The sequence below is a fragment of the Haemaphysalis longicornis genome, unplaced genomic scaffold (assembly GCF_048455015.1).
Source record: "Haemaphysalis longicornis isolate Haplotype H1 unplaced genomic scaffold, Haemaphysalis longicornis Haplotype H1 scaffold_3, whole genome shotgun sequence".
NCBI lineage: Eukaryota > Metazoa > Arthropoda > Arachnida > Ixodida > Ixodidae > Haemaphysalis > Haemaphysalis longicornis.
In genome coordinates, this window is record NW_027526335.1 from 169,098,914 (window position 1) to 169,171,002 (window position 72,089).

Here is a 72,089-nt window from a genome sequence, read left to right on the forward strand (position 1 = left end):
GTGGATGGTTTGGGGTCGCTTATAAAGTGCATTCGCACTTAAAAATTATAAAAATGGTGGAATGATAATCGAGTTTTATAAAAAGCAACCCAGAACATGCGTTTTTGTCTGGGCGAACAGATACACGAGTAAGGCAAGATAACAAAGACATTTGTATGATATCAGCGGCAAAAACACACCACAACATAAATACCGAAGAGAACTGGAAGGCAAACCATTGGGGCCCAATTCTCTAAAACGACAGGCCGTTGTTTTCAAACGACGTGGCTGCGCCATGCAAATGCATGTGTTGTCCGTGTGTGGCCGTCGCCTCGAGGTGTCGTGGGAGGTGAATGAGCCACAGAAAAGCCCTGTGGCGAGGGCGCAAAGCGACACGCACTGCCCCCGTCGTTTAGCTCGTCGCTTCACGCCCTGGCTACCGGGCTTTTCTGTAGCTCAATGAGCTCCCCCGAAACCTGAAATCGACTGCCACACACGGGCAACACATGCATTTGCATGGCGCGACCGCGTCATTTGAAAACAACGGCCTCTAGTTTTACAGAATTGGGCTCCTTGTATCCAAATATTACGCAGAAATATTACACGTAATATCATATTACAAACATTGCATAAGAACGCAAGACGCACTGGAAAGTGCAATGATTTGAGGAGTTTCCCTCGGAGATAGTCGCAACTCCGTTGTGCCTCAAAGCAACTCCTGTTATAAAAATGTGTGCACTCAGTGGTACAGAGAAAGGCGTCAGCCTGATATTAGAAAACAAATATTCAGCAGTAATGGAATGTCACACGAAGAGACGTACCTGATTAAACATTTTTACAAGGCTGTCGCTGGGTATACAGTATCTGGCGCTTGTATTTACCATTCTATATACTATTTTAGTTTGGTTTAGGTTCAAAGTTACAACTTGTCTGTTTCTCCAGTTTCCAATTATAGGCACTTTTACTTTAGAAAGCATAGTGAAAGGGCTCCGTAGGCTACGATCAATGCTCCAAACAAACTTCCTTTCGCATTGGCGTGCCGGAACCAATTGAAAAGTTGTTGAATTTTTTCCCGCGCATTTAACTGTATTCGTTGTTGCTGTTATGGGGTACCTGAAAAAAATTTAAAATGGTATCAGTGGCAGCACTTTTTTTGATCTTATAAGCTACTATTGGGATTTCAGGACTATATTTGTAGGGTGCAAGAGTTATTACACGTACCAAAGAATTGCCTTTGTATCCGAACACATTTCATTAATAAGTTAAAACAGTTTTTGGCGGTGCGAAATTGTAGTGTGTAACAAGTGGCTCTTATATTTTAAAAAGGATGTCTCTGACATTGGTTTCATACAATTTACGCAAAAGTAGTAGACGTCAGTCACTCGTAGTTAGTTTAGCAAGGTTTGATTTGTCACTTTTGTGCACGAGGCAGTGTACAGTGATATTTGGAATATTTCAGAGGTGCCTATTGTTGCGAGCGATATTATTGTTAACATTGTTTGCCGACCACCCGCACTGCCGGGGCCGTGTAACTCTGTGCGTTAGAGGCAAAAGTGCACTGACCATAACTCAAAGGTCCAACCCTGAAGTTACGTTCTAGGATTCGAAAACGGCCGCAGAAACTTTTGCCAAAGGGCTCATTCCCGCTCCGGCACACAAACTGCTCCGTTGAAATTCGCCATGCGACACGGTCTATTTCCAATATTTCCCGGCTCACACAGGCATTTGAGGAATAGGGACGGCTTACATGGCCGACGCAGCACTGTTCCCCCGGGCGTACGATGTGGACTGTTCCCTCCTTTGCAGCCAAATCGATCAAGAACACCCTCCTCACATTCAGAGAGGTCACACAGCATTACCGCCTTTCCAGCCGCAAGCTTCCCCCCGCTCACTCATCCCTCACTCTGGAGGAGGAATGCCTCTAGAGTCAACTCCAAACGAAATCTCTACCCCGCAGAGCCACACCCCATCCTGTCCACCCCTGTCTCTACCCATCCTTGCTCTACCCCCCTTCGTGGAAAGGGCAACGGTCCAACACCAAATGTGGGCTTGTGTAGAGGACCCATTCCGTCCCATTTATTCCCATGAACAGTGTATGGAGGTGTTGGTGCGCTGGGACTCCCAGCTCCAGAAGGAGCTCGTGACTCGAGCGGCTGAAGTCGTCGCGACGCTCAGGACGGCCACCAGCGCGCTCTAATCCTTTATATCAATAAAAGATCGCTCTCTCTCTCTCTCTCTCTCTCTCTCTCTCTCTCTCTCTCTCTCTCTCTCTCTCTCTCTGTCCCCAAGCATGCCTAATTGGCGGAAGCAACAAACTCAATGCTTATAACCAGAGATCAACAGAGATAATTTGTTCAATAAAATTGTGAAACGCAAAAAACATGAAATAAAGGTATTACACAAATAAACTCATTTAGTCAAAGGTATGCATCTTTTGCATGTCTAAAGCAGAAGTATGAAGTGAAAAAGCCGGGAAAATAACGTTGGAAATAGGAATAAAAAATAGCAAAACATGGCCAACCCTATAACGCCTTGAATGTTCGCAAAAATTCATAATCAGTGGACCTGACACGTCGAACAGAAATCTGGAAAATCCAAGAAACACGAGAAACAATATCAAAGCTTCTTTTTAAAAAAAAGGTTGGTTAAACCGCGAAGGTTTTTTTTTTTTGCAACGTGAGGGAAATCGAAGGCGTAAAATTCACTCTCCCAAAGTCCAAAAATACAAACTGCCAAAGTGCAACGCCAAAGTCCACTTCGAATGAGCAAAGTCCAGAGCCACACCGCCTCAATCGAAAGCGAAAGTCTAAGCCTGATCAGAAAATTATTTCATCATCATCATCGTCGTCGCCGTCGTTTTTCTGTAGTGTGTTTAAAGTTGTGTTTGCTGCAGTGTGTTCAGAACGTATTTTACCGGCATCCTCGCTTTCCTTCATTGTGCTTAAAGTTGGCTTTCCCGCAGTCGTCTTGTCATCACCATCGCTTTCCTGCAGTGCGTTTAAACTTTGATTTCTGCAGGGCATTTCACTTGGACAAACGAAGCCCTAAGATGATGATGATGATTATTACGATTATGAGGTTTAATGTGCCGACGCTACACAGGTCTTGCGCCGTAGTGGAGGGCTTCGCATTAATTTTGACCACCCGGGGATCTTTACGTGCAGCAAGATCAACGACACGTTTAGTGAGGCAGTGGAAGCTTCTCTCTATAAATGTTTGAAAGAAATAAAGTGATAAGGTAAAAAGTACGTGTCTGACACATTTTTAAAATACGAAGACTAAACAGAAAAATCTGGGAAAAGAACATTAGAAATACGAATAAAAAATACTCAAAATCGAGAAACCCGTTAACGCTCTGCAGGTCCACTAAATGCAGCATTATATTTTTAAACTTAAGGAAAACACGCATAAAAAGGAAACATATACAGAACTGAGCACGCGAGGTTAAAAATGTGCGTTTTATTCATCTGGTACAAGAACCTAAGCTTGAACGAGAAATCACCGGAAAAGATTGTTGATTAAAATCTGGCGAAACGAAAAATAGCGAAAATGAGCGAACAATATAGGGGCCGCATTCCCACGAATATGTATAATTGGTGGAAGTAACACAATTAACCGTTAAAATTTTCTAAATGAAGACAACTCGCAGAGCGGAATTTTCCGAAACCGAAATGTTCACAATCTATAATAGTGAAAATTTTACAAAAATGAACTGCCAAAATCAAAAACACGTATCTTATGTAGCTCCAAAACATATTGGCGCAACTTAAACTAGAGCTGTAAGGCTAGAGAAACAGCAGAACTGGCGGCCTTTGGCCGGAGACCCGGCTGTTTCAGCTCGCATGGATTTCCGAACTTAGCTCTGAAAGTTCTCCTTGACTGAGAGGCACGGATCCTATTGTCCCCAGGATTTCACATCTCTCCCAAAGTGGAAATCGTTAGCATGCACACAAACCGGCGGCAACCAGCTTCTCGAACTCTGTTCTCTGCACCCCACTTTAGGCGGGAACACATTGGAACTGGTGAGGCGAACAGCAAGCACGACGACACGCCACAAAAGCTGGCAGCGAGTTTTGGACGGTTGAGCGGTGGCGGAGCGCGCAATGGCCAGGGCGCCTTACGCGTAACGCGTGAATTAGAAATACCAACATAGTGCAGAGCGCTCGTGAGCCTATGCGTCACGGTGACGGCCCACCTTCCCCTGCAAACGTTGTGGCTTTAGCGAGTAGTAGTAGAAAACTTTATTATAAAGTCAGATTATTCAGCTCTCAGAGGGTGGTGCCCTTAGTCCAGGGTCCCATTTGCTGCTGCGATGCGTCTTGCCCGGTCTATCAGTCCACGATCGTCTTACAAGGCTGAGCTGGAAAGAGCAGCTTCCCATCGGGAGGGGGGACTGGGTATAGGCAATTGGGTCGGGCGTTTGCGGCATTCCAATAGACAGATTTAGTTGGGCGCGCGCTCCGCACGAGCGTACGCCCCGGCGGGGCGGGTCGCGACTGCGCATGCGCAGTACGCTACGTAAACGCCCTGACGATGCGGTGCTACGCCCGCAACGGCTGAGAGCGTATCCTCTGGGGCGCTTGCGGGGCGCTGCGGACCTCCGGGAAAGCACCTTGCTTCCAAAATGGCTGCTGCCTCGGCGATTTCGGCGGCCGGAGGTTCCACGACTGAAAACGCGGACCGTCGGGTGTGTTTGTCATTAGGCGACGACGTTTCAATTCCAACAGGCATACAGGCCAGAAATGAAGCACCAAGGACAACCCGGATGGCTCCCGAAGCGGGTGGAGGTGTTGGTGTGCGTGTCGCGGTGGTGGAATGCGCGCAGTGTTGGCGCAGATCGGCGGCCCCTATTTCGGGCATTCAAGAATTTTCGCCTGCGCCGTCGTCACACCCTCGGGTGCAAGCTGAGACCGTTGCGCTACCCGTGTGAAACGTGAAGGATTAGTTGGACTCCACAAATAAGAGGAAGTCAGTAATAGGAACGCATCGTATATTTTATTGAGTTGCTACACCCGGGTGAAGTGTATCACTAAACCGCCGTGCCAGCCTACGCGCTGTTTCATTTTGCGCGTCGCATTAGCACCGCATGCTATGCTCACTTGTGTCTGTCCCGTGGACCTGCCATATTTCAGAGCTGAATAAAGTGAGTACACCGAGCACTGCGTGTTGCTTCAAAACTTTGGCATTGCGAAGTTGAGAAAAACAATCGCGACGGGTGTATCATATTTTCCCTAATACTGAATCAAGGTAAGAGGGCGTTTTTTTTTATCATACTTGCAAGATTTTTACAATCGAAAGCAGCGTTAACGCATTGGAAAAATAAAACGCCGTCAAGCTACAGCTTGCCTTGGTTATCCACGTAAAAAAGGTCAAAATTTGTCTACTTCGCGTTGGGTTCGACAGGAGGCGCCGCAAATGTTAGTACACGCTACGAAAAACGCTGTACTAAAACTATCCATGGTCGCTTCGCGAAGAGCGTACGCTCCGCTTTACGGCCAGCAATACGCTAACGCCCGGAACGCCTAACTAAATCTGTCTAATGTGGAGCGATGCAGGTTCGGGTGTCCTCCGCATGAAGGTCAGCTGGATGGGTACATGGTAGGGTAGAATGTGTGCCGGAGCGAGAGGCTAGGAAACATGCTACTCTGTAGCTGGCACCATGCAGCGGCTTCCTCACGGGTGAGTTGCGCGTGTGGCGGAGGAAGTGTCCTACGGGAGAGTCTGTACTGTTGCAGTATATGTGTGTATGTGAGTGGCATGCTTACTGTCTTGGCGAGAAAAAACGGCGAAAACTACGAGGAGCGTAAAAATGCCGAGCGCTCATCAGCGCGTGCCTGGTGGCGACCCCCGATCGTTTATGGTTCTGCCATGCTTTGGTATAAAAATACTGGCGAAAACCCCAAACAGAGCCTCGCGTTTCCTACCAACCAAGAAAGCCACAGTTGGTGCAACACATTCTCAACGGAAGCAGGACGCCACTCTTGTACAGCTCAGCATGCATAGTCCGCGTCCGCGCCGGCGTACCGCCCTATCTTTCCTGAAGTGCTACAGCGCATGTGGTGCTTGCGTTGAAGAGCACGATGATATCGATTAATATAACCTAATTTGCGGAATAATTCCTAGAACAGCAAAGAATATAATGCCTCTGACACCGAAAGGCAAACACAAAATAATATGGACCCCGGCCCATCAGGGACTGGAAGGAAATGAAAAAGCGGACTCCCTCGCGAAGCAAATCATGGACCGCGGGGAGTCTAAGCATTCATACGCCCTTCCTCCATACAGTGCGGCTACCGACCGACTCCGGTTATGCCGACTAACCAGAAAAGCAGTGCCGACACCTCATCTTCTACTAGACGCAGAGGAGGCCAGAAATCTTAGGAAAATTCAGACAAATACCTACCCACATAAGTCTAGATTAGAACTCATGTTTCCGGATAAGTATAACGAAGAATGCCAGAAATGCCATCAGAAGGCAGATCTCTTCCACACTATGTGGAACTGCCCGACCATATGGCAACAGAACAACTACAAGACATCAATGGAGTCCTGGGAAGCGGCACTGTCCAGCTCGGACCTCTCCAGTCAGCGAGAACTGCTGGAAAGAGCCAAGCTAGGGGCTTTCGCCACTGGAGTCCTGGAAATAGGATTCCACCCTTGACTCCACCCCCTCCTCTTCTACCTTTGTGAATAAAGTTTACAACCACCACCTTACAGTAACTACTGCTGGCACAGTACAGAACGATGACGGAACATGCAAATAAACAATTTCAAACTTGTAAAAGTGCGTGGTGATGTGTCCTTCAGTGCTTATGTAGAACTAAATCCTGCTGCTTCGCTATGGCTCAAGCCTTGCGCGACCCCAAACAACACATGCAAAACATCGCGCATCGGCCTTGGGAGATGTTTATGATTTTAATTATTCAATAAAGTTTTAAAACGCTATTAGGGCATGAATACAATTTTTACATCATACGAGTGCAAAATCACTACCTAAGAACTCCAAACCAGGGTGTTTTAGTGTTGCACAATAAACTGGCAGTTTCAGTTTCGGTTTTATACACGCCGGGTGGCTTCACATTTTTTTCTGTATCTTTCGAAGGAAATTCGTTACAAAGAATTTTTTCTGCAAAATCACGCCCATTAAATTCCACATCTAGCAAAACAACAAACGAAAAATGGACATTTTGAAAAAACTTTGCGATTTTGATTTTGCCTAACACGTTGAAGTAACTAGCACGGTAAAATAGGGATTCGTTTTGGTATTCAGCGTATTTTTTTTTCGGCTGAAAAGTGTACTTACTGCCGGTAATCATTGTAATCCCAGAGTCTCCACTCTTGCCAGTCATTCCAGAACTTGTAGCTGCTAGTCAAACCGAATGATTGGAGTTTGTTGCCATATTTTTCTCTGAGATACGTTTCGACTTCCGCCGTAAGGTTAAGCTTGATGCTGTTGCCTACAAGTCAGGAAAAATTGTTCGGCATGCACAAATAAGAACAAATTACCACAGTGTGACGTGTGGTTTACGACATAACGCACACATACCTCTTGTTATGGTTATGCTAATTGCGGTAAAACCCATTAGCACCAGATACATACAGTTGACCCGCGAGAATTCAAACTCGGAGGAACCCTGTACTTTTTTTCAAATTATCGGAAGTTTGCATTATCAGAATGTTCTGATGCATACGACTCAGGGCAATGTGAAAGCCCACATTGTGATTAGGCATTGATTATAATCACTTGTTTTTGTTAATTTTTACGCGTTTTTAAACCCTATCTGCAAAAAATAACCAGAAAGCCAAGGCGTAAGTTACAGAAGCCGAATGCCGTGCGCATCGCTTTCGTAACCACCCTGTCGTTTTGTTTTCTTTTTTTGCCGAGCGTTTGACGACAACAAAGCAGAGCTTGGTTTGTGTTCTTCCTTTGGTCGTTGTTTTCCCCTGAACTCGTGTTTTCGGCTGTTTTTTCACCTCCAGTAATCTGTTTTTTCACCTCCAGCGGATCATCGACCCCTACTGGATCAACTTTGGTACGTGAGTGTTCCTTTTGACTCAACGAATACGTGGATACCAATTTTGGGCCATTTTACCCAATTTTGGCGAAGATACGGCAATTTTAGCGTCCGGCGTGGAGCCGACCTCGCTAAGCCTAACGCCGCCGGCGGCGGCGGCGGCCACGTGCGCGGCTGCCGAAGCTACCCGGGTGACCTTGGAGGCCGCCCCGACGTTCGCCGCGTGTTTTCGCGACGAAATGGAGAACAAGTGTGAATAAATCCAAGAAATGGACACAACCGCAGCCGGATCCGACTCGACTCGCAAGCGGCACCGCGACCAGGCCAGTCGCAATGAAGCCGGGGACAAGGCGAGGAAGACGGTCGTCGTTACTGCCACGACTACGCAACCCGTTGCAGCACCCGAGAGTGAACCCGACGTCGCGGACGACATTATCGTCGACGACGACGCTGGAACATTCGAAGGACTAGACAACGAGGACGTGCAACAGTCGACAGAGTGCCCGGGGTGGACTGTTGTAGTTTCACGCCGTGCCAAGAAACAACAGGCATCGGAGGGAAGCTCACCGCAGCGAAGACTCCAACCCAAAGGTAAGCCGAGTGTTCGCATCTCGGCTCCTAACACTAAAGCTAAGGAAGAGAAGCTACGAGCAGCCAAAGCGCAGTTTGTGAGCAAAGTCAACGCCAGTATGGCGAAGAATGCACGCATGCCAAGTTTCGCCTGCAAAGATGAATTCCGAGTGGTGATCAGACCGCGAGGAGGGTTAGTCGTGGCAAGCACAACCATGACTATACTGAGAGGAGCCATTATTACGGCGGCCAACGTGGCCAGAGAGGAGGCAGAAGAGGACTCGATAGCCCCGAATGTCGCCCAGAATATTGTCGTACTCAGCACGCCCTGCGAGAGCAGAGCTAACAAATATGGAATGATCAGGATGCTAACGATCGGGGAGGCTTCGTACGAAACCTACGCATATCGCTCTACCCCCGACGACACGTCCCGCGGAGTAATCAGCGGAGTTGGGCACGAGGAATCTGAGGAAGATATCCGCAGATGCATCGTCAATAAGCACAATCCGACAGCCATGGCTGCGCACCGACTAGGTAACTCCACATCGGTAGTAATACTGTTTGACGGACAAAAGGTACCGCACTATGTACAGTACGGAGGTTTTGTCACCAAGTGCACGCTATACCGACAACATCGGGAGGTGTGCAAGATCTGCGGGCAAGTGGGGCATAGGAAAGACGTATGCCCAACACCAAACGCACGGGTCTGCTTTGCGTGCGGCAGAAAGAATCCCGGCGAAGACCATAAAGAATACTGCAAGCCGAAATGTAGGCTCTGCGGCGGCTCCCACATTACGGGCGCGGGTAGCTGTAAGAACAAGTTTAAGACGCCAATTCAGATCAAGCAGCGTCAGTGGGCCAAACAGAACGCCGAGGCCCGAACGAACGCCAAAATGGCGCCCACGCCCTTGCAAACCCCGAAGGTCAGACTCTCCAGAAGGGATGATTTCCCCGAACTGGACAGCCGCCATAACGGAAGCAACGTGGCGAGCCGCGATTGGAAGACAATGGCGTCAGAAAACGACGGTATGACGTGGGCTGACGTCAATAGCGCGGGGACGAAATCAACCCAGCGACAGCGCTCCGCCTCCCGAAGGCGCGAGGCGCAGAAACAGGAGAGGGGAGAGAGTGTCAAGGCCAACGGCGATAAGACAATAACAACGAGAAGAGAGAGATCCACGACACGAGGGAATGACGCAAGTCTCCCCTCGCCGACACCTCGCAACAAAGAAGCCGAGAAAGTGAGTGACGGCAGAAAGAGTAGCGGGGAATGTGGACAACAATGCGAAAGGAACATGGACGAGCTAAAAATAGCCATGCGGAAGATGAAAACTACCTTGCAAGAACAGCAAACCAAAATGGCGGCGATGCAGCTCACAATCGCACAACAGCGAAAGACAATAGAACAACTCAAAGAGAATAAGACCTTGAGCAACAACACGACAGCCGAACAGCAAAGAAATGGCGGGAAAGGAACCGGAAACGGTACTCCCAACATCGCCATAGCAACCACAATACCCAAGACCTTCCAGTTTCCCATGGCAACCCCTACCACGGCGAAGCCTTTAGAACCAACGGCAGAAGATGAAGACATCAATAGCGCCAGCGAAAGCGAGAGCGAGGACGAGGACGCAGAAAGCAGTCCTACCAGATCGTCCGGCGGCGAAACACGAGGGAACACAACCCCTAGACTACGTCGGCCTCAACAAGCGAGTTAGACAACTTACTACCATTGTCAACAGATGGGGCAAGAATTTCGAGAACCTCGAGCACCGACTTGAGCAACGCCTCACGAACAAGATCACTCAATCCATACTAAAGGCAATAGAAGAGAAGTTGCCACCGCTCGTCGAATCAGCGGTGCAACGTTACTGCAATTCGACCGCGATGGCGGTGCCGATCCCGCCGCAATAATGGATAGACGCCGCAACAGAGAAGGCGTCATAAGGATCTGGCACTGGAACGCAAACGGTTTCAGATGCCGGAAAGCAATACTACAACAGCACCTGCGATCACTCGACACCTCGGAGCTTCCAGATGTCATTGCGATACAGGAAACGCATGAAGAGAACCTGCAAAGAATATCACTGCCCGGATACCGAGCGTATGCGGCGCCACCGAGCGCTCGCACGTGCGGCAAAGGGGCAGCGCAGGGAGTGTGCACGTTTGTAAGGAAAGGTATAGCGTGTATAAAACACAACAAATTCCTGGGCAATAGAGATTCGGCCATAGAACTCTGTGTTACTGAAATTGCACTTAGCGGAAAGAAATCCCGAAACCCCAAGGGCAGAAAAAAGACGTCGACAACGATATTCGTAGCCAACGTCTACAGCAACCCACAGCACGGCAAGCAGAAATTCAAAACTCTACTGCACAAGACCAAAGAAGCCGCTGCACAAGCAGGCAGGGACACAGGAGGAGATGCGGCAGCAATAATCTGCGGCGACTTCAACGCCCAACACACAGAACTCGGATACACTCACACGACCGCCAAAGGCAGGAGCCTCTTGGACGACGCAAGTGAAGCCGAATACACACTACTAATGATCCCGACACAACCGTCGCGCATCGGTACGTCGACGGCCCGTTATACCAACCCAGACTTGGCCTTTGCTGTACTACCTTCGGGAGGCACGGCCAAATGGAAGAACACGGGGATCAACCTCGGAAGCGACCACTTCATAATCGAACTTACGATACCTCTTGGTCACGAAAGAAATGAAAGACCGGGAGGTAGAACAATATCGCAAAAACTGGTCGACTGGAACAAATTCCGAAACACAGACGTCGGAGAAGTCGAGTAACAAAAGTCGAGAACATCGAGGAATGGACAGCCAAAATATACACGGCTGCCGAAGAGGCAACCGAATCGATCGAAACATCGGAAGAGATAGAGCGTATGGACACTCGACTCGCTCACTTACTCGAGGCGAGACGGTCGATACAGAGACACAACCGCACTCTGCGCAAGAAAGTGGCGAACCTCGGTCGAGAGATCGAGAAATATAGTCGACAACTTTGCGCACAACAATGGTTCGCCCTATCCAACCAAGCAGACGGGCAACTACATCGGGGCGGCACCTGGAAACTACTCAGGCAACTCATGGACGAGAGCAAAAGCCGAGAGTTCCAGAGTAGTCGCATGGCACAAATACTGCACGTTACTGCCAAACAGATGGGAGAGAAGGAGATGCACAAGCGTCTAAACGAAAAGTACCTTCGTCTCAACGACCACGAAGACCACCCAGAATACACCGGCCCACAGAACCCAGAGCTCGATCGAGACATCGAAGAATGGGAAGTCCGCCAAGCAACACAAGATCTGAACTTCCGGTCGGCGGCCGGGCCAGACAGAGTGAACAACAAAACCCTTCGCAACCTAAGCGACGCGGCCATCGCAGCCCTGACCCGATACTACAACGTATGCTGGAGACAGGGTCAACTACCAAAAGCATGGAAGACCGCCAAAACGGTCCTACTACCGAAACCCAACAAGCCACCGGGCATCGAGGGACTAAGACCCATCTCGCTCACGTCATGCGTGGGCAAGGCGCTGGACCACGTCCTGAACACCCGATGGAGCCGCTACCTGGAGACGCACGGACTCTACCCCGACGCCATGCTAGGGTTCCGAGCCAAGCTCGGCACCCAAGACGCCATGATATTACTGCAACGAGAAATCCTGGACCCCCCAGAGGTGCGCCCAAGAACGACAACAGAGCGATCCTGGGTCTGGATTTGCAGAGCGCATTCGATAAAGTCAAGCACTCGGCGATCCTGGCTCAGGTATCGAAGCTTGGTCTAGGAAGAAGATCCTACGATTACATAAGATCGTTTCTCACGCGCCGCACGGCTCGGCTGGAAGTCGGAGGCGAGAAGCTGGAGGAGCGCACGCTGGGCAGTGTGGGCACGCCGCAAGGCTCAGTGATATCTCCACTCCTCTTCAACCTGGTAATGATCGAGGTTGCGAGAGGATTGGAGAAGCTCGACTCCAACACCAAACATTGCATCTACGCCGACGACATCACCATTTGGGTGACGGGCGGAAGCGACAGCAACATCGAAGCCAGCCTCCAAGCAGCGGTGGACACCGTGGAGACCGCGCTCTCGGGCACGGGACTCCGGTGTTCGCCGCAGAAATCCCAGCTCCTGATCATGCCACCAACCGGAAGGCATCGAAAGAAGGCCGCGGAAGAAGCAGCCAACAACATCGTCGTCCACACAAGCGACGGGAAACCCATTCCGCACGTACCGGGGCTGAGAGTCCTCGGCATGTTCGTGGACGGGGTGCAAACCAACGGTACAGCAACGAAGCACATCGTCACAAAGATGGGCATCGCCACGAGACTCGTGAAGCGGATATCCTCCCAAACACAAGGAATGAAAGAAGGAAGTCTCCTGCGTCTGCTGCAGGCGTTCGTGATCAGCCACGCAGCATACGCGGGGGCTTTCCACCGATGGACAAATGCGGAGAGGCAGAAGATAGACGCCGCCATCCGCAAGGCATATGCGGGAGCCCTCGGGCTGCTGCACGGCACCAAAACAACGGCCTTGCTGGCTCTGGGAGCACACAACACGCTCTCAGAGATCAGCGAGGCGCAACGAACGTCTCAGCTGACGCGATTGGGCAGCACGGTAGTGGGCAGAAGGCTGCTCGCGAGAGCGGGCCTGAAACCCCCTGGCGAAACCCAGGAGCCTACGAACACGATCCACAACGGACCAGGAGACGCCGACCTCGTGCCGCTACGGGACGAAGTGGTCAGGCGACTCGTCGTCTACCCCCTGCCCAAGAACACCGACCCGGAAAGGGACCTGGGCAGAAGGGCGGCGCGCGCTCTAGCGCTTGCCCGGCAGCACAAAGAAGACGCCAACGCGATCTTCGTGGACGCGGCCAAGTGTCGCGGAAAGCGAGACGCCTTCACGACGGTGGCCATTCGAGCATCAACCGGGGAACTGCTAACCGCCAGCACGGTCCGCACCCGGGCGGCAAGCCAAGCGGAGGAGGCTGCAATTTCAGCAGCCCTCCGCATCCCGGGAACGACCACAATCCTCAGCGACTCGAAGACCGCCATCCGCAACTTCGCCCGCGGCGTGGTGTGGAAGACAGCGGCCAAGATCGCAGAAACAGGGACGGCACCCATCCGGTCCACCGTAGCCCTGAAATGGTTCCCGGCCCACGCAGGCAGGGAACCAGGGAATCGCAACGAAGAGGCGGATGCCGCGGCTCGCGAACTCGCAAAGTGCCGAGCCGTGGCGGAAGCCCCATCGGATCCCACCGAACAAGACCACAACGAGGAAGAAGACGCAGAACCCATCACCGACTACCGCGAGGTCCTGCGATGGTACCGCGACCAGAGGCAAGCCTTTCCGCCCCCGCACAGGGAACTGTCCAGGGCGGAGGCAGTCAGGTTTCGACAACTACAGACAGAAACCGTGCTGACACCGGCGCTGGCGCGCCACATGTGCCCGGACCTGTTCGAGGACGCTACGTGTAGTGTGTGCAAACGCGAGACAGCGACGCTATCCCATCTCATGTGGGGGTGTGAAAGTGAAGTGCGCGACGGGGGGGATAATGTGCAGTGCTCGAGAGACACGTACCCACCGGATGTGCGCGAGTGTGTGTGTTCGACGGACATCAACCACCAAAGAAGGGTCATCCAGCGGCTCGAAGCGGCCTTAGCCAAGCAAAGGCGAAAGAGCGACCCAAACACGACCGACCCCAGACAGGGGAGGAAGTGGACGGGGAGCTCAAGTAGCCCGAGCAAGGCGGGCACGAAGCCTCGAGGTCTACACCCGGACTTATAGAAATCTATAAGTTAGACTAGGGAGCAGCTACGAGCCCTGCGCGGTCGAGCCGGTTCCTAACACGCAGGATGTGTTTCAATAAAGTCTTTTCTCTCTCTCTCTCTCCACGGCCCGACGGCAAGCAAAAGGATGACCCCTTAAGGTTGTCCTCTGCCTCGGATCCCGCCCACCGGCCGCTAGGCCTAACCACTCTCCGCTACGCCTAACCGCTCGGCCTAATCTCTCAGTCACTGGCGTGTGCGACGCTGTGGATTTATGTCACGCATGTCGGAAAAGCTGTCTGTAGCGCAATCCACTCAGCCTGGAGCACGCTGGCTGCTGCTGACGTCGCTTCGAACCCGGCACTGGACGCCCGCTGCCAATGGCGGTAACGCTACCGTTCCCGCTACCCCCGGCTGACCCCTCTACTTTATCGAAGCGGTCATCGGACCAAGGTGCGGCCCAAGTTACTACTGAGGTTTAATCCTCTCCTGCGGCCAAACGGGTGTGTACATCTGTCACAAATACATCCCTTCAACAGACCGATGAATGGCATACAACACCGACAGCTACTTCATCCCGTACAGCCGCCGCCACTTCCCAGGGCCCTACAACCAATGGGCAGAGTACCTCGGTGTACAAAGCTGCCAATAAACCTCGAGAGCGATTCAACATCCTCTCTCTTCCGACTAAGACACTGAATCAGGCGCTCTACGGTTGACTGGGAACATTCGGATTTGCAGGCTACGCATACCACAACCGAACCAGCTCAGTGTCTGTCTGGTTGTCGTCTCTTGAGGCTGCCCAGCGACTGTGCGCACTGGACCATATTGTTCTGTCGGCTGAAGACCAGCTGCCTATACAAGCGTACCTGCTGTCCGGCACTTTCATCCCATTCTATGTTGTTTCGGGACTAGACCCTGGAGAGAATCCGGAAGAACTGCTGACCAGTATCTGGTGCTCCAAGTACCAGGTTCTTCTTGTCCGCATCGTGGGAGCTGGCCGCACGTGCCTCGTAACTCTTCGAGGCCCGTTAGAGCCACCGGAGCGTCTTTTCTACAATGTCTGCCTTCTTCGCCCACGTCCATACAAAGCCAGAGTGGTGCGCTGTTATCAATTATTCCGTCAGCGACACGTGAGCAAGTCGTGCCCATTCGCGGTCACAGAACCACCCGTGACAACGGCATAGAAACCACCGCCTTCTGCGGCATCATAGGCACTGGCTACGTCGTCGTCCGTCCCACCGCAAATCAAGTTTCGATGCGGTCTGTTTCGCAAGGATGAACATGACATCACGGAAAAAAAGTGTCCTACTAAGTGCAAAGCTACTCAGCGCTAAGCGATGCCCGTTCAGACGCCAGGCTAAGCCCAACGATATTCCTCTGTCCAACCGTTTCGGCTGTTTGGCAGAGGACACAGAAAAAGTAGTAGAATACGATTCTCTGGAGCCTTTCGATTAGTACCAGACATCGTACCGGGAGTGATCTGTTCCTCCCGCCCCCGGATGAAACAGCACAGTCATACTGTACCATCGTTTTCGGTTACAGAAGAGCTTGAAGAGATGTACGAGCAGTTGGCGTTGCTGCAAACCGAGGTGACTGTTGCAAATGAAGAAGTGGGGAAAGCGGGCAGGGGCACGCGGCGCATTATCATCATTAGGATAAGTGGTTCGAGCACATGGAATAAAGAAGCACGTATCACTCCGTCTAGGGCTCTGGGCCTTTGAGTGGTGCTAGCTTCCACGACATCTTTGGTGCCGCAACCCGCAAAATCGCCTGTTGAATCTCCCACTGGCTATGCGCCAGTCATCATCATAATCACCATCATCGTGTAGATTTTCGCGTGCGAGTAAAGCTGTCATCCCCGCTAACGGCAGCCATGGCCCAGGTCTGCCTTGCGTCGTTCCTCCGCTATATTTTGGTGCCGTTAAGCCCGGGAAGACCACAGCACGCGACGAAGGAGACCACCGACGTCCCCTCCGGCTTGAGGATCTCGGGAACCCTCTTCTTTGACTGCTGTTGACGCTGCGCAGCCCCGCCCCCCGCCGGAGGTCAGCATGGCTGGCCCTGACCGCCTAGTGACGACCGACCGAATGCGTGCGATTGATAAGCTGCGCCGGCAGCAGCGTATCCTTCGCGGCGCTGGTACCCGACTGCTCAAAGCAGCGACGGATCTTCTGGAAGCCGCCTTACCGCATCCGCATGAACTTCAAGCGGCCATTGATCTGCTCGAGAGAAATGACGCGGCACTGTACGAGACCGAAAAGTAAGTAATCGAGCTTCTGCACAATGGTGAAGTTGACCGAGATATTTCGACGCCTTGGCGTATCGAGCAAGCATAAGTTGTGTCCTAAACCACCTGCGCTCGGTCTTGAACTCTCGGAAGGCGCCCGGCAGGAGAGTCCCTACCAACGGCACTGCAGGCAAGCCAATTCACCTTCGACCCTTGACCGTTATGTACAACGGTGTACGCCCAGCCACCCACGCAGACCATCCTGCTCACTGCGGCTCAAACCCGTCAGCCTCGGAAGTTGTCCTGCCGAAGTTGCAGGCTTCAACGTTCAACGACGAGCCACATGGGTGCAAGGGGTTTCTGAGCCGTGTCGAGACGACGGACCACAGCCGCCCGAACGTTCCAGATATTCTTAACGGGGGAGCCAGCTCCGATGTAGCGTTGAGCGTCCCAATGGAGGAAGGGGGTGAGGAACACGAAGGTACGCCTGCTGCAGACCACGACCACTCAGCTGCTTCCGCCCAACCAGACGACAAAAAAGGCAAGGTAAAAGACGTGAAAGAAAGCATAGAGCCACAACCGTGCACGTTCAAGAATATTAAATGCAGAGCATTTCTTTAACTCACGATGTCACCCGTTCTAGTTGTCTATCCTCGTCCGCACCCCTCCCCCTACACTATATAAAAAAATAATACTTACCGGCGCCTGGTTTCGATCCCACGACCCTGCGGGCGGAACGCAAGGTACATGGTGCTCTACCCACTGCGCCACAAAGCCGACACAGAATGGAGGGCTACGAACACGCCTTATATCTTTGACTCATTCAAACTACGTCAAGAAGCTGCTGATACAACGCATTCACTACCTGTGGGCGGAACGCGAGGTACATGGGGCTCTTCCCACTGCGCCACAAAAATCATACCCACCTGCTAATAAATGATGCCATACCTACCTGCTAATAAAGGATGTCGCGTGACCACGTAATTACGTCTCCTCATTTAATTACAATACAACAACCAACAGCAATAAGTGCAACAACATTAACGTAACGCAAACTACTTAACGTCGTGCGCCCCCAGAAATGCTCTGCATTTGATCGTGCCCCTCGCGAGGGGGATGTTTAGTTTTTTTTTCGTTCCAGGCTTCATGAATGAGGAAGCCTTACAGCAACTTCCTAAAATCCGGCTATCACCATTCGTCAAGTTAGAGCGTGACGCTGCTCCCAGGTTCGAGTCTGGCTCGTTCTGCCTTCTGGATGTTAGGAAGACTGAGCCACTATTGGTAACCTTTTTGGGTCTATGTAACGAAACACTGAAGCCTTGTCAAGAAACACCCGTAACGCATGTTGAGCTGATACCTTGCACAGAAGCAAGCTCCGAGGTAAGCTGAAGGTCGAGCATCCAGTCAAATTTCTCGCCACTGTTTGGCTCCGGTCGCCATACGAGGCAGCAGAGCCGTGGCGCGGCAGTGAAAACCTTTGTTTCCTAAGACGCCAAAGAAGAAAAGCTTTCCTTACTTGAAGATGGTGTGTATCGGATACCCACGTTTGACTTGTGCCGCAGCTCAGAGGTGTCTAAGACATTGCAAAGCCGCGCCTCCTTGCATACTGCTACGAGAAGCCCACCTGCTGCTCAAGATTTTGGATGGACTGTGGGACTCACTGAGCGAGAATCATCACCACGCGAACTCACTGAAGCAGCGCTACGAGAGACTGCATCGAAAGAACGTGTCTGAGACACAGCGCCAGCTGGTGAAGCTGTTGAAAAGATAGAACAGTCGGTGTGTGGTAAAGCGTTTATGCTTAACGACAGTTACGAACGTTGCGGGCCGGGAGGATGTTGAATCTCCCACTGGCTATGCGCCAGTCATCATCATAATCACCATCATCGTGTAGATTTTCCCGTGCGAGTAAAAGGTCTGCCTTGAGTCGTTCTTCCGCTATATCGCCCTTCGGAGAATCACCCGCATGGCTTCGTCGATCGACCGCCTTCGGAAGGCTCGTGGCATCGTCAGGAGCGGCGTCACGCGAGCTCTCAACCAACTGAATGACATGCTGCAGCAGCCCTCTCCCGACGAGGCGACCCTTAGCTCCCACGTCGACTACATCGTGCAGAAAGACGCTGAGCTCACGGCGCTCAATGGCAAGATCGCCAAGAGCTCGAGGGAGCGGCAGAGTACAACCGCAAGGTTTCGTAAGCCGTCTCTCGGATACGGTTTCTTCTGAGAAATGCCCATCCGAACGCTCCCGTAGCCAGCGAAAGCGGGACAGCAGCTGTATCAGTCCATGATCCAACGGGTACGTCATCACGCATCGCGCCTGCGTCGCGGCATCGGCCAGTCACCCTTCCAACACTTCAGATTCCAGCGTTTTCGGGAATTCTGAACGAGTGGCAAGCTTTTTGGGATCACTACACCGTGACCATTTATGACAACGTCGAGCTGACAAAAATCGATAAATTCAAGTACCTGCTGACGTACTTGATAGGCGACGCCAGGCGAGCCATCGAGGGTATCCGACTCTCGAAAGCAAACTACGACGTTCCGGTGAGCGCCCTCGTTCAGCGCTTTTGCCGACCAGAGTTGATAATTACGAGCATATCGACCAACTGCTGGCATTCACACCAGTACGCAGCTCGACGGATATCGACAGGCTCCACGAGTAGTACGACAAGGTACATTTCCGCGTTAGCGCACTGGAAGGCCTGGGAGTTCCGCATAACCACCGTGCCGTTGTTCTCAACCGTGTGCTCCTGCGTTGCCTGTCCGAGGACCTCACCTTGATGTACCGGCAGAGGGCTTAGGAATTGGGCCAAGGGTCGACTACTGGATCCGCGGCGGAATCAACGATGAGTCAAGGACAAGGTTGCCAGGTGAAGAAACTACTGGAATTCTTGAGGATACAAATTGAGATTCGCGAGGAAGGGAAGCAAGGCCAGCCTCTATCAACCGCAGCTCGTCGGTGCGTCCAGAACACCGGCTTGAACCCCCCAGGACAATCGGAGACACTTGTTCTCTCAGCTTTGGCATTGACCGCGGAGACCGAGTTCCCAGCCACACCGCCGTGTTCCTTCTGTGACAACCGCGGTCACAAGGTGGCGGACTGTCGGGTCAACCAGTCGGCGGCCGACAGAAGGACACGATTCCGCAAGGCTCGCTGCTGCTTCTGGTGCGGCAGATGCAACCATGTGGCTCGTCAGTGCAGCGCGTCGCGCAACCTGACCTGCAGTACTTGCAACGGGCATCACTTTAACGTACTGTGTGACGTTCTCCGGCCGGCTAACCACACCACCCCGAGATCAACGCCGCAGGGACAAGCTGGACAAGGGGCACCGCCAACTGTGGTGACGGCTTCGAGCGGGCACTCCGGAGCAACGTCAGTACTACTGCAGACGGCTCGAGCCTGGGCAGAGGATTTTCAGCTACGTTTAGTGCGAGTACTTCTAGATATCGGAAGCCAGACGACGTTCATTCGTCAGGATCTGTCTAAAGCCCTCAAATGCACTGTTCTTGACATCGAAGAGCTAGCGTTGGAAAAGTTCGGCAGGACAAAGGCTCAGAAGATATTACGCTGCCGCCACGTAGAGGTAACGCCACGCGGACAAGCTCGCGGAGACCCAATCCCGTTGGAAGCCTTGAATGTCCCTAAGATTTGCTCGGTCACCAGTCCGCAACTCGATAGAGCGACCATCAATATCCTCAGTGAAAAGCGGTATGACGCTGCCGATGTCTACCAGCCGAATACATAGAAAGACAATGAAATGGGCATACTGGTTGGATCGGACGCCTACTGGAAGGTTGCCACAAGCAAAATAGACCGAATCAATGCAGATCTCACAGCTTCAGAAACAGCTCTAGGATGGACGATTCAAGAAACACTCGCATCTGTGGCTTGTAGATTTACTAGCGCCATGGTCCTCTCGGGGGGCACACGACGGCATTCAGAATTTGGCGCAAGCACTTTGTGGTGGCGGCGGAACTGCTGTTCCAGTTCATCGCATGAACCCGAGTCGCCTAATGCCTACCCGAGCAATTGTAAGGGATTCAGCACCAAACGCAAAGTACTTGAAGGCGGTCGTTATAATGAAGAAAGGGGCGCAAGGAACGTATAGCTCTAGCGAGAAAACACCGGAGCAAGAACCTGCCCAGAAGATACCCACTTATAAATCCGCACGTGGACGCAAGAAAAATCAATCCCCCCAAATGGTTCCGAAGGAGTATGCACCTAAGGATCTGATGTGGAACTCGAGCGCGGTATCGAATGAGGGCACCGTAAAGGCATGCTCGAGACGGGTCAGTTCTGGAAGTCCAGCAAAAGATGAACCCGTACGCCCAATTCGTGTTCAGCCAAACGTAAAAGTGCGCATGTGGAGAAACGCCAGAAACTAAGCTTGGGCAGCACCAGCGAAGGAACCAACAGGCAGAGCGTAGAGCGCATCAGCCGTTTCTCAAAGCAAACCTAGGACAACCAACAGCGCGCACAGCCATGTGTGTCTGCGAAGCCGGAACGTCAGGCTTCGGGTGGCTGCAGGAAACCTCATACGCTGACCTCTAACCGGAAGGTTCTCACGCTGTTGACTCCATCCCCAAGCGAAGGAAGGCAGACGTCGAACACCGACAATAGAGTTGGACGCCATCGCGATCGCGATCCTGGGCAACAACGCCCTGAAGTGCGATGGGGACTTTTCCAAGTGTCACTGCCACATGAGCAGTTTCATCTGCAATCTTCCTGTGTAAAAACTGCGCGTTTTTGAACTCGCCGACGGACCATCTTGCTCCCGCGGGGAGATGTTGCAAATGAAGAAGACGGGAAAGCTGGCAGGGGCCCGCAGCGCATTATCATCATTAGGATAAGTTGTTCGAGCACATGGAATAAAGAAGCACGTATCACTCCATCTAGGGCTCTGGGCAGTGACTAAGCTCACACATTTCCGTGCCCGCTTAATTCATCGACCGCCCCATCAGCCTCCACCGAAACAAGAGCGGTCGAGTCAACCCCGTTTCACCCCATCAATCATGACCCCACCAAAGCCGGTCTCTTATGCTTTCACACACCATGAGCTTCACACTTTGTGGGGCAGCAGCTCCAGAAAGTGGTGTCAGTGTTAGCAGCCCAACTAGGTTATGACTCAATTCACTATGCCTGTGACATAATATACAGTCCAATGGAACTGTCGCGGACTCATATCAAAATTTGGGAGCTTCTGGAACGTATTCGTCTAAGCAAACTGCGAGCTTGGGCTTTTCTACTACATGATACACACTCTCTACCTCGCCACCCAAATTTTACGGCTTCCGCCAGACCATCTATACATGATCGGCGTTGTGGTTCCAATGCATCTCCACCCGTCAAAGCCACCATCTTTGTGCTTACGGCTGTCCGCAAACGCAGGTCCGTTTAGACGGGTGGTGTACGGAATGGCAAGAAGTTGTAGAGGTGAAAGTACAACTGCCCAAGTCCGCAATTATCTTGGTGTCATGTTATGTACGTCCACAATGCGGACGTGCGCTTCGTCCAAAGTTGGGCTGGTTGACAATCTCTACGGCATTCCCACGCTGCCTGTCCCATAATTGTGGCTGGGCGCTTTAATGCCCCTCATTTTGACTGGGGCTATGCTACCACAAAGGCACGTGGACTGCTGCTACTTGACTACTACAGAAATGGGCACTTCACCCTCCTTAAATATATCTCGTGCCCTACGCGCCGATGTACTCACCCCCGGATTCCACCCTACTCGCCCCACTTAACTTTGTGGCTTGGTAATGATATGGTCTCCTGGCACCGAGAGGCCGACTGCTGGGCAGTGAACACCATTCCATCAGGCTTGGCATTGTCCCAACCTCCACTAGTCGCCTACGATGGCACTGCACTGTAAAAGAAGTGGGATGTGTTCTGGGGTAACATCAACCCAATACTCATGGCGCCAAGTACGAACCCCATCACTCTCGTTAAGGAAGCCCAGCGAAGCGCCTGTGAAGACACATGGGTAGAGAAATCCAGGCCGAAGCCTCACCTTCGAGTCTTACAGCTATGGGCCCAGCGCAAACAAGCTGAAGTGGCTGCCTCCCGAGATCCCTCGTCTGTGGAGGCCCGAATACGCTTACAACGTCTGACTGCGGCTTCCAGGCGTCATGAGAAGCGTCAGTCAAGGCAGCGATGTCTGAGCTGGTGTGAATCGCTCGGCCCATCGGCGACTATATCATCTATCTGGCGCACCTTTCGTGCGATAGAAAGTGGAGGCTGCACTCCAGATGCGGCAGCCAGTGCTTGTCTGGCATCGGACAAGGATCCTGCTTAATTTGCCGCCGATGATGCCCGTGCCCTGTTCCCTGCCTTTGACATTCTTCCAGCCAGCAACCAGTGCCCGTTTCCCGTGCCGAGGCACGTCGGTTCCTCCCCTCCTGACGATGCCGTGTGTGGAATTCGATCGCCTTTCGCGATAGCCGAGATTCTTGCTGCGATTGACCACGCCAAACATCCGATCGCTCCAGGGCCAGATGGCCTTACGTATGGGGTTTATAAGCTCTTCAACGATCCAGCCCTCAGCAATCTCCTTGACTTTATCAACGAGGTGTGGCTCTCTGGTTTCGTACTAGAATCTTGACTCCTCGCCGATATCGCCCGACACCGAAGCCTGGTAAGCCACCCGATCAGCTCCCTAACTTGCGTAGAATAGCATTGACGTGCACCCTGTACAAACTGTTGGAGCGCATGCTGGCAACCCGTCTTCATTGGTGGATGGACACTTTCCGGTGGTATCACCCGCCGTACATCGGGTTTAGGCCCCGTCTGGGTACCGAGGATGGGCTTGACCACTTGTCGTCAATGGTGCTACTTGGCGGCCGATCACACAAAGTGGGCACAGTGCTTGCCATGGACATACAAAAGGCATACATCTTTAGCCACGGAACCATCTTGGAAATTCACCAAGGCCGTCTTCTCCCGGACAAGGTTTGCTCTTTCCTCTGGCACTTCCTCACAAAAAGATCCTTTTCGGTTCGCATTGGTGCGACAAGTTACGGTCAGTTTCCGCCTATCCGCGGAGTTCCTCAAGGATCTGTAATCTCGTCCTTCCTTTTTAATATTATGTTACCGCTTGCCTGACATCTGGCATATCTGCCTGACGTGCACTTTCTGATGTACGCAGACGACATCATAGTGTGTATTGCACACTCAGACCTGACTCGGCAAACAGCGTCCCTCCAACAAGCCTTGTATGACGCGCAGAAGTGGTGTGAATATGCTGGACTAACACTTTCCGTCGAAAAGACAGCTATTCTGCCTGTGGCCAGTGCTTGGTGCCGTCGCCGACTGGAGGTGTCTCCAATCGTATTACAACTCTGTGGCCGAACTGCGCGCACTGCCACCTCACTTAGCGGGCTGGGATCAGAAATTTATGTGTCTGGGTCAGCGTCTATGCGGCTACGCTCCGCTCGCCAAAAAGCGGGACAGATGCTCACCCTCATACGACGCAGCTCACAGAAGTCCGGTGCCTCCTGTTCCAAAATAGCCGACTATTGGTGCGGTTTGTACTCCAGCCTCGGCTTGTTTCAACACCTGAACCAGGCAGAGCAGGCTCGACTTGAGGCAATTAACCCAGCTTGAATGCGTGCAATTACCTGCCTTCCTAGGATAACACCGATCCCTGCACTTCAGGCTGAAGCTCGAGTTAACACTTTGGATGAACTTATCCATCAGCTCGGTCCGCCCGCATGCATAAACTCACCTTTGTTGCTGAGGCAGCGGCGTTAGGAAACAACATGGGTCGTTCACTACCCAAATCTCCAGCCTGAGTCGTTACAAGACACCTTGTCATCACGGTGACCGACAACAGGCCACAACGCGACTGCTAAATCGATCGAACGGACATTCTGACATGCTTTTCGTGGTCGCACAAGAGCTGGCGGCTGAGTCTCAACTTCGGTGGTGCAGGCGTTTGTGGACGCTGGATCCGATAACGACGCCGTGACCCCAACACTACCATGTCCTTCCCACACAGAGGCCTTTGGTGCCTATTATTTATTTATTTGGCTTCTAATTCGCATCTCGGAAACGGTAAATAAGCCTAGACAGCTTAGAAACATCACGTTCTGCCTTCGTTGTGCTTCGTTTTGAACGTTTCTTTACTAGCAACGCCTTTTTTTCTTGAAGGCTTCAGCACAGTTTTCATTTTTCGACTGTTCAGATCATATAAGCACGCAAATTTTCAAACAGTTGTGGGGGAGTAGTAGATATTTTCCGGTACGAACACGCAAAAAGTTCGAATTAACCGAATGATGGAGTTCTAATTAAGCGGCTTTTAAATACAATGAAGTAATAACGGGGCAACCAAACATCTGAATCTTGTTTGAATTATCCGAAAGTACGAATTGTCAGAGTTTAAATTATCGTCAGTATAGTGTATTTTATGTACTACCAGTGTACACTTGTAGCTCACATATTGCAGTATTGCTGGTGACCGAGATTGCGGCATCCCAATGTTGGAAAGCCTTGGAACATTCAGACCTACGCGTAAGTCTGTCTTGCCTACTCAGCTACCCAGGTAGTACGAAATGTCTTAAAAAGTCACTTTGGGAGATACATTGGTCGAAACAGATTTTCGACCATGTTAGACGCGCTGAAAACGATCGCGAGGAGACCGGTTTATTTTTGCCTCGCAATTCGTCGTAAAGGTGCGCTTTTGAATTCCTGTTTTCTCTGAGTGATGTTATAGTCGTGTTCCCGACGTGTTCTCACCGGCCACGGTGCCTCAGTGGCTAAGGCGTCGCGCTGCTGAGCGTGAGGTCGCGGGTTCGATTCCCGGCCGTGGCGGCCGCCTTTCTGATAGAGGCGAAAAGCAAAAACGCCCGTGTGTACGAGATTACGGCGCACGTTAAAGATCCAAGGTGGTCCAAATTAATCCGGAGCCCTCCACTCCAGCGCACCTCATCGCCTGCGTTGCGTCGGCGCGTTAAACCCTAAAATCAATCAATCAATGAAAAGGGGCCCGTGCTTGGTGAGTTGTAGTGATTCGATAAGAATTGCAATATATTTTCTGTTAATTAATGGAAGCGCTGCTAATGTATTAGTCATTCAGAGAAACTATTCGATGGGCCTTGATGATTTCACTTGTCGACTGATCTCCAAGCTACACTGGGGGGGTCTTATTGAAAGGTGGCTTACACGCGCAGTCCTTTTAATAATGTCCTAATGTCTATGAACTGCTTTTTCGTGTAAAAAATATAACTCACGAACATCTGAGTATCCGTTGTAAAAGGTGCCAAATGTGCATTAATCATTTCTTCCACGTTGCAACGAAAAAATGTCATTTTTGTCACGTTGTACATTGCAGGATTTTTCCATTTGTTGCAAGGACTGTGCTTGTAAGCTGCACAATGGTGGCCTTATTGAAAGTAACACCACCATTGTAGCTTGACGCAGTGATCAGTTGACTAGAGAAACCATTGAGGCCCGCCATATGGTTTCTTTCGATAACAAATGCATTAAACTGCTTCCACGTTGAACTGCAGTTGTTATCCGATCACTAGGTTTCACCATGCACGAACGGCTTTTTACCGCAGCCTTTTCATGTCAACCACTTTCACCCTCAACTTTCTGTATTTTATGTTGTTATTGCTTTCCTTTATTGCTCATTGCCACCATTTTCACCTCTTTAAGTCAGCTAAATTACATTACAAATAAAGAGTTGTTCGTTGCGCAGTGTCCTGCCTACTCAATATCCATTCTCCCTCCTCAACTTATTTTGTAATAATTAGGCTGAAAGTAGCTTTCAACACAAAATGAGACCGCAACACAATAACTTGGTAGGCAATTATTGCTACTAGAAACAAAAATGGTTGCTGACTCGCTTCTTCCCATCCCTTGTTTTGCTGGAGGGCTATGCTTGCAGTTGAAATAAGCGCAGTGCTAGTAAAACAAAAAAAGCCTTAAAAAAACTAAAAAATAAAAAATAAAAGTTAGGTCACACTCAAAGGCGCAGCTCCCAGCAGTTTCGTCAGATGGGAACTATGGTGTAGAGTGTTCATTGGTGTAGGGTGTTCACGGCAGCTGGCGGTGCATGCATAGGTAGTCTCTTTTCCGAAAAGGACATTCGAAGTAGAGTGAGGATATATCTTCGCCTTGTGTGTATCAAATGAACATGCTCCTTCGATACTAACACTAACTTCTTCCTAAACAAAGACTGGAGGAGACGAGATGTGCATTAGCATGACTTAAACGTGGAAGGTCTGTCACTTGGCCCTGTTCTAACTGTCAGCATATCAGGTTTGGAATGACAGCCATGTTTGCTAGAAAATTTACATATTATGGCGTATATTTTTGGTAGTTAGTCGCCACTCCATAAGATAGAGTGGCTGCTTCAATTTGATGTCTTTCTTTTTTTACGGTATCCAAAAAAGATGCTGTGGGACGCTACAGGAGGTGCAGGAAAGAAGCACATGCCTTTAGTGTTAAATAAAATTCTTTTTCTCATTAACCAACTGCATTAATTAATGTGGAAGCCAGGAGCTACACACTTAACTCGACACACAGAGGTTAGTCTGCTATGAAAGCTTACCTTCTTATTCAGGGGGCACGCTGGTCTTAAAACAACCTTTACTTTTCAAGTAAGCTTTGAGAAACTCACCAGTCTTGTTGCTTCTTTCCCACTGATTACAATATGCCATTATTTTTTCATTTGGTCAATTAGCTTTGGAGATAATGACAGATAATTCGACATTATTAGTCAAGCAATAGACAAAACAGTGTTGGTCATAAAACGGTAATCCTTACATTTCCCAATACTGTGAACCCTGGTGAATGCAATAATCGAAGCAGTTTTTTTATGCATCACCTGGAAGTTATTTTACGGCTCATTAAACTTCATTGTTTGAAATGCACTCTGAAAATGGTTCGTTGCCACTGGTGCCACCAAACTTCAAAGGCACAATTAGTTCCAAGCGATGAATAAAAAAAATGCTTCGATTATTGCATTCACCAGGGTTCATAGTATTGAACAATGTAAAAATGAGCTTTTTACCAATACTCTTTGTCTATTGTTTCGACTAAAATGGATAATTGTGTCTAATTATCTCGGGAACTAATTGGCCAACTGAAAAAAATGGCATATTTTAAATCAGTGGAAAAAAGCAGTGAGGCTGACAATGTTCACAAAGTTTACTTGATAATTAAAAGAAGTTGTTTTAAGACCAGTGTCCCCCATTAAGCCTAGCGAGGCCAGCCTTTCCAGTGAGGCTAGTAATTCTAGTGTGAGGCTTGTTTCTCTAGTGGGGCTTGTTTCTCTAGTGAGGCTTGTTTTTCTAGTTTCTCTAGTGAGGCTTGTTTCTCTACTGACTCTAGTGCTACTCTAGTGTTACGATACCATACTTCGCACTAGGCCCCAGTGTCACTGGTTCTTGCAACAGGGAAATGCGAATTGTTTAATACATTTAGGAATTTCTCAATTCCTTGGAGTGAAAAGAAACAGCTTATTAGAGTTATGGGATGGAACCCTGGCCAGCCCTGACCCAGGGCAGCACCTCGCGCTGCTGAGTCGTCCCGGGCTGTAGAAATAGCTTCCTTTGTACTGAAATTTCGATCTCATGCTCAATCTCTCCCTGTTTCCCTTCCACTTTTACCAAATAAAACTTACTACTACTACTACAGTCAAATCTCGTAACTACGAGCCCCACACTAACACATTTATCAAATTTAGGAATATTTTAAGAATATCCGCTAGCCTGTCTATATTTTCAATGTAAAAATATTTCAGAACTACGAATTTCAGCATCGCGCATATTTCAGAATAACGGACTTAATTTATTTTCCGTATTATAAACGAGGATCATCAGTACTAAGAATTCGGCTAAAAGTAACAGCGTCGCAACTCTCGCGTGAAAGAGAAACCGCCATTTCTCTGTGCATTCCCTGAGTGCAGTAGCTATCATCGCCCCAATGTCGAGTGGCAACTGCATGCTCCGCCACAAAGCGTTGGTTTGATGTTCAGTGGCCTAGGAGGCACAGCCGTGTTTGACTTTTTTCTTCCCGTGTTCGGTGACGGTGGGCAGTCGGTGGTTCTTAACGCTAACCGCGTGTGTGGGCATGTATTTCTTTGTTGTGGGCGATTTTGCTGCGACGTTTGTGCGAGACGTATAGATGAATGCAGCTGGCCACAAAGCAAAGAAGAAGCGAAAGCAGTCATCATATCTAGTGACGATGACAACGCAAAGGAGGACACTGTGGTTTACCGAACACCGAAGGAAGAGAGATAGTGTCGAACATTTGTGTTTTAGTCACATCAACAAAATCTGCACTTTCATTGATCAGTGCAATCACGTACCCGGGAAGGTGTTGTGTAAGGTGGGATATGTAGAGACATTCCAAATCCATCCTGCGTGCTGCACGCGCTAGAAAATAATCTATTCCTTCAAATCAAGTAGCTTTTAAGTGGTTGCAACAGTTTGTTTGAGAGTTTGCCTGTCTGCACACGCGACTACGGGTAACGTACGTCATTTTCTTCCTATGTTTTACACGGGCTCATAACCGCCACTTTTTCCTTTCAACGACATTTCGAAATAAGGAGTAGTTTTCGACGGTCCCGCGTGATTAGTTATACCTAGATTTGGCTGTAGTTCTACTGCTAAGCTATGCTGTACAAGTTCATTTAACCGCACAACGTGGTTTGTGGAGCACGTAGCTACGTCACCAGTTTGCTGAACATCAGGTTCTTCCGCAATTCTACCAATGTTTTTTGTACAGATGCTTTATTGTTGCCACCCGTAGTGACGCCGATTTTTGAGCATGATAAAATTTAGCTACCTGCGGAAATACTTGTTAGCCTTTGTATAAACAGTGCGCTTTTTCATTATAAGAGTTGGGCGCAAGCTCTAAGTAACAAGAGTTATGGTGTCATCTCTTGTTGAGCAGAAGTTGTAAATACCGCACTGTGTGAACAAAGATGCCTTCGCATCTGGTTTTAATATTACATATTCCACACTATACGTTGCAAATGAACGGGCAAGTTCCGAAGTATGAAAAGAAGTGTTCACCGAACGTGAGTTGGAATTGCTTGAGCAGCTTGTCAAGAAGCTTGGCGGCGCTCGCGCATAAACCAAGGAAGAGTTTTTCTTCATGGTCATGAACTCAAATATTATATAAACATGTGGCGCTCAGTGTTCAAGGCCGTGAACTCGATGGTCATAGTTTAAGAATTAAGGTGTCTCACCTGAGGTCACAATAATCTGAAAGAGGAAAAATAATCAGTCACAAAGTATCTTCATCCATCGCAAGATCAAAACTGTCAGCAAATTCCTACTACATCGCTCAACGGTTTTCCGAAGTCACCATACGGGAAAACAGATTATAAAGTGAAGTCTGGTCAGGGGATCTTCCGTACCTAACCATCGCCGCTGTTCTTCCATCGAGTGATACATACAAACAGAATAGCACCTACCCGCAATAATATGGTACTAATGCCCTATAAATTTGTGCATAATCGGGAAATCACTGCGCAATAAATCAATTAAATGTTTATTTCATACACTACGAGAGTCGGCCGGGAGAATCCTGTGTAATACGCTGAATACTGCATGCCTGCTTCGAATCGTATCAGAGCTACAAACATACAGAGTAACAAATACCCGGTATTGTGTATTTTTCAGCGCATTATAAGACAAAACATATGCTGCAATTGGACCATACACCATTATTAACACAGCCAAAGTATCAAAGCTTAGAAATTTAGGGTTAACGGCTCCCTCAGGAGCAACGACAATGCCATTGTGCGTTTAAAATTTTGATGAAGTGATTACTATTTTCTGTCCGATAACATTTGTGTACGCTTTTGGAAATTTTCATTTCACAGCACAACTTTTTACCCCTAGCCTCCCTACATGTCTCCCTCATGCGTTTGTAGGTGGGTACTAAGCCCCGAATGTCCGCAAACAGAATTAGCCTGCGTACTAAAAATCGCCTGTGGAGACCCAGGCCCAGAGGCACCAGGTCGGAGTAGCTAGAAAGTGGAAACGATATTGCACTAACGCTGCTTAGAGTCATGAAGAAGCAACAGTCCTGCGTAACAGCCGCAAATATGTGGGAAAAGGTGGACATAGCTTGGCGTCGGCGATTCGAGAGCAGCTGATAAAGTCAGACTCTCGTAATTTTTTAAGGTTTCAAAAATGGTGCTGCACGCATAATTACACTCAATAATATCCCACTATATATAGGTAAGAAAACATCTTTGAGGCAGGTGCTCAAATATAATTTTCTGAGAGATTTAGTTACAAATACTGCAATGATTGTTTAGCTGCTGTTGTTTTCGCGAATAAATTTAATCCATTTTCCACATTTACGCCGGCTTTATTATCAATAAATACTATAGAAATGCACTTTATATTTCACATCAGAAACGGGAAAGCGATGGGGTTACAGAACTTTTATACCCTCCTTTTAAGGCGTGAGACCGAAGCCAAGTAGGTACCGGTTGGCGTTCTGTCAGTGCTTTTCTGTTTTTCGCAAGGGTTTTGTTTATTGAACAGAAGATCCCTTGGCAAAAAACAACAACTTGAAAATGTTCAAAGCGACCTGCCCCGAAAGCCCATGCTTATATTGTCGTGATATTATTCGCATATTTTGTTACATCTGCAATGTCCGCCCACAATTATGATATCTTGTTACGAGAGCGCTACGACAGCTTGCAGCTTCTGGTAAGCGATTTCACGCTACTGATTGTTTAGCAATTGTGGCCAACCTCCTAGAGGCAATATTCTAGCTTTGCCGCCAGTATTTCTTTCATGGTTGCAATCGGTCGTGATTGCAACCATGATTCATCAGGATTTTTTAAAATGTCCGGTTTACGAAAAACCGGCACCTGTGTTTTATTGTGCCACTCTTCCGTCAGTCAACTTAGTATGCTCACTGCACACAACCGCTAAAGAAATTAACTGCAGTTGGAGTAGTTAGACATAAATTTCGTGGCTGCCGATACGCATGGCGGTGCTTTCACGTCAGTCCGAGTGAATGCCTCTTCAGCGTCTGTTCCTTTGATATTTTACTTTGTATTCGAAGTTCGCAGTAGTAAACTTTGGCTATTACAGAATCGTTGCAATGTGGTATCTTAATTACACGACACATTATTTTTGGCACCTGCTCTTCAAAACACTGGAGTACTCACATATGGGTCCCTTGACTGCCCACAGCGCAATTGTATTTGGTCTGTGCTAGCAGCAACAGGCGCTAATACCTAAACAATATTGGTGGACGTTCTGCGCCCAGTGGAGTACGTTTAACGACATAGCACACTACAGTACCTGATCCGGCGAACTCAAAATGGCGGGATAACCGGTTCTGAACGACGAATTTCAGATAAAGATGGCTAGGCGGAGGGATATCCAATCAACAAACCGACAGTACGATTCTACATTTAGTTTTACCTCGCATGTAAATGCACTATTCTTATGATATATACGAAGGTTTTAGGATAACGATGCAAAATGTGCTCACATGTAGAACAACAATGGCAATGGCAATACGTGGGGTCATGACCCCTAATTCCACTTGTCAACCTGGAAGAAAATTGTACACAGTTTTATTTTCTTGCTGGCATAACTCAGGTCTCAGGCACAAGAAATTGTTTTATATCAATATAACAGGCAAAGGTGTTGCAATAAAATGTTGATTCTCAGTGCCTTGAAAACGAACCGATATGATGGCGCATGCATACTACAGACAAACGCCAAAAAGAAATGCTGTAATTGCCGAAACACCGGTCACCTGTGTCTCATCGCCATTATGCACTACTAACGTTTTCTCAACCTTGGCGGCAAGCGTTAATCAGGCTCTACGTGAAACGTTTGGAGTTATGATCGAAAGATCTGTCCACCACAGAGCATGAGGTAGTTGTATGACTGCGATATTCATTCAGTCTCTCTCAAGGCATGAGCTCATTTGCAAGGTTCAGCAACGGTACGCACTCCGTCCGTTTTATACTTTATCGCTTATTATGGGGCTTTTGAAACTAAGATAGATGACACACCCAATCCCCAAAGTTCGCCAATTGTGCAATCCTCTTTTTTAATTTGTAGGGACAGAATAAAACAGCTTTCGCGTTTTTTTGTAGCGACAGTATCAAACCTTCGTATTTGTAGAGACAACATAAAACAGTTTTCGACATACATTGGAAAATTTTGGTTACAGGCTGATATTTTCGTTAACAAGCCGGAACGTCTAGTTGAATGAACGCATCTTTTTTGATGACTACTCTTTCATTTTTAGACAATGGAACGAATCGGCAAAGTGATGTGTAGTGATAGGCTGTGAAAGCCATCGCAGAGATGGCAGACAAAGGCCCCAATTGAGGCGTTCACTAAACGTATTTAAAGTTTAATTCTGCTGCCAGTGTTAAATTATATAAAGGCACAAATACAGCAGACAACCACGCTGAGTGAAACACGTTGTTGGCCTAGTTTCTTAATGGTTTTAAAATGAACAATTGTTGCAGTGATTGCTTCTGGGTGCCGTGGCCATTTCTCAATATAGAGTAAAAAAGGAAAGTCCGCGGGCCGACGTTTTTCATGCGTGAAAAATTAAGAACCGGTCAAACCAATTCGCACTTTCTCCATCATGGCGCGCCTCATCGCTTATGTTTGACTGCGGTGGGTGCAGCTCTAAAATATTAAATATTCAAAAGTACGAACGCAAGCAACTGCGGTACACGCACATCGCCTTTTTGGATCGCGCTTACACAGTTCCGCTCCAGTGAATTATGTTCAAAGCATGCCCACTTGTACAAACGTTCATAACCTCACGGAGTTTGAACAGCAGCTGCAGCAGCCTAAGGTTTCTTGTAATCTCCTTCATTTCGTTGTACAACCGTGTCAATTGTTCTTTTTTACATGTAGAAGAGCATAACAGTACTGAAGTTCTTTACTTTTAAATTTTCCTATGAGAAATAACTGTTAAGTACTGTCGACTCAGTACCACAAGCTTATGTAGTACGAGCGCATGTAAATGCACTCGCTACTTTAACAGCTGGTTTATGAACAAGCACAATGGTTCTTTGTTACCCTTGAGCGTAAAGGGCTCCTCTTTTGCCAGATGTCCTACAGCTTCGCGCTGCTCATTTTTCTAAAATGTCAGCGGTTTATAAATGAAGCTGCTTCAACATACCGAAACTTCCACAAGCACCATGTTGCAACCTAAACGAAGGGACAACGAACTAAAATGTCAAAAGCCCGAATAATATGCAACAAACGTGATGATGGGGCTGCCACTACACCCGGTCGTCTTGCGGCGTTCAGACGTTAGGTGAAGCGTGTAACGAGCCGTAATTATTTGAAAGGTCTTCTCTCCCTTGAAAATAAAAAAAATTATATTTTGCTTCTCTGTACAACAAAGTTTTATGTAAGTCCAAAGATATTTATAACCAGAAGTAAAGGTGGCACTCATAGCAGTTTGTGAACACGTAATAAGGTTGTTATTAGAAATAGTGTTGATCTTCGGAACTTACACACTTGTTCTTACAAATGTGTTAAATCATTTTTTTAGAGTCCGAATGCACTTTTGTCACTACCCATGTCATTGGAGGGTCATGCTGTCAGACAACGTTTACGTTTGGACAGCGATAGGCAGCAGTGAGAGATGTTATCAACAAGGTAGCCAATGCTATTCTTGATGCCTGACTTCGCTTTGCTGGTACTGGTTATCACGGAGTACGGATGGGCAAGAAATGATGTGGAGGTCACAAAGCCGGTTGGAATACGCCAGCCTGCAGAGGCACATGCAAAGCGCTTGGCGTCCTAAAATATGAACTCCCTGAGCTTTAGTAATGCATTTTGAAAATAAAGAGAAACGTCTTGTTTTTCATAGCTAAATGAGTGCGGAATGTACATTTCGCAACTGAGTAGGTGTTTATTTAGGATGGCTTTTCGAGGCCCGAAGATACTTCTCTCAAGAACTCACTCTGTTGGCAAACCAAAAGGCTCTCAATGTGTTCTTGGTGGAAATAGCCCAGTCGATGCTAATACCAAAACACTGGAGCGCACGATAGCCGCAAAGCCGCCCCCGAAGCCACACAACAGAGTTTAGCCCCTTTGTGCCACAGAATAAATAACAATCTGTTAGGAAGACCGACTTGATGATGTTATGACTCGTGCCCTCTGCTAGCCATTGTCGCCTTCGCGCACACATGATGGCACCGACTTTTGTTGGGCTCACGGTTTGCTCCACTACAAGATACTCGTGAAAACGTGGCACACCATTCCGCAAAGCGTTGAGTTATGCGCACTCGATTCAGATCACACTTTTCCAAAACTCCCAATTACTAGACCACGTTCTGGTGATTTAACGCTCTCGCCTTCCGAGCTATCAACGGCACTCATGAGGAGTAAAACTATTGAAAATATTGAGGCGTCAGTGGGAAACCGATCCTCACGGTGGCCTATTACATAAGGTAAGCAATAAGCTGTCCCGCTGACAGGAAGCCGAAGTGACCGCGTACGACTAAGCCGAACCGGCGGCAGTCTGCAACTGTTCTGCAATAACACGACGCTTGAGAAACTTTGCAAACGTCGTAAGTTACTTTGCGCTGCACTATTTCAGCTATGAAGCCCTGTCAAGGCATGCGTAAGCTCGTGGATAAACATAAAACGTTTCTGTAAAGCGCTGTCTATAATTGCAGTTTTCTTTAAAGCTTCGGGCACCGCTTTTATTGCAGGTGGGATGTTTGCTAATGTCAGTTCATGGTGCTGACTACCTGTTTTTCACATGTGTTTTCTGCAAGCATGGAAGTCGGCTTTCCCATGGAAGGAAACCACTTTAACAATAATTTACAACACTTCACGACCTTGTGTTGATAATTACAAAAACCTTTAAACATATAAGTATAATATAACACTCTCGCCTTTATTTGAAGTACCAACATTGGTGTAAAACCACCCGGCATCCTCACAAATAGGCCCACTAGATTTCTCTTTCTAAACAAAAAAACCGCAACATCAAACAAAACAATTCTTGGTACGCCGGTAAACACTCAAACAAAATGTTTATTTCAAAGATACTCGCGCTCACATGAATGCTCAATATGTGAGCACAGTCGCAATGGTCTGATGGAGTGTATAAAAGTGGACAAAGTACTTACGTTACCAAGTCTGGTAGTAATGTCAGTTTTTAGTGGAAGACCGGCGCGTCGTATTCTTTTATAGTGGGCCGCTTTTTGATGTTAAGCGAGGAGGCTGGTATTTTAAAAGACCTTTTCGAGTTTGTTGTACTTTACTGGCACGTCTGAGTATAGCCAGCTTCTGGACATTATGTCAGCTGAAGCTTGCATTATACATGTTACCTGAGGGAAGTTTTTGTGACTGTAAAAAAGGATTTGGGTGAGTGCCTAAATAAGGTGTACAAACCCCAGTCACGCTTTGGTGCGTTATTTAGGAGAGAGATGACTGACTTGGTTTCCCACCGAATGATGAACACTGGAAGGACAGGAGTTAATTTCAAACGGTATTGAACGGACTTGATGTATGCAGGTATTTTGAAATCGACTACTGCTTCATTGTAATAGATGGCTTAGAGAAACCGACGAGCGAGTTAATTCGGCTATGGCAGAAAACTTTATAGGGGTCTGCTTTGAGTGTGCGACGGTCTGCGCAGCTGCTCATTTGCATTGATAATGCATGTTGAGGCTCTCCAGTGATGTTTTTGGCTTGCGTCGTATCATCTATGCGTAACAATACAATTATGGTAAAATGTCATGAAGATGCGGAGAATGTACTCCTTGCGTGAAGCTTCATCCTCTTTGTCTCGTGCTCGACCTTTGTTCACAGAAATTCTTTTTATGACATTGACCCGACTACGGAAAAGATGTGACCTTTAGCTGCAACTGTGTTTAACTAGGCATGACAACAAACATCGGGAGAAAGATTCTCTAACGAGTCCGCCGGATAAATGTGAAGCGGAGCTCAACTGCGTCACAAAAAAAAAAACAATTGCTGTGCTCAGAATGTTAGGCATGAATTACTCGATCTGTATAATTTTGCAGCAATCTTTATTGACACCTTGGGAATGCAGAGACACGAATTTGAATATTCCGGTGCGGGATTTAAAGCTACCTGGCCCCTAGCGCTGACGCACGGTGTATTAGCGGGGACATTTCGATAGGACATTTAAATGCTGTTATTAATTAGGCTACAGTTACAAGCGCGAATAATAGTGCTGATTACGCGGTACTTCAAAATTTATTAAATACTGGCCAGCCAGCCTAAATTTAACTCAGGACGCAAAGACGAATGACGAAGTACGACCGCTGACGCATCCAACTGAATTTAATTACGCCTCGCCTTGTACATTTATACCCTCCTCTAGCCACGTGGTCCATGTACTGCTCTGCGCAGGAATAGTTTATCTTTATCGGTTACCGCAACCGACGCAGTGGTGACACAATCGTCGACGTCGTCTTCAATTTCCATCGCTTCGATGATTTCGCGCGCATGCTTATCACTATTTTTATGCATGGTCATGACGCCATGGAAGTATACTTCACACTTGGAGAAATCTCGGAGGTGCGTGGCCAAGTGTCCTGACGGAAAATTCTTTATTGCGGCCTTGTGCTCTCGAACTCGATCGTTGACACAACGTCCGGTCTGGCCAATGTAGCTTTTCCCGCACGATAACGGTAGCTTCTATACAACACCCTGCACACATGCTGCGTACTTGGTACGGTGGTTAGTTGTGCAATGGCTCGCTGTCATTGGCTGATTGACACGGCGGCACATGGCATACCCTTTGTTTGGAGCTGAGCACACAACTGTCACCCCCTCTCTTGCCGCTATGTTCCTAATGTTGTGTGTGATTCCGTGCAGATAGGGCCCAACCACAGGCTTGCTCTTGTCAATAGCCTCTGTCGGACCCCTGGGGACTTTTTCTTTGCACTTTTGAAGAAACGACGCGCAGATGAACACCAGGACCGCATTCCGATAGCCTACATTTCGCCCCGTCGAGACTTCATCTGTGAAGCTCATCTCCATCTCGTGGCCGCATTACTGGCTTAAAGCCGAGTTCAGGGCACTGTTAGCCAATTCACGCTTGACATTCTTCGAATGCGCAGAGTCAAAGGGCAGAAAACCCTTACCTTCCCGCGGTGCGTATCTCCAGCACGTGAGATCAAGCCTGAAGGGCAGTATTAGGTCTAGAAACCTTATTCTCTGTTCGGCAGCCATCTCGTGAGTGAAAGTGAGTGCTGGGCATGCGCCTTTGAACACGTCCAAAACCATTTCCACGCATTCTTCTTGACCCGCTGATGGGCTGTGCGTGAACAAAACTAAAAAGTCGTCCACATACCGGTAGGTCGCGAACGTCCTCTCTTCATGAACCATATCGGTTACCTGCATTCCGAAGAAGGCTAGAAAAATGTCACACAAATACGGCGCAACTCGTGAACCAATGCAGATGCCGCTGCGTTGCGTGTAATCGTTATCTTGCAACGACACAATAGTGGCTCCAAGGTATGAAACCAGAAGTTCAAATAAGGTATAAACAGGCCCACCTGCCGAATTTCGCAATAACACTGCCTCGTCCTCTTCAATTTCAGCCCTCAAACAGGTAGCAAGCCATCGTGCGGTATGGAGTAATACATGTCCTTAATGTCTATTGATAACCTTGATGTGACGCTTGACCCATGACGATCTAGAAACTGGTATAGAGGCGCTGAATTTGGTATCTCGAACGGGTCATGCGGCTTCACTCTTGCGAGCTGTCTTGCTAGAAAGCTTGACACTTGTACTTGCCAAGTACGAGTGTCAAGCTTCTCTGGCGGCAAATGCTGGTTCCTGCCTAGCCTGACACATGCGGTCGCCCGCTTCAGCAAGAACTGCTCTTTTTAGTGCCACTAGTCCTGTCTAGACTTCAAACATCATCTGCAAACATAATCTTTACCAGGAACACATAGTGGGGGATGCCATTATTTGCAAGCCCTTTAATATCCATAATGCGGTTTCAATGCTTGTTTGTGCTTCCCTTAATGGAATTCTGATATGCATGCTGTAAGCCTGATTAGCCTGAAACCTGAGCTCAGCGTTTTAGGCCTTGGCGTTTATGCCTACGGAATTTAAATCGTCGTACTTAGAGGTATCCAGCTTTGTTGTACAAAACCACCGGATCTCGCGCTCCTGTAGTTGTGTTTTATTGCCTTCCCTAAGAGTTGAAAGGTTACGGGGAACAGAGCAAGGAATTTCTGTTAGTGATGCGCTCGACAAGTTCCGGCTGCTAAATCACTGCGGGTTTGCTTACCCTGCCTGTAGGTGGCTAACGTAGCTGCAAGCGAGGGTTATGTTCCGTGAACGTTCATTCGTACGCGCCTGTCAACTAGCAAGAGCCAACTTAGCAGTTGGGTGTGGCTCTGAGGTTGTAGTTGCGGCCGTCCGTGATGTCACAATTGCGGGTGCTTGCGCTTGACTGGTAAGAGTTGCTTTTGGTGTTTTAAAATGCAGAGGAGGAATACAGACCTCCTGACGAGAGTAGGTTTAGCTGCGGCGAATTATCTGGCGGTCCTTGTGGTGAAGGTTTACATTTTCTTTCCGTATGTAGGCGCCTGGAGGTGGCACTTGTTTATTTGCCACGACGCGAAAAAGAGTTTGAGCCCTTTCAAGGTTTGTTTTTTAATTCTGGCGATGTGATGACGCCATATATACACTAACATTTATATTGATACAGCACCATGCAGGCTTCAAATGCCAGTAATCATCTGCTAGGAAAATCATGAAAGGAAGCTTCGCTATTGCTCCTGACCATTCTGCGATTCCAAGGGTAGTTAGCAAATAAGGGAACATCCGCTATGGTATATATTTCAGCTGTAGTGAGATCTGCACCGCAGACTTATTGCGGCACCGACTTAGATGATGATCTTGCCGCAAGACGGGTTGCCGCCGCACAGTGAAAGAGACCCAGCACAGCAAGCTTCCAGGGCACACCTGCCGGTTCGGTGATTGCGGATGTTCGCTTTGGGGGTAGAAAAACAAGCAGTTAGGCCTCGTACTCCTGATTCGAATTTGCTGGTTGGCGTATCCACGTATGCCGGTTTCAGGTCGTCAAATGAGGCGACATCTGGTCCGCCATTCAACAGGATGATGGCGGACTTAAGCGCCGTGTTTAGGACACGGTAGGGACAATTGTAGGAATGGGCAAGAAGTGCCTTCCCGCATTTTACCTGAGTAAAGCGTGTGTGAAAGATGCCAGGTCTGGATGCACAAAGATGCTGTTGTAAAAAGGTCGATGCAGGAAATTGCGCAGGTGCTAAATGCAGTTTTGCCGATATTAGAAGTGCAGATTCGACTGGGGCAAGGAGGCAGAAGGAATAACAAGTCAGCAGGTAGCCGAAGGGCTGCGTTGATGAGTTCCGCCGTAGGGCAGCCGCGATTGAAAGGAAGTCCGACACGTAGAATAAAAAAATGATCAAAGAAATGCTCTTGTTCAAAGCGCGTGGTAAGAGCTGCCTTGACCGGGTCAACCATGCCATTACAAATGGGTGGTGTGCCGTGGTAGCGCAAGCGCCTTAAGGGAGCGAACAGCTCACATTAAAATTGCCAGCCGTGATACGTTTTAAAGTGCATATGCAGCCGAAGCGAGAAGCTCAAGCTATAAAAAAGGCTTTAGCGACAGTTGTTGCAGTACAGCCGGAAATCAGCTTCCATCTGAACATCTACTGGCTCCTGGCGAGACCTTCCCACTCCACAGAATATTTCGAATGTCCGGAAAACTTGGTGCGCGGGAGTGCATCATTGCTCGTTCTTGGTATGTTTGATGCAACGAATTGGCGTCAAGAACTCTGAAATAAAGGACAGCTACAAATTTTATGGGCCACGTGCTTTGCATAGTTGGTACGGAAGATATACAGCGCGGGCTCAAGGCCCAAGTTTGCCTTTTTTTCGCGTCATGCCAGAGGAATCGAACGACCATTTAACTGGTTCGTAGGAAAAACGGGCCTAAAATATACCAAACTATGCTCATTTTCGCGGAGAACCCCTTAGATTGCTTCAGCAAAACAATTTGCAGACAAAACAATTCTGGTGCAAGGAAAAAATTCACTACCAGTAAACCTTGAGTCCAGGCCATTGGCATGGTAACCCAAGACTCCAAATTTGTGCCACTGAAGCTGAACAGCGAAGGCTGTTCGGCAGCGGCTATAGAGAATAAAAAGAGTGGTTCAATTGAACAACTACATGACACCAGTGGGTGCGTGTAGACGGCCATGTTTGTCGATCAGAACACCGCGATAACGGCCGGCTGAACGGGGACTTTCGGACGTTTTATGGGCGTTTGACGGTCGAAAACTAAAATTAAGGGGGAAGGGGGCGGGATTACTATCTCAGTCCCAGTAGCAGCAAACCCCATCAATAATGCGCCGTGAATGCTGAAGGGGATGATTGACCCGTTGTCCCGAAATCAGTTGGTTGCTTACAAAACTTTTATGCTGTTCTACAGTGTATAGAAAATGTATTACAGATGCGAAAGACAGAATATTTGAGAATGTAACCGTTGTTGCGACTGAGTGGGGGCACCCGAACCGAGCTCCGTGGCCTCCGACATACGAGTGGTAGCGTGTTTGATACGAGCCGCCAGCCGCTGTTGCAGCCGTGAAGAAGTCCAGAAGCCGTAGGCTAACGTAACTGTTTACTTTATAGCGAGAGGTGAGCCGAAGCCAAATAACAATGCCCCGACGGGCGAGGTTACAATACAGGACTCGAGCCGAGCGACAGCATGAATTCGCTGCTCTAACAGGAATGGTTAACAGCGATTGCGGGGGTCTACTTATACCCAAAAGCGGTAACGGTCAAACGCCAACAAGCGGCAACACGCCACGAACGTCACAGACACACACAACGCTCTTTCCAGAATTCGTAAGCCGTTCATAGCCTCGCCGCACGTTGAGTCCGGGAGAGGGGAGGACTTCGCTGAGTTCGCGGGGCCTCTGTGTCCTTGAAGAGCGTGGAGACGAGCCTCGCAGGCAGCCGCCGAAGTTTTGAAATGCGCCGAAAGTGAAGCGTCTGACGCGGCTTGTCGCAACTCGTCACCGACCTGGTGGCGCCTGTTTTCAAAGGCGCACGTAGTGGCTTCGCCGCACAGCCGAGGAGTGATGCGGGAAAGAAGTACGGCGGTGCTGGCCGATTCGTAACAGCTTCTCCGCCGGGGGTCAGAGATCCCGATGGATAAGGGTCTTCAACCGTTGTCCGGAGGGATGCTTTTGAAGTGAAGTGCTCAGCAGACGTTCGACTCCAGGCCTGGGCTGTACGACACCGTGCTGGAGCTTCACCGGGCGGGTCACTGGACGAGTATTGGCTCCCCAAGAACGTCTCTGGCTTGGTCAGGCAAGCAACAGAACTACACAGGAAGACACAAGCGCATCGCCGGCAAGTGCGAAGACAAATCCACAGGCTTTTAGTTGCAAAAAAGTACGCGAATAACTAACTACTCTAGTTATATTTTAGTCCAGCAGTACTTTAGACAAGTGACAAACTTGAAAGGTGACATTTCGCATGATTGGAAATGTCCCACACACAAAAAAACGTAATCGTAAAGGGCGAAACCTGCTTCAGGAAAAAACAATGAACTTGAGAAAGTCAGGCGTCTACAGGCCACTTCTCGCGCTGAGAGCCGCGATTTGAGCTCTCGTCATTGCTCCGAGCTTTCCCCAATTTGTACCGCACTTTAGGTGCGCCTGCTTCCTGAAAACGAGTGCTGCGACCGCGTGAAAGGACACCGGCCGTTGTTTTCGACAAAGGCCGAGCGCGCGGAAGAGCGAGCGATATTTTCCAACGTTCAAACGTAAGGCACGCACTCCTTCCTGGAGGCGGCGTTCCCTTGGCGCGATGCGAGCTCACGGCTTTGCCCCTCGGCGTGCCCGCACTGAAACACGCGCCGCATGTACCCGCGGAAGTTTTCGCTATCTCCTCGTTGCTTGCCTTTTTACGAACGCGTTCGGCAAGCAAACGCCGGAACGCGTTTGCGTTCTCTCCTCTAGGCCGGTCGGTTCCCGACTTCGGCTCAGCCACAGGCGACAGCGGAACCTCAACTAGCTCAGCTGATGTTGGCCTATCATCGGGGGCATCAGCTGGGAGTGAAACGGGCACGACGAGCTTTTTAGACACCTTGTATTTCCCAACGGTCACTACCTCGTCGTCCCTCGCGCTTTCAGCGACAGCCTCGGCACGCGAAGACCGAAGCGTGTTCCCGTTCTCCTTCCTGACTGCCAGAACTACACTACAACCAGGCTGTCCTGTCTCGAAAGACGGCTCAGCCGCCCCAGACACCTGAATCTCTACGAGCTCGGCTGGCCGTTGCTCGAGGTCAGCTACCTGAGCTGGTGGCAGGACGGAATCGGCTTGCTCAGTGGCGAGATCGTCATGACTCCCAACTGAACCATGCAAACCGTTTGCTGCCTCGGCTGCAGGCTTTCCCACCACGTCGCTCGTTACTGCACTACCGTCCGAAGGAACAACCTCCGTTTCAGCGGACTCGTGCGGCCTCTCGGTAACCTCATCGTTTACGCATTCCTGTGAAACGCTATCTCGCGAAATGTTCACGTTCAGACCGGTAGCCGCTCTCAAGGCCTCCCGCGAATTAGAACCGTCCGAACACTCTGCCGAGATCTCCGAAACAAACGCCGACACATTATCGCACTCAGTGGACACGCACTGCCCTCTGCCGCCTCTGCCGACAGTCTGAGCTAATGCGCCGTCGTTATCTCTCTCAGCAACCTTGCCGCGCTGCTGGGCCGCAACCGTCGCCTCCGACTCGCGCTCCCGAGCGTCTGCTACTGGCAGCGCTGGCACGGTGCTTTCCTCGCAACCGAGGTCTTTTTCAAGCAATAATTCTAACCCAGGCTTCACTTCTTCCTGCTCGAGTTGAATTTCATGCTCTAGGTGCTTGTTCTCCCGTTGGAGTCCCTCTCGCTCGAGCCTCTTTGTTTCCCTTCGGATTCGCTCGAGGGCGTACCATCGCATCTTTTCCTCGTGTTCTCGTAAAAATTTCTCATGTTCTCGCTTCCGTTCCTCGCGTGCCTGTTTCCGTCTCTCGAGCTCCTCACGCTTGCGCTCAGCCTCTGCCTCTGCAGCCTGACATTTAGCGGTCTCCCTGTCATTGATCACCTCAATGCACTCAGACAGCTCGTCATCGTCAGCCCCAACAGCGAGTATAGCCTGTATCAGCTCTGGCTTTCTCAGCGCGTCCGTAACATCCAAGCGCAACTCTTTTGCAAGCTACAACAGCTGCGGTTTTTTCAACGCATTCAAATTCATGGCCGGTCTAGAGTACTGCTTTCCCACTGCTCCCAAAAATGTTTTGCGCGAATAACCCACGCGACAAAAACACACGCCCTACCAGCTATCCTCAGAAGCCTGGTAAAACTGAGTGAAGAAAAGTCCCGCACTCACCCTTGACCACCGTGAATTCTGCGAAGTCCAAAGCCGCCTTGACGTCCATGGTGTTGGGTCTCGCACCGCTGGCTCCAGGTGTTACGAAGTTGCCATCCGACCGCTGCCAACCAGTTGTTGCGACCGGGAAGGCCGACTGCAGCCGGGAAGAGGTCCAGAGCTGATAGGCCAACGTAACTGTTTACTTCATAGCGAGAGGTGAGCCGAAGCAGAAGAACAATGCCCCGACGGCCGAGGTTACAATACAGGACTCGAGCAGAGCGACAGCATGGATTCGCTGCTCTAACAGGAATGATTTACAGCGATTGCGGGGGTCTACTTATACCCAGAAGCGGTAACGGTCAAACGCCAGCAAGCGGCAACACGCCACGAACGTCACAGACACACACAACGCTCTTTCCAGAGTTCGTAAGCCGTTCATAGCCTCGCCGCACGTTGAGTCCGGGAGAGGGGAGAGAGGAGGACTTCGCTGAGTTCGCGGGGCCTCTGTGTCCTTGAAGAGCGTGGAGACGAGCCTCGCAGGCAGCCTCCGAAGTTTTGAAATGCGCCGAAAGTGAAGCGTCTGACGCGGCTTGTCGCAACTTCTCACCGACATGGTGGCGCCTGTTTTCAAATGCGCACGTAGTGGCTTCGCCGCACAGCCGAGGAGTGATGCGGGAAAGAAGTACGGCGGCGCTGGCCGATTCGTAACACCGTTTATAAGAAGTGTGTGCTTTTTCGCGAGAGTTAAGGAGCTTCCCTATAATAGGAATTGGGCGTTGAGCGCGCTCCCGGTAATTTTATGGTACCTTGTTTTGCCGGGGCAGTCGATTTGAAGCTGCTCTTTGAACCGCATGGAAATGTTCGACGTGACAATATCCAGGGTATTATAAGCGGTTTCTGTAAAGTTGTGCAGCAGCAAGTTAAGGTAAAAGGATATTAGTCCGCTGTTCTGAATGTCGAACCCGGGCGACTACGGCGTAGGCAAAACTGGTGCATAAACACAAGTGAACAAAGGAAGGTCAGAAGTGAGCCAAAGCAAACTAGCCATGTATCAGATAAATAATGATTGCCAAAGTTAATCATTGATTGGTGTCTGATATATAGCAATGCACCTTTTTCCTATCTATAGGGTGTCCTAGCTATCTTGCATCAAGATTTAAAAAAAGAGCAATGGCGTTGCTCGAAGAAAACATAGTGCATAATATTTGCAGTACGGTGAGTAATTTTCATTAATGAGAGTTAGTTAATTAATTGTAATTATTTATTCAACACGAGAATTATTGTCCTAATCACTAAAGTGTCAATGAGGCACATGTAGGTACCCACGAGGGGCATCTAACTGCGGTATTTTTAGCAACGAACTAATTGCGTACTCGTTTATACTGACTGATAAAGAAAACCCGCGAAATATGAAAAATACCACGCGACGGCGCTCTCGCGTGCATCGTAAAGCAGCTCACCAAAATCAGTTGATTCAAAGCAACTGCTTCGAATGTCGCCCGCCGAAGAGACAGCGCGTTACCTTGATAAAGGCATGCATTGAAGAAGCAGCAGCAGCAGCAAGTTTCGGGGAACGCGTGTGGCAGATAAGGCTCAAACTCGTTCGCATTTCTTCTTTCTTACTTTTGTTTATTTCATTCTGGCTAACTCAGAGGCAGCCTGTTTGAGGGTTTTGCTTTACGATGAGCGCGGCAGCGCCGTCGCGTGGTATTTTCCATATTTCGCGGGTTTTCTTTATCGCTCAGAATAATTGAGTACGCATTTAGTTCATTGCTGAAAATACCGCAGTTAGATTCCCCTCGTGGGTACCTACAAGCGCGTCATTTGCACTGTAATGATTAGGACAGTACTTCTCGAGTTAAATAATTAATTACAAAAAATAATTATATCTCATTAACGAAGAAATTACCGTTCGCTTCTCTACAGTACTGCAGACGTTACGCGCTAGGGTTTCTTCGAGTAACGCCAAGAATCTTTTTTTGAACCTTGGTGCATGATAGCTGGACCACCCTGTGTATTCCTTATCAAGTAGAAAAAGGTGGATTGATGTGGGATACAATAAAATAAGTTAAAAACATGGTTAATGAAGGTGCGCAAAAGGTGCGAAGAAAGCGGATTACCAAGAGTCGTGGTAGATGGATTAGAAAACGGATAAAATAAGGCGGAAGAACCTAACATAAACGGGTAAAATAGCGGTCTCTGATCCCGACGCGTAGACGTCTATACAGAAGTTATCCGCCACAGTAATACCCCGGGCTTTCGACTTCAAAGCATGCAAGAATACTCAAGTGGCCAGAAATATTCTCTCTAGAAGAGGGGTTTTCACACTCAACGTCGCTAGAAAAAGCTGTTTCCTTTTGATTTGCATCTGCTTAAGTTCACTGTCCACTTGACATTATGTTCGGCAGAACGAGTAGCGGGCGCAAAGGATTCCAAAGCCAGAAGACGTGCTTCCAGGGCGTCGAACTATGAAAATTTCTGACGAAAGTTTCTTTCTCACAGTTTGTAACTCATAAGAAAAGTTTCTCTGGCCTTTAATTAATTCGGGAACCATCTGACGCAGTACTGAAAGTCAACAACATTGTTTTCTACAACGATCCCTTCCATCAGCAGTGGATAATGCTTCCAACCTACGTTATGGCATAAGGCAGTCTCCTCTTGTTTAGCTCAAGTAGACCCCGCCGTAAGTTACACAGCAGTTACGCATGAAAAGGGGCCATATGAAAATTCAAAATTATGAGCATATATGCAACCGTGTGGGCCGGAAATGATAGTCGAAAACAATAGTACGACAAAATGCATTTGGTATTTTTAGGTAACCGACGTGCGGGAAAAATCAAAAGGGTATGATCATTTCGATAGCGCTGTCTCAATCAACCACTGAAGAAGGCATGAGTATGAGTTGGGTATTGTGGCGGTCGTGCGTGTGTCCCGACTTCTCCGAGCCAGATGAAAAAACTTTGGCCGCAGGAAGTTTTCCCGTGTGAACGCGTGGCAGCATCGCAAAGGACAGATGTTTCCTTTTTGCCTCGGGGCAAGCCAGGCTTCCCTTCGCTTGACACGTCCTTGGCGGGTGCGCGGACAGCCGCGTCGTCCACCGCCGCTTGCAGCCGGCCCTTCTCGCCCTTTTCCCCGCAGCTGCTCGGACGTAGGAGGAGGAGGAGATAAAGAGGAGCGAACGGAGAGGATCGGGGGTTGAACTTGGGGCGACCGTCTTGCTAATCGGACGCCGCTGTAGGAGCAATTTGAAAGCGCGTCCCTCCCAGGAGCCCGCTCGCTGCCAGCGTTTCCTGACACCTCGATCCCGCCGATCTACCAGTCTTGCCCAGCCTCCCCTTCCTGACGACGGCCTACAGCTCGAGCTCACTGAACTACCGGTCCGGTACTGCCTCCCGTTTCTGCCCTCTGATTCACCGCGCAGACCTTGCGAGCCACCGGCCTCGCACTGACTCTATCTCCTGGCCCCGAGACCCACTTGGCCCGTCGGCGTCCCGTCGACGATTGACCACCTTGCAACCCGAACGATTCCGCCCAACCTGATGAGGAAGTCGGCACCACTGAGGAACCCCATAAAACTAATTGTTAATGTTTTTCGCCAGCCTCAGTGTGTCTCATTTCCTCCGAGCTCTGCGTGGACCCCTCTTAATATAAGTTGCTGACTAACCAATTAACGAGCGTCACAGTATGATAACGAAAAGATAGCGTTCGGGGACCATGAAACTTTCAGGATTTCCAGCAGTTCAATTTCTGCTATGAACGAATTGTTCCAAAACCGAGAAAGATCTCTAGAAAAGATGTGATCAAAGCTCGGGTGGCAGTAAACTATGAACAATCAGGCGTGACACGACAGAAAAAAATTGAGCATATTCATACAGCATAACACAAAAGCTCGAGAGCTCAGAATGAAATGTAACGTTCTTCAGTTGTGGATTATGATCTCACGTGTTCGACCAAGCAACAGCAGTCAATTATCAGCACGACAGCCGCTGAAGTGTACGTTGGCTGATAGGTAAATTTATTTCCACAGATGTAAACCTGCATTCGAGCCGGAAAAGAGCTCTGTTACTTGCGGTTTGACGTTACTTTCACCCCAAAACCACGCGCTGGTGATCGAGGGCATGAAATAACAAAAGAAGGTGAAACTGGGCGCTTATGCTGAGTTCTTTACAGTTTCCGGTGGGCATGGAGCAAATTCATGAGTCAAAAGTCTATTCTCCGCTGGTACCCGTAAAGCGGGCCATTAATTCTGAACCACAACTGGTGCCTACAGATATAGCACGCCAGTGTTCATATTGTCGCATTTTATAATTTAGTTCCTGGGTAAATGTCAATACCCCCGCAAGACGTACCTCATACATTTTTGTGACGGTGAAGCATGATAGCGCTTACAGTTCCACAGCGCTTACAGTTTTGATCCACAGTAAGGACGCTCTGCGCCCTTACTGTGGATCAAAATAATGTCCATGGAGCTTGAACCCTCTAGCGGGTTTTAAATTTTGCTTATTGCATTTTCAAAACGTACCCTGCCAATTAATTTACCCCTGAAAAGACCTTATTAGAACGCGGTCCCGTAACCAGTGTATATTTTTCTATTTTACAGCGTAGACAACTCCCCGCTTTGCCTAATCTTGCAGTCTAACAAAAAAACCTTGCAGCCACAAAATCCTCCTTCCTATAAACAATGTCGATGAATGCGAAGTTGGTAAAATATAGAAGCGCACACGGCCAATATTTCGTGACACCATCATCGAATTTACAGACTACTATTAACGTTCACAAGCAAAGTAACATTCGCGGCAGCAATACCACAGTATAGCACGAAGGAAAACACTGCTCTTACCCTAACTAGTAATTGGAAAAACAATTCTGTTCAATAAAACTAAAAGTGATCTCATCGAGCTGATGCGTCACCAAATGGTCAGTGCAGTCTAACGCATCAGTATTCATACCCAGCTTTCTCGCTCAAAATTACAACCTCTCCGGAACCTAGAAAAACCACTTTAGGAAAATGATATTTGGCATAAAGCTAGACGTCAACGTGAAGATTAAAACGCTAAAAGAACATTTCAGGTTTCTGACTATTTGTGTTTGTAATTCGCTGTCAAATCTAACTCCCCATGCATTTCTATGGGATAGTTCCCATGGCTCAGGAACCCAGTCGCTCAACGTGCGCGACTTGAAACTGTGCACAAAGGAAGTATTCACCCCAAATATCAGCTGTACAAAAGAAGTTTTCATTTCGCTAAACAATTGCAGAGTAATCACTGTTGAAAAGACTGCCATGAGCGGAAAGCTGCACATGAGTAGCCGGGGCACGGGAATCAAAGCAAAACATCTGATCGCAAAGTACGCCAGAACCCTGTCGCGAGAATCTGTACCTGCTGCTTCCTTCCCAATCCGACACGCACACACATTTCCTACTTACTCCCCTGCATCCACTTCCAGTTCTATGGAAACTGTACTAACACCTGTCATATGAAACTACTTCTGAGAAGTCTGCCCAGGCAGCACAGAATGTGTGTCCAAAGACCGGCCAACCTATCGCCGCTTCCTGGCATGTCCGGCCAGCATCCAGGTTCTCGAATCCACTGATCATACGTGTAGCAGCCAATTTTCGGCTACCAGCACTTCGGTATTTCTCTGGCGGCCCGTGTTCAGACACACAATAGCAACCTGGCTGCAAGACATACAATTTACTTTCCGCGGCCGATGTTCAGAAAAAGAACGGCCGCCGTACAGCCTTTGGGCGTCCGTTTTTTCTTGTTCAGCCGAAGTTCAGCCGAAGCACGGCAAGCGACCGGTCACAGAATATTCGTATCCTTGTGGCAGTTGGTGTTCGGAAGGAGAGGGGCCGCAGGGCTGCAGCCGTGCCTTCGTTCTTTCTACGGTGAACCGCGCGCCCCACGGCAGAATATTCGTTTTATTTGGGCAACCGGTGTTATAAACGAGACCGGCCAACGTACGGCCCCCAGAATGTACATTTTTCGTTTGGCTAGCGGTCTTCGAGAGAATTTGGCAAGCGAACGGCCGCAGAATATTTGGCAACCGGTGTTGAGCCGAAGACCAGCGGACGTAAAGTCTCAGGTTATTCGTTATGTTTTCAGTAAGTGATGCACAGCCGATCAACGGCACGCATCTGGGCGCCGGTCAACCATGCACAACTGGTGTTTAGAAGGAGACCGGCCGCGCAGGTCGGGTTTTTCCTTCGGCGAGGAAAAATCCGCGAGGGAGCCGAACGAGGCAGACGCGTTTTTAAATGTGGAGCATTTCTTAGGCTCGCCTGGTCCTCCGTCGTTGATGGCGGCGCCGTCCACATGCTCACTCCGCATGCGCGTCGCGTCGAGGCGCAGGTGCGCGTCTCTCCGCCGTACCCTCCTCGCTCTCAACAACAGGTGCGGCGGTGCGGGAGGAGCGCGTGTACCCCGTGCGCTCCGTCGCTCTCAACCACAGCTGCGGCGGTGCGGGGGGAGCGCGTGTGTGCGCGCATGCGTCGTAGCTACCCGTGCGCTGCATCGCGCTCAACAGTAACGGCGGCAGGGCGTGTACACGTGATAACGGCGTGGTGGGTGCGTGGAAAGTTCGCGCGCTTGTGTACGGAAGTGTGCACATGCGCGTCTCTCCCCCGTACTCCTCTCCCTCGAACGCAGGCGGTGTGTATATAAGCGGCGGAGCGCGCGTTCGGAATGGACCTCTCCCGGGGTACGTCACATGGAGGCCGTGACGTCACGGCAAACGCACGTGCTCGCGGCCGCCGGGCGAGTGGTTGGCAAAACATTCACGCCGGCGTAGGGCGCGTATGCGTTGAGGCTGTTTTCGACACGCTGAGAAGTGGGGTTTTTCTTCGTGTGGTGGCTTTGCAATGCCGGTGAGCTGCTGTGCCATCGGCTGCGCAAATCGTGCGAAAAAAGGCAGCGGTATCGGATTCTTCCGATTCCCAAAAGATGAAATTCGGCGAGTGTTGTGGACACGTGCAATCCGCCGAAAGAACTGGCACCCCAAAAGCAGCGACCGCGTCTGCGGAGCACACTTCGTGTCTGGTAAGTAAAATGTTGTTTCGTAGTAATAGTTCCTATTCTCAAACTTTCATGTTTTCCTAAATGCAGGTGCACCGTCTACAATGACGGCCCACCCGGATTGGGTGCCTAGCGTGTTTGTGTTTGCAAAGGCTGTCACCCAAAAGAACAAAGACAGATGCGAGCGCCTACAGCGAGCCCTAAATCGGAGGCAATGTTCAGGTAAAGTTGTCGCTTTTGGTCAGATTTGTGGGCGCTGTTTGTCCGTCCGCTGCGGTTGTTATTACAACCAAAGACTTTGTCAAGTCAAGCGGGGCAGCACTAAATGTTACACCAAAAAGTGCACGGCGAGGGATGTAGGTACAAGGAAGTGTTGTAACTGCCTTTTTCACCTTGAATCTTTATAGAAAAGGCTGTGGCTGGACCAAGCACCGCTAGGCCAGCTAGTGATCACAGCAGCGGTAAGTTCATCAGCACACCAGTGGCCTGGCCTTGTTACAAATATTGTGTTGATTGTAGACAATGGGAGCAGCCCTGCGCCGCCTGACAACGCTGTCAACATGCCGGATTCGAGCACATCTGGAGTTGCTGCAGGTGATTTTCAGTGTGACCTCTAAAGTGACACCTTAGCTAACATGGCACGAAACTATTTTCCCATTTCTAGCAAACTTCGACTCTAGCAGCAGTGATGCAATGTCTGTGGATGCATCCTGCACCACCGACACTGATACGCCACCAGAAGGTAAGCGCGAAATGGTATTTATTGTTGCAACAAAATCCACTGCCTCATTTATGCTTATGCCACCCCCCTCCCCCCCCCCCTTCTTATTTGCCCCCAGGTGTCGTGAATGGACTTCTGGGGTTAGGTACTACAGGATGGAACACTGGTATGCGAGTACAGTTGTATTTTCTCTAGTCTCGAATCACTGCTGGTGATTCTGCATAATGCTTTCTTAGGCAGCACCTTTAAAATTCAACGTTACATCATTTTTCTTTTGTCAGCTAACCTTGATACTACCAGTGGTGACAACCGGCCTTTCGTTAGGGATGCAGCCCTGGAAGCCGGTAAGTGTACTCCTGCCTGTACATTTATCGTTGCAACAAAATCCACTGCCTCATTTATGCTTATGCCCCCCCCCCCTACCCTTTTCTCATTTGCCTCCAGATGCCGTAAATGGACTTCTGGGGTTGTGCACCAGAGGATGGAACACTGGTATGCAAGTACAGTTGTATTTTCTCTAGTCTCGAATCACTGCTGGTGATTCTTTAAAACTCGACGCTAATCATTTTTCTTTTGCCAGTTAACGTTGATACTACCAGTGGTGACAACCGGCCTCTTGGTGGGGATGTAGCCCTAGAAGTCGGTAAGTGTACTCCTGCATGCCTTGTGTGTCAATTTATTGTCAACGCCGACAAAAATGACGATTGCATTTTTGTGAAAAAAAAAGAAAAAAATCATTGCCTTAAAGTTGCCTTGCCCTCTCTCCAAATTGCAGATGCTGTGGATGCCCTTATGGAGCTCAGCACCAGAGTAGGAAAAAACATTGGTAGGCACATTTTCGTTGTCGTCACGTTTTATATGAGCAGACACTCAGATACATGAATTTTAATGCATGTGACACTCGTCATGATGCTTACCTGTGTAACATTATGACAACTTTTGCGCACTTACCTAACATTGCAATTTCTTCGTATGTGATCGGGCACACGTGCAGTAGTGGGAAATAAGAACCACAGCCTGTGTAGGGCAACCAAAAAACCATGTCTTCTCTGCGACTATTAATGTTTTATTTATTTTTGGTCACTGTTTTCGCCTTCACGCAATTTGTGTTAATTTAAGAAACGGGTTACATCGAGTTTAAGAGTATGCGTGCAAGTAAATTTTCGAGTGCTTTGGCCGCCTTAATCAAATGAAAAGGAGGAGCTTTACAAAAACATGTGCATTAAATTTTCTGATAATTCTGGCTTACCAAGTGTGTGGCATCAGCAATGAATTAAGACTCTGAGCTTACCCTTATTTTAAATTCACAGCGTCAAGCACAACACCAAGCTTCACAGCAAGCCAAGACTCGGTTCAACTGCAGGCACATATGCAAAAGAAGTATCTTGAGAAGTGCCGGGAACTGAGCGACATGAAGCGAAAGAATGACTTGCTGGAGCAAGAAGTTAAATTGCTTCACGACAAAAATGTTTTGCTTGAAAAGAGTACCCATGCCAAGGCATGGGGCTACCACAAAATAGCAGGGAGTTCCGAAAAGGTATCTTACTACACCGGCTTGCCCAATGAGCAAGTTTTTTTATGGGTCGTAAGCGTCTTTGCCAACAGCGCACAATGTGTACCCAGCCAAGGCTTAAGCCAGGAGGACCAGGTGCTGCTTGTGTTGATGCGGCTGCGCCTGGACATACACCTGTGTTTCCTGGCAGACTTGTTTGACATTGGCAAGAATTCGGCTTCTAAGCTATTTGAAACAGTTTTAACTGTGCTTGTAGCAGAGTTGAAAAAACTCATTGTGTGGCCTGATGACATTTCTTTTAACGCATGGCTGCCAGAGGCATTCCGGACAAAATTCAGCCGTGTTAAGGTCATCATTGACAGTACCGAGATACGGTTAGAGAAAGCAAGTGCCACCACTGCACAGAGTGCAACGTGGTCACCGTACAAGAACTCTAACACGGTGAAAGTACTAATTGGAATCACTCCAAATGGCCTTATCTCCTACGTTTCAGAGTGCTGGGGAGGTAAGATTAGTGACAAACAGCTTGTGCTAAAGACCGACTTCACCAGCAAGCTGGACTATGGGGATGAAGTGATGGCTGACCGTGGGTTTAATGTCAGTCATGAGCTGGCAGCCCTTGGAGTTACACTGGTTGTGCCTGCGTACACCAAAGGGAAAAAACAGTTTTCGCGCGCTGAAGTAAACGCTTCAAAAGAAATTTCCCGCGGGCGCATCAGGGTGGAGCAAGTTATCGGTCGCATGAAGAGGTTCCACATCCTGAAAAACATTGTGCCATACTTCATGAAAGACGTCTTAGACGACATAGTGATTCTAGTTGCAGCACTCACTAATTTAATGCCTCGGTACGACTAAAAGATGAATACCGCATCAGAAAAGTGCCCGCCGCAGCCGGTAATCGAACCCGCATTTTCGGGCTCAGCAGCACAACACCATAGCCACTGCAGTGGGTCACCGTTGATTTGCGTATCGGTGTCGCAGTGTACATGCTTTCGTGTTTGTTCAAAATGTCTGTTTACCCCATTTAAGTTTTATATTGTCGTGTCGCTTATGACAGTTGGCCGTGTCGGAATTGTTGTCTGTCACGGGTTCGATTCCCGGTCACGGTAGCCGCTTTTCTGATGGAGGTGAGAAGCAAAAAGGCCCGTGTGTTTTGAGATTTCAGCACACATTAAAGATCCCCGGGTGGTCAAAATTAATCCGGAGCCCTCCACTATGGCGCACCTCATCGCCTGCGTTGCGTCGGCGCATTAAACCCTACCATCAATCAGTCAAATAGACTTGTCGTCTGCACTCTGGCGTTTCACACCATTGATAGTAGTTGCGTACTGGTGTTTCAGTGTGCATGCTTTCGTGTTTGTCCAAAACGTCTGTTCATCCGATGGAAGTTGTAGTGCCGTTTTTGCCAGTTTGTCGTGTCAGAATTGTCGTCTGCATGCAAGAGTTTCACACCGTTGATTTGTGTGTCGGTGTCGCAGTGTACATGCTTCCATGCTTGCCCAGAACGTCTTTTTACCCTATTGAAGTCGTAGTGTCACTTTTGTCAGTTGGTCGTGTCGGAATTGTCTGCATGCAGGAGTTTTACACAGTTCATTTGTGTATCGGTGTCGCAGTGTACATGCTTTTGTGCTTGTTCATAATGTCTGTTTACCCTATGGTAGATGTAGTGTCGCTTTTCCTAGTCGGTCGTGTCAGAATCATCTGCTCGCTGGGAGTTTGACAAATGACCATTGGGGTGGTAGGGTAAAGATGTAGGTACACTTACCGCTTCCGCCCTCTCTGAAAGGCACCGAGATCATTCAGTGCCAGTGTCTTCAAGTTAAGCTAAATGTTGTATACTTATATTAATGGTTGATCCCTTAAAAACAATGAAGGATAAAGTGGTATTATGCAAGACTTAAGTTCCCAAAAGTGCTTCTTTCTTGCATTGTGACAGTACTCACATAACTAAAACCTGTATGACCGAGAGCGATGTTTGCATTTGTTGCATTGTCGTGATGATGCTCCATTCAAATGGTGTTGATGAGTAATGTGTGCGGCCCACCCACAGTCTGCACATGAATACTTATTGTTCTGTTTTTTCTGTGGACTTCCTGCATATTTGAGGATTTGTAATGAGGAGTTTGCGTGTCAAACTGTTGCTGCTGCCAGCATTTTCAGTTCTCTTTGAATAAGTATGCAGCTAAGGAACATCAATGCCGCAGCGGTGCTCTGGTGAGAGTTGTTTCCCAAAAGTGCTGCTGTATCCAGGTGCCCAGCACGATACTGTAATCAATTTTGAAGCATAGGATCACATCATCTGTTGAATGATCCTGTTCAATGCCACATTTGTACTTGTTTTGCCCTTGGTGTAATGCTGTTACAACACTCGGCGAGTAATCTTTGAATGTCTTTGAATACATTTACTAAAATATAGGAAAAGTGGAAAACCCTGAACTTGCAATAAAATGAAGTTTGAAAGCAATCAGATTTTTTCATTCTATTCGTTACAGCATGGGATATCAAGAATACTCACCACACAACTATGTTTGAAGGTCTTGCTACATTCTAAGTAATTGGGGGCCCCAGCTTTTCTGCTAATCTGTTTGTTAACAAAAAAAATGCGCTTCGACTTCGAAAAAAAAATTCAATCCCATACAATTTCTTGCTGATGCAATATGGCTATACATGTACCTACAATGTGGTGCGGCGTAAACTTTACCAGGCACGCAGTGTACTGGTAGCAGCTCATGCTATCTGCACCGAGCAGCATGTTTTTATAGCGATTATAAAAGTTTCCTCACTTTCTCGCAATTCTCAAACTAACTAGTTTAAATCGGTATAAATCGGAATCGCTAAGCTCACATGCAGAATTGTTTTGGTGTCTGCGCTTGTGTCGAGCGATGGTGTACCCCCAACTTAGCACATCAGGATGGCTAGGTTCCACTGTCTCACCCTTCGAAATACGCGCTCCTCTCTTTTCTTTCTCCGACTCGCGGCCAGGCTACAGCGGCGGCGTCTGCTGCTGCGTTCGGGATGCCACCCCCGTAAATTCCAGGTAACGGCTGGCCGAATGTCTGGTTTCAATTTTTGTAGAGCCACGTGTGCGAATTCAAGTGACGTCGCACAGTTAACTGCTGTGGGTGTCATTTAAAGCCTTGCTTTCCGAACACCCTCATAGTGCGGATTGGAGCCAATATTTTTGGTTCATCATGCTATGACCACGCAGCATGAGGCATCTATTCTTCACAACGATTGCTATGTATGCCTTCTTCCCAACAACTGCTATGTACATCTCACAACAGTACAAGAAACACAAATATATGTAAATAAGTAAACATGCACACAATAACTAAAAACTAACGACACTGCACAGCAAACCCATACAACACCTTCAGAAGACATTCAACTATGCAACACAGAAAAGAAAATTTGAGCAGCTACCTTTAAACAACTCCAGCGCTAGATTACAAAAACAGCACAATTACAGTGAAACTATAACTGCTGGAATCAAATTGAGGAAACTAAATCAAATTAAACAAGCTTCACAGCAGAACATCACGGCACAAGAATTGCACGCACAGAAACCCAGTCTGTCATTCATCTAAAAGCACTGACCTCAGATTGCACGAAAGTACGACAAGGGCACTTGGGCCAGGCATGTAATACGGAGGACTGACGACTAGAAGGACCATCAGGGTAACAGAATGGCTACTGTGATGTGGGTCTAGGACTAGAAGAAGACCGGTAACATGACGGACATGAAACCACAAAATTTGTACGCAGGGATTGGACTAGGTCACCACATGACTGGCGGAACTGGATGAACATGAAGATGCTTTCGTCATGCAGAAAACACAGGGAAGCTGACGATGGTAGTGAGCGCAACATTAAAGGGGTCATTGAGACGAAATGCAAGTTTGCTTCATTAGAAAGACTGTTTTGTCCCAATAAGAATGATGCCACTTTTATCACAAACTTCAAACAAACAATGGAGACACGAAGGAGAACATATGAAGCAGTGGCAATTCCCAGCCACTTTTTTGCAATTTCTCTGTGACGTCACAGATTTATTTGTGCGATTAATCGCTGCTGATCCAAGTGACAGGCCCTCGTCAGGCCCTACCCAACAACGCAAAATGGCCTTAGCGGTCCATGATAAGGCTATGCCCCACATGGGTGTTCAAGGTTAAACTTCGCAGTTTTGCCCACTGCAATGGTCCCACATTCTAAGTAAAATCAAATGGCTGATCGCATTAACTTAAATGCTGTTCTTCCTGGAAAGAAGCAGTGGCAACAGCGAATCTCGAACAAACGTCCTCAACACTGGCATGTGCCGCTCCAAAAAATCAAGATCTCGCTTAATTCGAGTGACAGAAAAACCCTGCAGCGTCCAACAAACAAAGTCACAGTAGTCAACATCGGCACATTCCATTTCTGCCTGTACTTGGTACATGTACTCATGGGTATCCTTCAGACTTAAAGGAGCACTGACACGAAAATTTTATGTTACACTTTTATGGCTTTTATCGATGCTTAATGGTCTGGCGAACCTGAAACAGCACTTCAAATACTTCAGTTCGCGATTGTTAATTACATTGAACGGCTTGAAAATCGTTTGTTTCAAATTCCCGCGCTTTCCTCTCGAACGGCGCATATGACAGCCTCCCGGTTTGACGTCACCGCTTTGTGCGGACGTCACCGGTGCCCGCTTGAGAGGGTGTTGCGCCCGCTCGCCGCTCGTGGGGTCGCGCGCGTGAAGTGACGTCACGAGTTTTTGGCGAGCCCTGCGCGTCACTTCTTTTTCCTCTCCTGAAGTGATGTCACGCTGATGTCCATTTGCTGAGTGCCGCTCCGCGCGCTGCTCCGTCGGCGCGATAAATGCGATCCAATTGAACTATGTTCTTCGCGTCGCAGGCCGCTCATATTTCAGCCAGGGTATTCTGTTGAGTGAAGGAAGCGAACTGTGCAATAATATTAACGCCGAAAATTGGTGTCAGTGCTCCTTTAAGTTTTCATCCAAGCAAAACGTTTTGTCAGAAATATCGCTCACAAGGGCATTCCTGTGTTTATATGGGCACTTTATTTCAAGCACCCCTCGGCCGCAGCAGCTACATTCAACGAGGCCATCAGGGCTCGCAGCAATAAACTGCCACTTTTTGCTAATGCAAAGGCCGAGTTCTGAGCATTGAAAATTCTCTTGCTGCTGAGTCTGGTATTCAGTGTATGCTTGCCGAGCAATCGGCTCATTCTCCAAACCGTGCTTTATTGGTGCAGGCTTCCTGCCTCGAGCCTGGTACTGCACCAGTGGCGGCTGAGCTATGTTTGTAGCCAGACGTGCTGCGCTTGCTGCACTTTTACACTTTGCTACTTTTGCAAACACGGACCCCGTGTGATGCGTCCACACCTCTGCCTGTACCATTCAAGGCACTCACGTTGGGGCCTGATACGTTGCTCGATATCTACAATATTGGCGTGCGTCAACGTCTTTTCCATGAGATAAGCTACCGTTTCGTCTTTTTCTTCTCGACTGTGATCTTCCCATTCTCTATCGTATAATTCATACAGGCTCTCTAACGGCCCTTCTGCACAGCCGGGGTCTGCGGTGTTGTCCCTATCGTCCGCATACCTACTAAATGCTGTGAAGATTGCCGCATTGGGCACATGCGCATGCAGTGCGTCAAGGGCATCGGGGAACTTCGTTCTGGGCGTGGGCGGCTCCGAGCGCTTTCTCTTCACCGGGTGCGACACTTTGCCATGCTTGTGCTTCACGAGCACAAGGTCCCGCAGCCTTGTTGGCTCCACCTTCAATATAATTTAAAAAAGAGAAGAACAATACGCACTGAGAAGCGATTTTAGGAACCAAAATAAAGTAGCCAAGTGCACTGTATGTGGCCAAGAAGAAAAGGTATGACATTTTAAAAACAAAGTGGAATCAGGCCAGCATGAAAACCTACATCAAACCTTCACATAAATGAACTAGCATAAATACTAGGTTGTTAACACGCACCAAGTGAGCATAACGCAAAATGTAAAAAAGAGGAGAGTTCACATACGTTTTCCCTGTATGCATTGTTCCACTCGCACAGCTGGGACGTGGTGGAACCTGCCAGGCCCGTCGAAACCAGTACTTCAACCTTGAAAAGAAGAGCTCCAACGTGTATGCAGAGCTCCCCTAGCCTGCAAATATTGACATGAGTATGCACACTGCAGCTACTCCCTTTAATTTGGTTGCCTCAGTGCCTAAACTAGAGTAACATTTCAAGGTTGGCATAAACACGATTTCCGGTGGTCCATGCAAAAAAATTCTCTAATTCATACTGTTTACCCATGAGTCCTAAACGTAACTTAGCACCATTCCGTATTTCATTACGCTTCTTACAGAGCGCCTCCGACCGCAACCCACTAAGCTGCCGTCCAGTAGACTTCATAGGGGAGGCTTGTACAACTTCGCGCACACTAACCTTACTTAAACTGACAAACAAGAGAAACATTTTGAAAGGTAAAATGAAAAAAAAAGAATCCTCGAACACCAGCGCCGGATTCGAATTTTCAACCGACGTGTTACAAAGCTGAGACGGTGCCGCTACACCCCGCAGCTACTGTATTTCACCCAGCATGAGAGGCTACTTTTGTAAGCTCGAGAGTCGAGCAGTACTACCCGGTGCAGTACGGCCGGCTGCAGCGAAATCACAGCCGGCCACACAACACATGGCAAACCAGGCCCGCCTGCTCAGATAAACGTGTGCGGCCGCACGCTCCTATTATTTCTCATAGTTTTTACTTTTCTCCTTGATACTATCCGAAGATAAATGTCCTCGAACATATATTGAACGCCACTGCTAAGCGACTTCACCGAGAGCAAGTCGCTGGAATGACATGCGGCGTAAATTCGTTGTTTACTCACCCAGCCATACACGTGCAGAGCGCGGCGTGCACTTTTCCTTCCTCGCTGACGAGAGCCCACGCCTCGTACGGCTTGTTACTTGTGCGCTGCGACGGCGTCACCTCAGCTTTCGGGACACAGAAACGATGGCCGAGAGGGGCAATCAACACTCGCCTCACGTGTCCCTCCATCACGAGGCAGAACGGCTTTGAGGAGCGATAGTTCTCCATTGTTTTGGCGGTGAACGGGCCGGGCTCACCTACTAGGTACACGTATATGTCGCCGAACCGCACGTTCGGCCACATTTTTGGATCATTCTTCCACTCCTGCACAGTGAACGGGTCAGGATACTGTTCGCCTGCGACCTGTAGTTTCTCGATATACCTTTGGCGGGCAACGTCAGGCAGCGATTCAGCGTAATCGGAAAGCTCCATCGCTGAACGACGCACAACACCACAGCAGCTCGCAGCGGAACACGGTGCCTTTTGCCAACCAACGTTTTACCTCGCGGCCGCCAGCAGGCGCCACCCGTCGCGCACGTGCGCTTCGTGACGTCACGGTGTTTACATACAGGGAGAGGTCCATTCAGTCAAGGGCGTCTTTGCTTGGCTTTCGCTTGAATTGACGCTTTGCTTGACTCGAGTAGATGCGATGGAAGCAACGTCTTCACCAGTTACGCAACCGCACGACCGCTCTTCAAAGACCCCTTGACAGTGCACTTTAGCGACCACAAAGCAGTCATCCTCTCCGTCCAATACAACGACGGCACCAAGCAATAAAGACAGACTTTAACTTTACACTCCTTGCCTTCGTTTCTCCTTCATTCAATAAATAAGAATAATAAAGACGAAATAACAATTAAGCATTCCCAAACCATTCCCAATTACGCAACATTCACGCGATACCCCCACCACTCTGCGACGCATTTACTCGAGTTCCCCCCGTGGGAAGATGAGGGCGCGTTTTTTTTATCCTCTCGGTGTGTGCACGCTTTGAATCAACAAACTTCGTTGGTCAAGTAGTATTGAGTGGTATTGGGTGAACCGGCAAAGTACAAGGACCCACTGGACATTACTAGTTAACCTTTTAGGCCATCGGAATGTCATTTATTGCCACAAGAATACTGTACGAAACCGACCTGGTGAGCTAAGCCTCGCCAATCCTAGCGCTACCACGCCTCGCCCGCCGGCCTCGTCGACGCATCAGCTCGAGGCTATACCTTCCTTGAAAAATGGAGAGCATTGGAGACATAGACCCGGCATGGATATCGTACCCGAGTTGGCTGTGGTTCAGCGAAAATAAGTGGCCTAAAAGGACGTCGAGCAAGCGGCCACCACGCAGGAGAACCAACCGGAGCCATGTCAAGGACTCCCCACGAACGAAAGGCAAGGGCGCGAAAAAGGGCAAGTTTCCGGCAGTTTTTGTGGCAATAATACTGCGAAAAACAATCTTGCAATAATTTGTTCGCACAAGAGGCTAAGCTCGTGCATTTGTAGGCTCAACTTCCGGCCCTGCACTGTTTCTTCATCTGATTTTATGACTGCCTGTATAAAAACAAGTGTCCTATTTAAATTTGTGACAACAACATAGCCTTGCCAATGACGAAGCGTGAATTTTATTTTAGTTGCGGAGTTTGAAGGTGAGCTCACCTACACTTGGGATATGACACATTTGGTTAAACATAATCTCCAGCATTCTAGCCAACACAGATTTCGTAAGGTTTATCTTGCTCAACGCAGGTTGTCGAGTTCACGCATGATTTGGCTCTAGCAATAGATAAGCGCAAAGTAGTTGACGGTATTTTCTTCGACTGCAAAAAAGCATTCGACGTGGTTCCATTTGACCACCTCGTTAGTACATTGGTGGGCTATAACCTGAATGAATCGGTTATTCCATGGATAACTCAGGATCTCCCTAAAAGACAGCAGTCGGTCGTTCTAAAGGGTTGTTCTTTGGGATATGATCCCGTGACCTCGGTAATTCCCCAGGGCTCAGTTGTCGGCCCTCTTTTGTTGCTGCTACATTTAAATGATATTACTATTGGCCTCAAATCTTCCTTCAACATGTTCGCGAATGACTCTGTTGTTTACAGGGCTATAGCAAATGAACGTTATACCGAATACCTGTAGCATGATTTGAATCTAATAGCATCCTGGTATGCCAATTCAGAAATGTCGTTGAATGTTAAAAAGTGTGCCAACGTCTTCATTACAAAAACGTTTATACCAATTGAATACGTATAGCGTAAATGACGCTTCTTCAAGAACGGCCAGGGAATATAAATAACTAAGAGTTTATTTAACGGATGGTTTGAGGTGAACCAGACACGTTCCCACCATGAAAGCTAAGGCTGCCCTTGTGTTGGTTTTTCTGAGACAAAATTTCAGCAAACATCTATCTAACTTAAAAGTACAACCGTATTTCACTCATGTGCGCTCAATTGTGCAGTAAGCATGTGCTTTCTGGAATCCGCACACCAAAGAGCTGATCGATACACTCAAAAATACACCCAATAGGGAAGTGCGATTTGTTTAGGTAATTCTTATCGTCAACTTACCCCGGGGGAAATTAAAACTAAACTTAAATGGTAAGCCTTGAAAGATCGCAGAAGAAACCTCAGGTTGAAATTTTAGTAGCGAAGCCCTTAGGGGCTGGGGCTGTTGGCGTCTCCTGTCATCGCCGTCGTAATCGTCGCGTCACGGCACTAAAACACCGGCAAACTCGTTTACGCCTCGCGCTTGAACTTAACGCGTGATAAAGAAACGCCGTACTAAAGAAACACGTGCACTAAAGAAACACTAAAGAAACAATCATTTACGCCTGGCGCTGGAGTACTTTGTAACGCTTACTTGAAAAACACCGGGACACTCGTTTATGCCTCGCGCTAGAGAAGTTATGCTTCAAAGACAAGACTTTTACAGCAAAGCTGTATACCGGCATCCTTAACGGTTTCATCTCCGTTGGAAAAAACGCAAAGGGGCCAAGGATGCACTTATGCACTGCATGTATCACTCTAAAACTGAAATCGATGTGGAGAAGTATAGTCAAGCGCCATTCTACATATCCCTAAGTGGGACCACAATCTCAAAGTGAATTATTAACTTTCCATTAAAGGTGACGCCTTGTGCAATTCATTTTTTCTTAGATCAATACGAGAGAGAAATTATCTTCCACCTATGATTTTATCCATTGTTTATAGTGACGATTTTCGCTGCGCTTTGTAGAATTATTTTGTTATTTGGTCTCAAATTTGATGCTTACTTTTATGTATCCCCCTCCTATAATGCATGCAAAGGCGAAGCAGCCATCAAATAAATATATAAATACCCCTGGGCAAAACTGCCTCGTTTCGGGAATCCTTTAGCAAATGGGAATAGCAGAGTACAAAAATTGTTTTCCCTGAGTGCCAATTGCCGTAACAAAAAACGACTAACACGTAGCCATTGACGCTGCTCAAAGTGCAAAAACGGGGCCACTGGAACAAATAGAGTGCAAAGCACGGCTGGTGCTGTTTTCGAGGGGCGTGCGAGGAATGCCATGTTACACTCTAAAGCTTGAGGAGGGTGTGCATACATAGGGCCGAGCCGCAAGTTCGCATGCGAGGGGTTGAGAGGCTAACGCATTCAAACTCGACCAATGAAATATTGATTATGTTTTGTGGGTTGCAGTATGCAAGGTTTGCTGTATGCATACTACCGTTGCTGTGTTTTTGGTTTGAAACCATTTATGAAGCACTACTCTTACACCTTTCCTTGCGGGACCACAAAGTTGGATAGAACTGCATGCAGGCACCAGAAGCAGGGCGTCATTCGCAACACGTTTACATTTTTTGCGAAGTAAGACATTAGGGGAACATTACGTTTTTTCGCACTATTAGGTGTATTAAGTGGTCTGTGCGTAACTCATGAGAAAAACATCAAAAATAAATTGAAAACGAACGTACTTGTTTCAGCTTTCTAAGAATCAGACCTGTTAAAGTTAATAAGAAAAATTGATCGAGCATCGAATTTACTTCTAAGAAACATGGTCATAGAATGGACATACTTCTTGTGTGTAAGGAATTATGTGGAATGTTCCTAAGTTTTTTGTGGAGTGCCAGAACGCTTCGTAAAGGTATTTGTGCCGGTTTTATCTACGACTAAACTGGTGAAGCAAATTTTGTAAAAATAGTTGACTTATTCAAAGCATGCAAGTGTTCAGGAAATTGCTTAAACGCGGCACTTTCACCTTTGTCAAATGGAACCCACGAAGCATGCGCCCTCCGTGCCCCCCTGTTTATTACAGTTGGGCCACCACACAGAAGATATCAGGGCCTTGGCAATACAACAATACAACTATTCAAGCTATAGCAATGAAAGGAATATTTTCTGCATCCGACAGTAAAAGATGCACCACAAATCTAGGAACGAAAAGTTGTGGGCAGTCGTTAATAAATGAATTTTATTAAAGTTTTATTTTATTTACTGATCAATACGCAAGGCTGCGATGAAGGCTGGACGGCTGGTGGTGGCCGCGAGCAGTGGACCCAAAATGGTGGGTTTGTGCTGCTGCACAGTGTAACTGAGTCATCTGTTTGCGCTGCATGCAGTGGTCGTCCACCGGCCGCAGTACAATTAACGTATTGTGGCTGAACTCCAATGCCCGCAGCATGGCCGAACTTCCGGCAGCTTTAGTGCGGTTGAAGTCCGACGGCCGCATCTCGGCTGGCCTCCAGTTCCCGCACTTCGGTTGCACACGGGTAGCTTTTGAATAGCCGGAGCCCTCTGGCGGGAATCTGGCCGTATGAACGTAAGCCGGTCGACTGACTGAATGAGACTGTCCGTGGATAGCCATGAAAGTACGGCCGTATACGGCCAAAATGCCCAGATTTGTAGACACGTTGATTACGTCTGCCGGAAAAAGGACGGATAGAAAATCGCTGGCCAAACTTATACCTCGACAAAGCTTGGCGCCACTGACACTCACTCACACAAAAAAATATATTTTCCCTCACGCACCCACACACTCACGCTCATCAGTCGCCCACACCACTCGCGCTCGCTACGCGCCCTCCACAACTCGCACCCACTCGCCCTCACGCTCACCATTCACCGTGGCCAGTCGCACTCGCTTGCGCTCACGCTCACCCCACGCCGTCACCACTCGCGCTCACTCACGCTCACCATTCGCCATTACAACTCGCACTCACTCGCGCTCGCGCTCACCACTCGTTTCCCGTCGCACACGAGTGTGTGTGCAGCAGACCCACGTGAGTCATGTAACCGAATAGTATTAGTGCATTATGGAGCCAGAAGGGCATCCAAGTCATATTTCTAAATCAGCGCGCCACAGGATAATTATTTCTAGGGTGCCCCATAGCAGGAGGTGTGAGACGACATATTTCCGAAGGTAAAACAATCCTTCCATTAACAACCATTCACAATAAGCGGCTACTGCTAGTAATAGCCAAGGAGTACAAGCGCAATTGTGGCGCTCACCGCGATAAACCCCGCAAATCGCGCGAGTACAGCGAGTGCATTCGCGAGTGGTGAGTGGGGCTCCCGCTTACTCGTACTCACACCACTTGCTAGTCTAAAACAACGGCGAGGCTCCCTCACCACTCACTCATGAGTGGTGAGTGGGGGGGGGGGGGGTGAGTGCACTCGTGAGTGAGCCTACTGACCTATGCCGCCAAAGTACACCGGCTTGAGTTAAGCCGAACAGTCGTGTGCTGCCTGGGTAGAGATTCGGACATTGTCACTTGAATGCAGAGGTCATAAATATACATGACTGAAAATGAGGCCAAGCCGCATTCGCTCAAAATCAGAACTACATTCCGACTATAATGCCTAACGCGCGAAATTCTAATCCCAGGCTTGAGGGGCGCCGTAACGGATGGCTCCGGATTAATTTTGACCACGTGAGGTCATTACGCTGCAATTTCGACAAATTACATTTATAATATATATATATTTATATATATATATTGTAAAGGGGAATAGCAGTCACGATGGTAGTTAATCGGGGGGGGGGGGGGGGCTTTATTCAAGGTGTAGCGTAAGGCAACGAGCCAAGCGCAGGTTCAGCCGGTACGAGCTCGTGGGCATGAACGTCCGCGTCGGACCTTCGTCGTCTTCACGATGATTCTCGGGGCATATGGCGCTTCGTTATCTACTATTGTTGTGCCACGTTAACTCTTTTTGTTACTATATATATATTATATATATATTGTGAGTCCGCGTGTTAAGCGGGCGGGCGTGTGGCCCGCAGAGGAAAATCGACGACAGTTAACGCCATGGTTTGAGTACAACGAAAATACGTAATCTTTGGCGGACACACAAACACTAGGGAAATTCACTGGGAACTTGAACTGTAACAAAATGCCGCACACGAACAACGCGGAGGGAAAACTAATACACGAGTGCGAACCAAAGTTCGAGCGGAGGGAACAAAGGAGGCGATACGCTCACGTTCTAGACTACTCGACGATGGGCGCAATGACGTCGGTGGAACGTGCTGAGCGCTTCCCGTGTACGGTGCTGGTGGTCCGAAGACGTGGCGGGACACGTGTGCGGACCCTTTCAAGGGTCCGCACTCGACCAGGGACGCCTGTACCCATTAATAAACCGGTGGGTGCCCGGCGGTACGCGGATTCGAACCCGGTACCTCCCGCATACGAGGCGAGTCACTTCTTCCGTCCTCCAGATGAGTACGGAAGTGACAAACTAGTTTGCACTTCTTCCGTCGTCGTCTCTGCGCTGTTTTATAGTGTGAATAATGTGTTCCCAACTAGCCCAACGCCCAGTCTTAGTACGCTAATTGTGTTCACCATCCCCCGCACGGGGCACCTTGAGTATTCATGGTGACGGTGAGCAGCGACACCGCGGACCCCGAGCTCACATACATAAGCCGTGTCCAACCGTGGCGAGGTGTTTAAAGGTGAAGGGTAGAAGCCGTAAACGGTGGCCGTCGGAGCCTTGGTCAAGCTCCGGCCGATGGGCTCCCTGCCTGTCTACCAGACAGGGAGCTCCGGGACCTCTTTGACTACCAGGGTAAGGTGAAAGGAGAAAGTACCCCGTCTCCCTGCTTTTATACTATGCTATATGGCATTTTCAAAACCCCCCTCCAAACGTGATCGGCCTCCGAAAAGGGGCCGCACCGAAGTTTCATTTCCACCTCTTTCAACAACTGTCTTTCCAACAACCGTAAACAACTATTCCCGTTTTCTTGTAATTGAGTCAACTGACACAGAAAGATCTGTCGCTTCACTCTCTGTCTTCTTGGTATCGAAGTTCCCGACAAGTATAATTGGTGAGGCGTACAAAGCCAAGAAACAAAGAACTGGGCAATTGCTGGTCGAAGTCACCACGCAGCAGCAGGCAGAAAAACTCTTGAGCCAGACCCGAATCGGTGACCTTGACATCAGGGTCACGCCCCACCGCAGCTTAAACAGCTCCCAGGGCGTGATCTCCGATCCCGATCTACTGAACGAAACTGAAGCCGACCTGCTAGAGGGCCTTCGAGGTCAGGGCGTAACAGGGGTCAGGCGCATAAACATACGTAGAGAGGACAAACAAATACCTACAAAGCATCTTATCTTAACTTTTGACAGGTCGAGCCTTCCAGAATACATCAACGCAGGTTTTGTTCGATGTCCGGTCCGGCCTTACATCCCTAACCCGCGGCGCTGTTTTAAGTGCCAACGGTTTGGGCATGGCACCAACTCCTGCCGCGGCCGCATTACTTGTGCAAAATGCGGCCAACATGACCACCCGTCCGAAAACTGCAACACCCAGAGTTCCACCTGTGTCAACTGCCAGGGGCCCCACGCAGCGTGGTCCCGCACTTGTGAGAAATTTAAGCAGGAAAAACAAATCATAAATGTAAAGGTCACTGAGAACATCACCTTTCCATTCGCCTCTTTCCCTCTGGGGAGGTACGCCGATGCAGCTCGCCAGGGGGCGCAGCGGCGTCTGGTTTCGGCGGGAACGTAATACCGCTAGTCGGACCTGGTCCCGCTCCCGCCCTCCCCCCTGCGTTGCCTAAGGCAGCCCAACCCGCCACCACGCCGCTTGCTGAGGCAGCAGCGGTTGTGTTGCCAACCTCTTCCGTCGGGACCGGTGCCGCTCCCGTCCCTACCTCCCCGTCCTCCAGTGCGTTGGAGGGTGCCGAGGGGATGGACACCACGGGGCCCACACCGGCTCCCACCGCCACCGCACCGCCCGTGCCACTTCTGGTGCCCCCGACACCCGCGGCGGTGGCGGCTCAAACGAAGGGCCCCCGAAGGGGGGCCAAGTCCGGAGGGCCCGGTTCGACGGGCACACCCAGGACATCGGACGACGAGATGGACGTCGTGCCGTTCTTGCCTACAACGCAGCGCAAGGAGCGGCCTCCGACGTCCAAGCCTACAGAAAGTCCCAAAAAGCCCAATACAAGAGTCCCAGCCCCGAAAGACGACACATAAACATACACACTCCAGTAGCTCTCACACTAAATATTGGGAAGAGAAAACATAATACAATAGAACTGTAGAGGCCTTCTTAAAAATCTTGACGATGTGTACGAGGTACTGCACTCCAATCAGCCAAGTGTCCTATGCCTACAAGAAACTCATTTAAATTCCAAACATACAAATTTTTTGAATAGTTACCTAGTATTTAGGAAGGACAGGGATGGTGGTGGAACATCTTCCGGGAGTGTGGCCATCATTGCCCCGAAAGCCCTTGGCGTGTCACACTATACAGTTACAGACCGTCCTTGAGGCTGTTGCCATTCGTACCATAATTTTCAATAGGCTAATAACACTATGCTCCGTTTACATCCCTCCTGATTTCCAGCTCTCGAGTTCGGATTTCGAGGGCCTTGTAGATCAGCTACCCGCACCTTTCATTGTCTTAGGCGACCTCAACGCACATAACTCTCTTTGTGGCTCTGCCCGCACGGATGCCCGAGGTCGCCTTATCGAAAAATATCTAACATCTTCGGGAGCATGCCTATTCAATAAAAACAAGCCTACATACCTTAATATAGGACAGAACATTTATTCACACCTCGACTTGGCTATTGGCTCTGCAGTACTCTTTCCATCTCTTGAATGGAACACATTAACATACATAGGTAAAGGCCCGAACAGTTCAACTTCCCATAACAGGTTCAATGAAGCTAGAGCGAACTGGAGTACATTTACAGAAACATCCAAACTACACCACACATCCATAACGCACCTACACATTGAAGAAGCCGCCCAACTCCTCACGGCGCACATCCTCGCTGCCGCAGAAAATTCCATTCCCCAGGCCTCTGGTGCTCCGCACAACCCAAGGAGGCCCTGGTAGAATGAGGATTGTAGGCGTGCGCGAGAGGCCCAGAACAAGGCGTGGGGTATCCTTCGCCGGTACCCCACATCAGATAATCTCATTTCTTTTAAACGGGCCAAGGCTTTTGGGAGGCGACTGCGCCGTGAGGCGAAAAGGGAGAGTTGGCGCACCTTCCTCACTTCCATCAATTCATACACAGACACACACAAAGTCTGGACATGTATACGAAAACTAAAAGGACAACAGACACACAACCTGCCCCTGGTTAGTACAACAGGGGACACTCTGGAAGACCAGGCTAACAAACTTGCACAACACTTTGAACACGTGTCCAGTTGAGCACACTACACAAACACTTTCATGAAACACAAAACATCTGCAGAAAAAAAGCCCTTACATGACAAAGACCAATCAAAAACTTCTTACAACTCTGAATTCACTCTGTATGAGTTGAGGGCTGCCCTGAGCACGTGCAAACCTTCAGTTCCAGGCGCAGATAAGATTACATACACCATGATACAGCACTTACACCCAGACACTCTTGAAACACTCTTACACCAATACAATGAAATATGGCTTTCGGGCACATTCCACGCTCTTGGAGGGAGGCCATAGTAGTGGCTTTCCTAAAGGAAGGGAAGGACCCTTCCTCTCCCGCCAGTTATCGTCCCATTTCCCTGACAAGCTGCCTGTGTAAGCTCTTCGAGAAGATGATAAACAGGAGACTCGTGTACTTCTTAGAGTACAACGGTCTGCTCGAGAACTGCCAGGCAGGCTTCAGGGCGGGGCGACCTACCAACGATCAACTCGTTGCGTTAGAGTCATATATTAAAGATGCTTTCCTCCACAAGCAGTACTTTATGACAGTATTCTTTGATCTTGAAAAGGCGTTCGACACTGCTTGGCGGTACGGCATCCTCAGCGATTTGAAGTCATTTGGTATGTCGGGTAACATGTTGAACACGCTTGCCAGTTACCTGTCTGAAAAACGTTTCGCGTGCGAGTTGGAACTGCACTCTCTAGGGTTCATGTGCAGGAAAACGGTGTGCCGCAAGGTGGAGTTTTGAGTTGCACTTTGTTTATTGTAAAAATGAATTCGCTTCGGAAGGCGCTGCCACCATCGATTTCCTGCTCAATCTATGTAGACGACGTACAATTATGCTTTAGGTCTTGTAACCTGTCTATCTGCGAACGCCAATTCCAGCTTGGTGTTAACATGCTAGCTGGCTGGGCTGATAGCAACGGTTTCAAATTTAATCCAGGGAAGTGCACTTGTGTCCTGTTTTCCAAGAGGCGTGGCATTCGGCCGGATCCAGACATTGAACTCCACGGTGTCTCTATCCCGGTCAAAAAGGAACACAAGTTTTTAGGTATAATTTTTGACGAAAAGCTCACATTTATACCACACACAAGACAACTAAAACATAAATGCTTAAAAACACTGACTATCCTGAAGGTTCTCTCGCACATTTCTTTTGGTGCTGACAAACAACTTCTTTTACGTGTTTTTAACAGCCTAATAGGTTCACGATTGGACTATGGTAGCGTTGTCAATGGGTCAGCCACTAAAATATCCCTTAAAATGCTGGACCCAGTGCTCCATCTGGGGCTCCGCCTGGCGTGCGGCGCCTTCCGGACTAGTCCAGTTGAAAGCCTGTATGTTGAGTGCAACAAATGGAACCTACAACGTCAGCGAGCATACACAGATCTCCTTTATGCTTTTAAAATTTCATCCATGCCTCGCCACCCTTTTAAATCAGTTTTTCATGATACATCGATGACTGAACTCCTTTTAAATCGACCATCATTCTCTGCGCCATTCTCTTACAGAGTTAGAGAGGAAGCGTCAGAGCTTGCTGTCTCCTTTTTAGATACTATCCAAAGTTCTCTAACAGATTTTATAGCCCCGTGGCATCTCCGCCCTGTATCATGCGACACATCTTTCACACATGTAGATAAAAACAGAGCTCCAACATGTGCAATTCTGCAGCACTTCTTGTATTTGCAGCAGAAGTATCAGTGTTCTGAATTTTATACGGATGCCTCTAAAACTTCCACCTCGGTGTCCTGCGCGGCGCATGGGCCCGGCCTTACTGTCACTAGAACTCTTAACAGTAATACAAGTATCTTTACGGCAGAGGCTTATGGTGTACTTCTTGTTGTTAATCATATACTTCAAAGCTACACCCCACAATCCATTATCTATACAGATTCCCTCAGTGTTGTGCGGGCATTGTCATCAACAAAGTCTTCAAAAAATCACGTTGTAAATCTTATCATCACAGGTATTACGTCGGTGTATGTCCACAAATTTGATCTCGTCCTTTGCTGGGTCCCTGGCCACTGTGGTATAGCCGGGAACGAAGCAGCGGATCGAATGGCCGCTGCTGCTACACTCTCGAATACAGTGGACGTAACCTCATTACCCTACACCGACGTGAAACCACACATCAGACAACGGCTTCGCGAAACATGGCAAGCACACTGGAGGGAACAAACAGACAACAAGTTACACATAATAAAACCTCACTTGGGACCATACACCACCGACACACGCAATAGATACACTGTAGTCGCCTTGGCTAGATTACGGATAGGGCACACACATGCAACGCACTCGCACCTTCTCACTGGATCTCCAGACCTCTGTACAGCAGGTACGGAGAGGCCCTATCCGTGATCCACATCCTCATACAATGTAAGGCACTCGACATTACACGTCGCAA

The 72,089-nt window shown here is 48.7% G+C and overlaps 1 long non-coding RNA gene across 1 annotated transcript; it reads right to left on the reverse strand.

Moving 5' to 3' along the window:
* Nucleotides 1–811: 811 nt before the first annotated feature.
* Nucleotides 812–32,118, reverse strand: LOC144173520 (uncharacterized). Its single transcript, XR_013323308.1, has 4 exons — nt 32,056–32,118; nt 29,780–29,795; nt 7,283–7,436; nt 812–1,092 (listed from the first exon to the last, which is right to left on the reverse strand). It is a non-coding gene; the product is annotated as an uncharacterized LOC144173520 (long non-coding RNA).
* Nucleotides 32,119–72,089: the final 39,971 nt, after the last annotated feature.